Genomic DNA, 72,089 nt, shown 5'->3' on the forward strand with positions numbered 1-72,089 from the left:
AAAGATAAGAATACTCAAACCCCGCGATCTCTTAGGTAAATATGAGAAAATTATACTATTTAAACTATAATTCATTGACAATTTTATTATATTTGTTGCTCTTTTTAGTTTTAAACTTTTCATAGCATTAAAATAGTATAGTTACATTTTACAAATTCTGATATTATCATATAGGCAATTAATAAAATAGGTTTATCATGATCTTAATTTGTATATTTTTTTAATTTTTATTTCTTTAACTGCTACGGCCCAGCCCAGCAAGGCACGTCGGCCAACCTAACCCAAGGATTTGCCGGTCCAATTGGATGGGTCACCGTGCATGACCCGTCCGGCTGACGACCCGGTCACACACCCTCCTTGCCAGCTGCATGACAGCTGTGGAGAAAGAACCTTTTTGGAAGGAGGCCTTCCCCCTGTGGGGCCCCACCTTACTGACAGTGTATATAAGGGGAGGGTCTTACCCCTCCCCCAAGGTACGTCACCATACTCTGAGCTTTCATATCACCTAAAACACTCTACTGACTTGAGCGTCGGAGTGTCTTTGCAGGTGACACTCTCACTCGACCTGAAGTGCTCGGAAGTTCAGTTGATCCCTCGCTCGCACTACCCCTTGAAGATAGGCGGGAACCCACACCTCCATCCTTGAGATCTCCACGAACCGTCTGGTACCCGACCTACCGAACATTTGGCGCCGTCTGTGGAGACTCGCCTAAATGAATTTCTTACTGGGCCCTGTGGAGCCAGGCGACGGAGCTGAACCGGGGGGGTGGCCTCCGTGGCCTCCTCCCGCGAGCTCACGAGGTCTCCTCTGCGACAACCCGAGCCGTTGTCACGTTCACAAGAAAGACGCCCCTTTGGGGGAACAGGCAGTGACATCGCCAGGATAATGCAGGAACTGTGGCATAGGGTGCAAAACCTGGAGCGCCAGCTAGCAGATCAGGGGCGTCGTCAACAAACTCCGGAACCAAACTATTCACGATCTCCCGACAAATGAGGGAGAACTCTCCAGAGAAGTCGTTCTAGGCGTACACTGATGAGCGGATAATTTGTACCCTTTTTGGCATTGTTTTTAGTATGTTTTTAGTATATTCTAGTTAGTTTTTAGTATATTTTTATTAGTTATTAGTTAAAATTCACTTTTCTGGACTTTACTATGAGTTTGTGTGTTTTTCTGTGATTTCAGGTATTTTCTGGCTGAAATTGAGGGTCCTGAGCAAAAATCTGATTCAGAGACTGAAAAGGACTGCAGATGCTGTTGGATTCTGACCTCCCTGCACTCGAAGTGGATTTTCTGGAGCTACAGAAGCCCAATTGGCGCGCTCTTAACGGCGTTGGAAAGTAGACATCCTGGGCTTTCCAGCAATATATAATAGTCCATACTTTGCCCAAGATTTGATGGCCCAAATCGGCGTGGCAAATCAGCCTCAGAAATTCCAGCGTTTAACGCTGGAACTGGCATAAAACTTGGAGTTAAACGCCCAAACTGGCATGAAAGCTGGCGTTTAACTCCAGAAAAGGTCTCTACACTTGAAAGCTTCAATGCTCAGCCCAAGCACACACCAAGTGGGCCCGGAAGTGGATTTTTCTGTCATTTACTCATTTCTGTAAACCTTAGGTTACTAGTTTACTATTAATAGGATCTTTTGACATTGTATCTGTACCTCATGACACTTTACACGTTTCTTTGTGTACTTTCCACGGTATGAGTCTCTAAACCCCATGGTTGGGGGTGAGGAGCTCTGCTGTGTCTTGATGGATTAATGCAATTACTACTGTTTCTTATTCAATCATGCTTGCTTCCATTCTAAGATATCACTTGTTCTTAACCCGGATGAATGTGATGATCCGTGACACTCATCATATTCTCAACTATGAACGTGTGCCTGACAACCACCTCCGTTCTACCTTAGATTGAGTAGATATCTCTTGGATTCCTTAACCAGAATCTTCGTGGTATAAGCTAGAACTGATGGCGGCATTCAAGAGAATCCAGAAGGTCTAAACCTTGTCTGTGGTATTCTAAGTAGGATTCAATGATTGAATGACTGTGACGTGCTTCAAACTCCTAGCAGGCGGGGCGTTAGTGACAGACGCAAAAGAATCAATGGATTCTATTCCGGCCTGACCGAGAACCGACAGATGATTAGCCATGCTGTGACAGAGCATAGGAACGTTTTCACTGAGAGGATGGGAGGTAGCCACTGACAACGGTGAAACCCTACATACAGCTTGCCATGGAAGGAGCCTTGCGTGTTTGATGAAGAAGACAGTATGAAAGCAGAGATTCAGAAGATGGAGCATCTCCAAAACCCCAACCTATTCTCCATTACTGCATAACAAGTACTTATTTCATGTTCTGTTGCTTTTCACAATCAATCCTGATAATTTCTGATATCCTGACTAAGATTTACAAGATAACCATAGCTTGCTTCAAGCCGACAATCTCCGTGGGATCGACCCTTGCTCACGCAAGGTATTACTTGGACGACCTAGTGCACTTGCTGGTTAGTTGTGCGGAGTTGCAAAAGTGTGATTGCAATTTCGTGCACCATACACCAAGCCCGTGATCTGGGTCGGATAGCCTCCAAGAAGAGAACCGGGAAGCGCCAAGAAGACGGCGCGACCCGGTAATCTACCCCTGACCTGTAAGGAAACCAGCTACCGAACGGCGTCGGGAAGACGATGAAGAAAGGCCGACGAGAATGCGACGCCCTGTGATCATGGGTGCAACCTCCTTCCATCACTCAATCATCGAGGTCCGGCTACCAAAGCACTTTGATAAGCCAACGGACATGAGGTATGATGGGACCCAAGACCCACAAGAGCACCTGACGGCCTTCGAGGCCAGGATGGACTTGGAGGGGGTAAGCGACGAGGTGAGATGCAGGGCTTTCCCGGTCACTCTAGCAGAACCTGCAATTCGGTGGTTCAACAACCTTCCACAAGGTTCTGTAGTCAAGTTTTCAGACATCAGTCGTGCTTTCTTGGCCTAGTTCACTACCCGCATCGTAAAGGCGAAGCACTTGATCAACCTACTCGGGGTGACACAAAGACTCGGTGAACCAACCAGAAAATACTTGGATAGGTTCAACGATGAGTGCTTGGAAATTGACGACCTAACCGACTCGGTGGCCAGTTTATGTTTGACGAATGAACTTCTAAATGAGGATTTTAGGAAGCATCTTACCACCAAACCGGTGTGTACGACGCAGGAAATCCAGAACGTGGCTAGGAAATATATCAACGATGAAGAAGTCAGTCAAGTGGTGGCAGCCAACAAGTGAAAGCCTGCCTACAACCAACCCCGGCAACACGGTAGTGGAGAAAGGCTGAAGGAGCATGCCAAAGACGGAGTGCCGACCAAGACGTTCAAGCCGTTTTCCCGAGTGGGCAAGTTTACCAATTATACCCCCTCACAGTCTCCATTGTAGAAGTTTATCATTAGATAGCTGAGAATAGCATTCTGTCGAAGCCCCGACCTCTAAAGGACAGAACCGGAGGGACCAAGAACCTCTACTGTGATTATCACAAGGGCTATGGACACAAGACAGAGGATTGTTTTGACCCAAAGGATGCGCTGGAACAAGCGATCCGTGATGGAAAGCTATCCGAATTCTCCCACCTCATCAGGGAGCCGAGAAGACGAGATCGGGACCGAGATGGGGAGGACAAGAGTCGCGCGGTGAAGTGACGTCAAGAGCCCGAGGACCATGAGCACAGCCTTACCATAGTAAACGTGGTAATCGGAAGAGACGCGACTCCAAGGTCAAAGCCGGCGCACAAGAAGGACGCCAAAGTCCTAGCAGTCTCGTCATCCAGCCCTGCGCCAAACTCCAAGAGGACTCCGTCCATATCATTTGGTCCAGAGGACCAATGGTTTGATGAGATCATGGAAAACCTTCCGATGGTCATCACGGCCAGAGTGGGAACTGGCCTGATCAAGCGGATCCTCGTAGACACCAGCACCGACTGAAATATCATGTTCCGCAACGTGTTCGATGCTTTGGTTCTCCGAGATGCCAATTTAAGGACTCACGAGCACGGTGTAGTAGGGTTGGGTGACCACTTTATTAAGCTCGATGGGATAATCTCCCTACCGGTATCCATAGGACTAGGATAGGGGAGAAGGTCGGTAATGGCGGAGTTCGTGGTTCTGCAAGACTCCACGGCCTACAACGTCATCCTAGGAAAAAAGACTATCAACGATCTCGGGGCAGTGATCAGTACAAAGATGCTGATAATGAAGTTCATTGCTGATGACGGATCCGTGGGATTCATAAAGGGAGACTTGGAAACGGCAGTCGCCTGCGACAATGCAAGTCTCTCCTTAAGAAAGAAATCCAAAGAGGCATCGGGAGTATTTCTCGCCGACCTCGACGCTAGGGTCGATGACAAGTCTAGACTTGAGCCGGAGGGGAACTTAGAAAAGTTCAAAGTTTGTGACTCCGAGGAGAAGTTCACCTTCGTGAACAGGAACCTCCCACACAACTTGAAAGAACCTCTAATGGAAATGATCAGGGCTAACGGCGACATGTTTGCCTGTACATCAGCTAACATGCCGGGGATAGACCCCTAGCTCATGTCGCATCACCTGGCCGTCAAGGCAGGAGCCAAGCCAGTGGCTCAGAGAAGAAGGAAAATGTCACAAGAAAGGGCAGAGGAGGTGGCCAGGCAGACAACCAGCCTTCTTAAAGTAGGATTTATCCGGGAACTCGACTACTCGACTTGGCTGTCGAACGTAATTCTAGTTAGAAAGAACAATGGAAAATGGAGGATGTGCGTGGATTACTCCGACCTTAACAAAGCATGTCCCAAGGACTCTTACCCGCTCCCCAACATAGATGCGCTCGTCGACGCGGCAGCGAAATATCGGTATCTGAGCTTCATGGATGCTTATTCTGGCTACAATTATATACCGATGCACCGGCCAGACGAGGAGAAAACGACGTTCATAGCGCCAGGGGGAACATACTGCTACAAGGTAATGCCGTTCGGGCTGAAGAACGCAGGGGCCACCTACCAAAGGTTGATGAACAAGATATTCAGCGACCTTATAGGCAAAACGGTAGAAGTATATGTAGACGATATCCTGGTAATAACCACCCGACTTGAGGACTTCATAAGCGATCTGGAAAATGTATTTGCCTCCTTCCGACAATACGGCATGAGGCTAAACCTGCTTAAGTGTGCCTTTGCCATGGAAGCAGGAAAATTCTTGGGGTTTATGATAACCCAAAGAGGGGTGGAGGCCAACCCAGAAAAGTGTGAAGCAATACTCCAAATGAACAGCCTAGGGTGCATCAAAGATGTTCAGAGGTTGGCAGGAAGGCTCACCATACTGTCTCGATTCCTCGGGGCGTCGGCTGCTAAAGCATTACCATTCTTCAACTTGATGAAGAAGGGGATAGCGTTTGAATGGACCCCGGTGTGTGAATAGGCATTCAAGCATTTCAAGGAGACACTTGCGACACCACTTGTTCTCGGGAAGCCCAAGAACGGCGAACCGCTATACTTGTACTTGGCCATAACTGATGAAGCGATGGCGGCAGTCTTAGTGCGAGAGGAAAGAAAGATCCAACAACCAATCTATTTTGTGAGCAAAGCACTACAGGGAGCAGAATTAAGATACAGCAAGTTAGAGAAGCTAGCACTCGCGCTCCTGACCTCTTCCCGTAGATTGCGACAGTACTTCCAAAGTCATCAAGTGATCGTGAGGACGGACCAGGGAATCTGCCAGGTACTCCAGAAACCCGACCTAGCGGGAAGAATGATGACTTGGGCCATTGAGCTATCCCAGTACGACCTGCGGTATGAACCTAGGAATGTGATTAAAGCTCAAGCTATGGCTGACTTTCTGGTGGAAGTCACTGGAGACCACCTGAGACACCGAGTACACGGTGGAAGCTCCACGTGGACGGAGCTTCCAACCAGACATCCGGGGGAGCCGGGATAATCTTGGAAAGCCCGACGGGAGTCGTATATGAATAGTCGATCAAGTTTGAATTCCCGGTATCAAACAATCAAGCAGAATATGAGGCTCTTCTAGGCGGCTTAGTCCTGGCTAGGGAAGTCAGAGCCACAAGATTGAAAATATGTAGTGATTCACAGGTCGTGACTTCACAGATCAATGGAACATATCAGGCCAGAGACTCGTTACTGCAAAAATATCTAGAGAAGGTAAGAGAGTTAACCAGGCAATTCGAGGAGGTCTGGTGCAGCACGTCTCGAGAGAGAGGAACACGCGAGCAGACCTCTTATCAAAGCTGGCAAGCACAAAGCGAGGAGCGGGAAACCGATCTCTCATCCAACGCTTGATAAAAGAACCAGTAGTTACCCTCCATTTAAAAAAAGTAGATCCCTCTTGGATGGACCCAATCATCGACTTCTTGGAAAGCGGTAAGCTCCCCGAAGACGAGAAGTCGGCAAGAGCGTTGAGAAGGGAGGCGGCCAAGTATGCAATCATACAAGGCCAGTTGTTTATGAAGGGACTCAGCCATCCCTTGCTGAAGTGCCTACATCCCGACCAAACGGACTATGTGCTTAAGGAGGTCCATGAAGGATGTTGCGGCCACCGCATCTGGGGCAAAGACCTAGCAAAGAAGCTCATCAGAGCCGGCTACTATTGGCCGTCGATGATGAATGATTCTAAAGACTTCGTGAGAAAATGCATCAAGTGCCAGGAAAACGCCAATTTTCATAAGGCGCCAGCAACCGAACTGAGTCTATTGACGTCTTCCCGACCTTTTTTGCACTGGGGAGTTGACCTCCTAGGACCCTTCCTGGTTGGTTCAGGGCAAGTCAAGTACTTAATAGTTTCTATTGACTATTATACCAAGTGGATAGAGGCCGAGCCACTGGCCAGCATATCCTCGTCTAATTGTCGGAAGTTTATGTGGAGGCGAGTAGTAACTCGGTTTCGTATCCCTGAGGTCGTTATCTCTGATAACGGGGCGCAGTTCACCGATAAGAAGTTCGGAGAGTTCCTCACCGGTTTGGGTATAAAGCAAAAATTCTCATCCGTGGAACACCCTCATTCCAACGGCCAAGTCGAGGTTGCGAATAAGATCATCCTGCTAGGCCTCAAAAAGCGGCTTGATAAGAAGAAGGGGACATGGGCTGACGAGCTTGCTTCAGTCCTCTGGTCGTACCACACAACTCAGCAATCATCTATAGGGGAGACACCATTTCGTTTGACATACGGAGTGGACGCAATGATACTTGTAGAAGTCGGCGAACCGAAACCGCGGCTACTCTTGGGAGGAGTTGAAGAAGCTGTGGAAAAAGACCTGGTAGACACGGCTAGAGAAATGGCCAATTTGTCAGAAGCGGCGTTGAAGCAAAGAATGGTCTTGCGCTACAACGCCAAAGTGCTCAGGAGAGAATTTGAACAAAATGACCTGGTCCTGCGGCACAACGACATCGGGCTACTGACTCAGGGGGAAGGTAAGCTAGCGGCGAAATGGGAAGGCCCGTACAGGGTAAAGAAAGTAGTCGGCAGGGGTGCCTACAAGTTGGAAAAACTTGACGACAAAGAAGTCCTGAGAACGTGGAATGCGGGTAACTTAAGAAGATTTTATTCTTAGACCAAGTGCGCCGAGTAGGCGACCGGCCAGGCTCAGTAAGACCCAAGCTGCTTTATGATTAAATAATTTACTTTTGTCAAATACTTATTGTTGCCATAGACCTAACCAACTGCCGAGTAATGTTCACTTGTGATTAAATCCACTTTTTCCCCTTTTATATCCATGTTAACGAATTTCTTATGATGAGGGATAAGCGTGATAGCGACGCGGTACCCCGAGACTGATCACCCCGGGAACCACCCAAATTAACACTTAAACGGCTATAGCAACAATGTAGCCACGACTTGGCTTCGTCAAGTTACCAACACAACGGTAAATAAACACAAGCAACAAGCCAATACCAACAAAACGGTAATAAAATAGACCGAAAGTGCATTGCCGACTAAGACAGGAACAAACAATGATCATAAGCCGACCAAGCGGCTACTTTCTAAACAAAGTAATTCAAAATTACAACGTCCAACATATAAAACCGTTAAGATCGCAAAGCTACACGACAAAGTTCATGAAAACCATAAAATTTACAAAGTTTATACAATACGAGAATCACTTCTCGGCATATCGACAATTTGGCCATCCCGAATGGTCTTGAAGACCCCAATTGCCGACGTGTCGAAGTCAGGGGCCACGATCTTCACTTAGGCTTTGAGAGCCTCCTCAGTCATCAATATAGCACTCTTCCCCTGTTTCACGGTTTTTTTATACTTCTTAAATTCAGTAGCCTCAATTTGAGCAGCCTTAGCCGACGAGGCAGCCTCGTCGCGTTTCTTTTCCAATGCAGCCACCCGACCCTGAGCAGCATTGAGCTGACCCTTCAAAGTCAGCTCCCGCTCGGTTAGTCGAGAAATGGCTGCATCAGAAATCTTCACCTTCTCCTCAACCACTTTGACTTTCTCCTTGGCAGCTTTGACCTTTTTCTCTGCCTTGGCCAATTGCTCCCGAAGTGATTCAACTTCCACTTTAAATTTATTATTAGCTTGAACAGAAGACTCGAGTTTCCTCTGAACAGACTGCGTCCCCGCCAAAGCGAACTCCGCCTTCCACGCTATGGCTACCCCATGAAGAAGAGTTCGGTACATCCACCTTGCTTGAGAAGGAAGATCCCCACCATGGAAGAAGTCCTCCGTGCCGGGAAGCAGCTGGGCATCAATAAAGTTTGCGGCATCAAAGTTCCTCTCCATCACAGTAAGGGCTCCTTCATGGCTAGAAGACGACCTCTTCCTCTTCGGGTTGCTTACAACAACCACGTCATCCTCCTCGAATTGTGGTTGAGAGGTCAAGCCCTCGCCAGTACCGACCACTTCACCTTGGGTAGGAGAGGCATGCATTTCAGCAGTATTACGAGGCGACACCTCGGCAGCATGGGGGGAAGGCACCGCCTGGTTCTTGCTATTTTCCGGGGGGGGCTCCTGGTTCTCATTGGCTGGCTCTTCGTTGCTATCACCAGCCAGAAAGGTGTTGAATAAAGCATCAAGTCCTGTCACGTCAGCAGACATTCTCACTACAACAAAACAGAAAAACCTGTTAGTCGTGAAATCGGCATAGCAAATTAAAGCAAAAGTAACACAAGAAACTCAAGTTCAAGCCACTCACAAATATAATTTCTAGTGACGTCCCGGTTACCCATGAGAAGGTGGGGGTTAACATGATTTTTTGAAAAGACGGCCAACAACACATCGACAACTCTCTTATTTTGGGGAGACAACCCCTTGTAGGTCACTTTAATGAAGGCGTTGGCTCCCGCCCCGAAATTCCAATAGGTCGGGATGCGCCGTTCCCTTTCCAATGTCAGCCAAAAGGGATGCCGACCTTCAGCGGGACGAACCTTAAAGTATTTGTCCTTGAATCCATGGTATGAATTCTCGAACAAACCAAAGATCTACCGACCTTGAGCAGATCGGAATGACATAAACCCCTTCTTGGCCTTCCCTTCCTTGGAAGGATTTGTTAGGGTGAAAAGATAAAGAAAAACCTCCACAGAGACCGACAGGTCTAGATACTCACACACCATCTCGTAACAGCGGATGGAAGCCCAACTGTTCGGATGTAATTGGGACGGCGCTACGTTACATCTATTGAGCAACGCCATCTGGAAGGGGGAGAAGGGGATGCGAACCCCCAACTGGGTGAACATTGCCTTATAGAACCAAATCCAGTCGGCAATCCGGGGGGAGTGTAGGTTAAGCTCATATATCCGCTCGTGAGGAGCAGGGACGTAGACCACATAGTTGGCTTCCTCGTCGGTCCCACCACACAAATACTCGGCTTGTCAGAACTCTATGAGCTCCTCTTCGCCCATTTGGTTGGGGGAGTCCTTTACGTCCGAGGTTACCCAGGCGTACCAGTCGTGAGCCGCTCTCGCGACGGGAACCCGAGCAACATGGCGTTGGGCCATACCTACAGTGGGGGCACCACTCACAGTTAGTTTAAGTGACCGGGAGATCGGAGTTAGCCCAAAAACTACATCTTGCCTACTCTATGACTACAATCAAACAAGGAGCAAAATCTATTACCAAAGTAAATCCTAGAAGAGAAAATGATGGAACGGTAACCCCCATAACGCGCCTATCTAAATGCTAAATAACGCTCAATTTACAGAAGCAGCATGCACACAGAAGCAAAGCAAGGAAACGAATGGCATAAATAGCAAGGTAAAACCGCAGGGATTAAAAGACAAGAAATAAAGCTTACCAAAATGTCTGTATTGATATAGAAAAGCAGGAAGAACTAACGCAATCAACCCAAGGAATTGCAGCAGGAAAGGGGAGAGTGTAGAAGGCAAGTGCAAAAAGAGTAGGATGATGGTAAGAAGATGAGAAACAAAACTGAATGGGAAATTTGGAAACCAACTCGAGAAGCGCGAAGGGCAGGGGCGTAGTGGTCTTTGCGCACAGGGTTTTGAATAACCCATTATGAACATTAAATTCCCGACACAAAGAACGAGGGGACGAAAGACTATCCCCAGCGACGGACAAGCCAACACGCACGGAAGGCGCGTCCTCACCACAAACAACCGAGCATTAGGCAACGACCAGCGAAGTGAGAAGCAGAACGTGCCACCAGCGGCGCTCGCGGCCACAGCTGGCGCGTTGGGGGCACTGTTACGGCCCAACCCAGCTAGGCACGTCGGCCAACCCGGCCCAAGGACTTGCCGGTCCATTTGGATGGGTCACCGTGCATGACCTGTCCGGCCGACGACCCGGCCACACACCTTCCTTGCTAGCTGCATGACAGTTGTGGAGAAGGAACCTTCCTGGAAGGAGGCCTTCCCCCTGTGGGGCCTACCTTACTGACAGGGTATATAAGGGGAGGGTCCTACCCCTCTCCCAAGGTATGTCACCATACTCTAAGCTCTCACATCACCTAAAATACTCTACTGACTTGAGCGTCAAAGTGTCTTTGCAGGTGGCACTCCTGGCTCGACCTGAAGTGCTCGAAGGTTCGGTTGATCCCTCGCTCGCACTACCCCTTGAAAATAGACGAAAACCCACACCCCCATCTTTGAGACCTCCATGAACCGTTCGGTACCCGACTTACCGAACATAACTTAAATACTTTTTAACTTCTTGTTCAAAATCACTATAAACTTGTTAAATTTTTTATGCATTTATGATTGAAAAATAAAACTTTGTTTACTACGAAGACAATAAAAGTATTCGTTAATTTATTTATTAATAACCAAAAGATTAAAAAAATGTAATAAGCATTCCTTATACCAATAAAGTCACTAATATATAACTACATTTATCAAATAATACCACTCTTTTTTTTTTAAATACAATTTATTAAATTTCGATCTTCTTTATATCGGAAATAGATCATCTTAATTTTGTTTGAATTATTTAATAAAATGTGATATTTCACCTTACATTTTTTAAGTAAGACAAAAAAAAAATATATATATATATACAAAAAATATTAAATGATAAAAGTACACTCTATTAAATAATTAAGAAAAAAATTTGAGAATATCTATCATCTTTTAGTCTTTTATATCAATTTCAGATTATTTTTAAACTTATTTATCTTATACTATTTTTTATTAAATAAAATTTTAATAGAATAACAACTAAAATAAAATTCTAAGTATAGTATGAAGAATTTCATGGAATTAAGTCCTAAAATGGTTATTGAGATTAGCGTGTGCATTAAAATAATTTTGGAGATTTTAATTGCATCAATTATGTTAAAATTGGCAAAAATACATCATATTAATCTCTAATCATTTTTCCGTTAACGACTTGCTATAGCTTGATAACCTAGACCATTAGTAACATATATCACTTTATAGTTTGACAACGTGTAATTGTATGACAAATTGACAACAGATATACTTATATGGATTGTGTTATTTGGTCATGTACAATTTGTGTAATGTGTTACAATATTATTTGTTTATGTATTATTTATTATGCGTTTATTGTAAATGTACTAAATTAGTCATAACTTTACATTAAGTAACTCATTTTAATCACTAGTGGTACAGATATACACTAAATTAGTCTATTCACTAATTTTTTTTAAAATTTAAAATTTTTAATATCTTTAAATGTACTAATTTTAATTATAATTTTTTACATATTTTTAAAAATAAATATTTTTTATAAGAAAAATTTTAAAATTTATCTAAATCATATTAGTATACGGTTAACGAAAAATAGGCAAGAATTAATATAATATATTTTTATCAATTTTAAGAACATAATTAATGTAATTGAATATCAAACATATGTGTTACTAAGAAGTTTATATCATCAAAGTATCAAACCACATCAAAAAGAATAAATCAAAAGCTAATGTGATAAATTTCAAAAACGTAATTAATGTAATTAAAATCTGAAAGACGATTTTAATTCATGATGTTAGTCTCATGAATTACTTCGGTATTTAACTCCATTTTTTGTTTGATAAATAAAATGATAAGTTCTAAACAAAGGAGAGGAGTTCGGCGAGACAAAGTTCAAACAAAACACGGTAAACATTTGAACTCCAAAGCATATTCTTCCAAAACCCAAAATCTGAAGGGAGTCAACAATAAATCACCGAAATCCAAAAACCCTGTCAACCCAAATATATGAATATAATAATATTAAAAAATACAACCTCTTAACCTCCCCTTAGTCCCTTGAACACAAAGCAAAACCCTCACTCACAGCACCGCACCCCCTTGACCCTCAGAGCCTCCACTCTCTCCATCTCTCAATTCTCAGAACCAAAGAGAGATGGCGCAGTCGCTGGAGCTCTTGCTGATTCAATTCCTCATGCCCGACAACGACGCCCGCCGTCAAGCAGAGGACCAAATCAAGCGCCTCGCTAAGGACCCCCAGGTGGTCCCCGCCCTCATTCACCACCTCCGTACCGCCAAGACCCCCAACGTCCGCCAGCTCGCCGCCGTCCTCCTCCGCAAGAAGATCACCGGCCACTGGGCCAAGCTCTCTCCTCAGCTCAAGCAGCTCGTCAAGCAGTCCCTCATCGACAGCATCACCATGGAGCACAGGCATATTTGTTACTCTTCTGTTCAATTCTGTTATTGATAACCGTTATGCAGTTGTAACCGTTTTTTGTTAGTTAATTAGTTATTGAATATGATCATAGTAATGTGCAGCCCTCCCGTAAGGAAAGCGAGTGCTAATGTAGTGAGCATTGTTGCAAAGTATGCCGTTCCGTCCGGGGAATGGCCGGATTTGTTGCCATTTCTGTTCCAGTGTAGTCAGAGTGCACAGGAAGACCACCGCGAAGTAAGATTTTACGTTACTTTTGTAACATCATACGCATTCCTATTTGATGGACTCGACATCTAACCGAGTGCTATTGATCCTGGGATTCTAAGGTGGCGTTAATTCTCTTCAGCTCATTGACTGAAACAGTTGGGAACGCTTTCCGGCCACATTTTGCTGCTCTTCAAGCTCTTCTGCTCAAGTGCTTGCAGGATGAGACTAGCAACCGCGTTAGAGTTGCTGCCCTCAAGTAAGCTATTGTTCATTCCTTGTGTTGTATCTGTTCAAACACTGATTATAGTATCTGTTGTTGCTTATGGAGAGAGCTATGTCTGTTTTCTTAGGGCGGTGGGTTCTTTTCTGGAATTCACTCACGATGGAGATGAAGTGGTGAGTCGCTGCTGTTTATGTAATTTCATCTTTTTAAAACAAGGAAAATATATATTTTGATTATAGGGTTGAAGGGTTTGTGCGTTTTGTTAGAATGAAGAATAGGATTTCCAATTCCATATTGGTTTGTAAGTAACGAGTTCATAACTCGTAAATTTGAGTGGCATATAAGTGAAAACTTAATTTGATGCAATCAACTCCCTGAAATTGTGTATTCTTACTTCTAGTTTTTTTCTGATTTCTTTTCTATGTGTGCAGATCAAATTTCGGGAATTCATTCCAAGTATCTTGAATGTAGCACGACAATGCCTAACTTCAGGAGAAGAAGACGTTGCTATAATTGCTTTTGAAATTTTTGATGAGCTGATAGAATCTCCTGCACCACTTCTTGGAGATTCAGTCAAATCCATAGTGCAGTTCTCCCTTGAGGTTTGCTCGAGTCAAAATTTGGAGTCTAATACACGTCATCAGGTAGATCTGGATCATGAAGTATATTTCCAAAGCTTTTTATACTCCTGTTATTGTAGCTATGTTGCTCACATACTGTAACTTGCTATGTCCAACAGGCAATTCAGATTATTTCATGGCTGGCAAAGTACAAGTCAAACACTTTGAAAAAGCATAAATTGGTCATTCCTATCCTGCAAGTTTTATGCCCTTTGCTTGCTGAATCAACAGATGAAAGTGATGATGATGATCTTGCACCAGATAGAGCTGCTGCAGAAGTTATTGATACAATGGCTTTAAACATTCCAAAGCATGTTTATCCACCAGTTTTTGAATTTTCTTCTGTAAGCAGTCAGAACGCAAACCCAAAGTTTCGAGAAGCATCTGTAACTGCATTGGGTGTGATTTCAGAAGGTTGTTTGGAGCTCATGAAAAGTAAGCTCGAACCTGTTCTCCATATTGTTTTGGGAGCTCTGAGGGATCCGGAACAAATGGTCAGAGGGGCAGCTTCATTTGCTTTGGGTCAATTTGCTGAGCACTTACAGCCTGAAATTGTATCTCATTATGAGAGTGTTCTCCCATGTATTTTAAATTCTCTTGAGGATGCATCTGATGAAGTAAAGGTATGCACTGGGGAAAGGAATGGTTTATCAATAGATTATCTTCTACCACTTAAAAGATTCAAGTCAACTGCAATTTTTTTTAGCATTATCTGTAAATTTATGCAGGAAAAGTCATACTATGCTTTGGCTGCATTTTGCGAGAACATGGGTGAGGAAATCCTTCCTTTCCTAGATCCTTTAATGGGAAGATTATTGGCAGCTCTCCAAAACAGTTCCCGTAATTTGCAAGAAACGTGCATGGTAAGGAACGTTCAGCACTTCAGCATCCTGTAAAAGTTTTCAGGATCATAATGAATTGCTATAGCTTTCTTGGTTTTATTAAAACTCATTATTTTCACGTGGTGTTGTTGCAGTCTGCCATTGGTTCTATTGCTTCTGCTGCAGAGCAGGCTTTCTTTCCTTACGCTGAAAGGGTTTTAGAGCTGATGAAAAATTTCATGGTGTTAACTAATGACGAGGATCTCCGTTGCCGTGCAAGAGCAACAGAATTAGTCGGAATTGTTGCGATGTCCGTTGGCAGAATGAGAATGGAACCAATATTACCTCCCTACATAGAAGCTGCAATTTCAGTAAGTGCCTTTGCACTTAACTCTGTTGCTGACTGTGCTTTTCCCCTCCCCCCTGGATTTATTTTCTCGTTATTTTCAGGGATTTGGGCTTGAGTTTAGTGAACTACGGGAGTACACGCATGGATTCTTCAGCAATGTTGCTGAGATTTTGGAAGATAGTTTTGCACAGGTTTGTATGGATTAGCATTATATCATTACAATGTCATACTCACTCTTACATAAGTGAAACTTTTTATTGGTAAACAGTATCTTCCTCATGTTGTGCCTCTTGCATTTTCTTCCTGCAATCTTGATGATGGCTCTGCGGTGGATATTGATGAGTGCGATGATGAAATTGCTAATGGATTTGGAGAAGTTTCTTCGGATGATGAAGCTCATGATGAACCAAGAGTTCGAAATATTAGTATTAGAACTGGAGTGTTGGATGAAAAGGCAGCTGCAACCCAAGCCCTTGGCCTGTTTGCGCAGCACACAAAGATTTCTTATGCTCCGTATCCTTTGACTGAATTTCTGAATTATGTTTTGGTTACTCTTTACAAATAAAGAACGAAAAAAAGGGGGAAATCAGCATTGATGGTTAAATTTTTTGAATTCTTAAATCATTGTGAGATATTTGGAGGAGACGCTAAGAATCTTGGACAAACACTCTAGTTATTTCCATGAAGATGTTAGACTACAGGCAATCATTGCTTTAAAACGTAAGTGGAAACTAATCATAATGATCTGTTTTCAAATCGTTTGCTATACCTATTCTTCTGTTTGCTGATTGTCTTTTTTATTTAATGCATGGTAGGATTCTAGTACTTTCCTTAAGTTATTTTTCTAGTAGATGACACCCAAGATGCATTTTACCGTGTATAATATTATATTACTATTCTAAAAGGTACCAATTAATGTGCCCAAATCTCCCATGATGATTAAATTCTATCAAATTTAATCATATAGACATTCCAATACAATGAGAATGAAGTAGAAATGTAATGCACTAATAATATATTTCGCTTGCTAGTTTTAAGGTCATATTTTACATGAATTCTCAAGCTTTAATTGTGCTCGCAAGTACTGCATTGATATATCTCATCAATGAATTCTGATTAAGGTGTATGTGTACGTGCATGCGCTTCGTTTTTTTTTAAACTGCAGATATTTTAACTGCAGCTCATGCTATCTTCCAAAGCCAAAATGTAAGTCTGATCAGTGCTATTTTCCTTTATCCACTTTTATTCGTTTAGTCATTTTTTGCCAGTTGTATCTTTTGTACCTTCCCTGTAATTTGATATTGGATTCAGGTTTATAACTGTAAGTCGGTAACTGGCAATTAGTGTCTCCATTTTGATCACTCAACATTTCATTTACTTATCATGATTAATGGTGGAGATTGGATACTACCTGATGAACAGATGAAGAATTGTAGCTTCTCTCTTTTTTTAAATAGTTGTTCTCTAGATTGAAACCTTTCTTTTATTGCCACAAAAATTGATAGATGCTTACTTTTCAGGATGGTGCTGCAAAAGCAAAAAAACTTCTTGGTAAGAACATCCACTGGAATAGTAAATCTTTTTGATGTTGTATGGGTTCATGATGATAATCCCGTTCATTTAATCTGTATAGATTAATCAGTCTGATACATTCTACAGATACTGTGATGAATATTTACATCAAAACTATGGTTGAAGATGATGACAAGGAAGTGGTTGCTCAAGCATGCACTAGTGTGGCCGACATCATAAGAGATTTTGGTTTCGCAGCTCTTGAGCCTTGTAAGCATAAATTTACATGACCTATCATTTGAACTCATCTTTCTGAGATCATGCTAACGATAGATTTTCTCCAATACCAGACTTGCCCCAGCTTGTTGAAGCAACTTCATTGTTGCTTCGAGAGGAATCTGCTTGTCAGCAGATAGAGTCAGACAGTGAAATTGATGATGATGATGCTTCACATGATGAAGTGCTTATGGATGCTGTATCTGATCTTCTCCCTGCATTTGCAAAGTCTATGGGTGCTCAATTCGCTCCCATCTTTGCACAGCTATTTGAACCTTTAATGAAATTTGCAGTAAGTCGGTGCCCCATAAGTCTTACAATTAGGAACAAATCACAAAACTAACATCCTCACTTTGAAATGCAGAAAGCTTCCCGTCCCCCTCAAGATAGGACCATGGTTGTTGCCTGCCTTGCTGAAGTTGCTCAGAACATGGGTTCTCCAATTGCGGCCTATGTTGATGTATTTTTTATTGATTTGTTCTCTTTAATTTTTATTTTTTGCAGTTATGTGATTCCATTGACTATGTTATAATTGATAAGTAAAATGTGATGCATTTTTCTCAGAGAGTGATGCCATTGGTACTCAAAGAACTAGCATCATCCGACGCAACGAATAGAAGGAATGCTGCATTTTGTGTTGGAGAATTATGCAAAAATGGTGACGACTTGGCTTTAAGGTATCCTTTAGCATGCTACCTATGTGATAGCTGTACATGATAATATATGCCAGTCAATATATGCTGCTTTAGAGGTTAAATCATGTCCACATATACCTTGCATTTTATTTTTACCTTGATTCAGTGTTTTCCTTAATCGAATACCAGATACTATGACAATATATTACGTGGACTTCATCCCTTGTTTGGGGAGTCCGAGCCTGATGATGCAGTGAGGGATAATGCAGCTGGTGCTGTGGCAAGGATGATTATGGTACACCCTGAATCTGTTCCACTGAATCAGGTAAGTTCTTGCTCTATTATGTCATTATGCAACTTGGTTTTCTTTTCTGCAATCAAATATTTTAACGTGTATATTGGACCTCTACCCTTTATTTTTTCAGTGTAATATTTCTGTGAACGCTTTTTTACAGGTTCTTCCTGTTTTCTTGAGAGTTCTTCCTTTAAAGGAAGACCGTGAAGAGTCTATGGCTGTCTATAGTTGTGTCTCCACTCTTGTATTCTCATCCAATCCTCAGGTAATCCCATCCCATCCACCCCCCCCCCCCCCTCCCCCGGGGGTCTTTTGTTTTCTTCAATGGATAATATACACTGATACCAAACTCTGTTTATCCATTTTAATTGAAATGCAGATCCTCTCCCTAGTCCCTGAGCTAGTTAATCTCTCAGCTCAAGTGGTGGCATCCCCTGATGAGACATCTGAAGTTAAAACCCTAGTGGGCAGAACGTTCTCTCATCTACTTTCATTATATGGGCAACAAATGCAGCCCATTCTGAGCAATCTCTCACCTGCACATGCGAACGCATTATCTGCATTTGCCCCAAGAAGTTGATATAGTATAGACACAGAAAATTTAAACATTTTTGTTTGGTTTTTTCCCCGGTACGTACCAAGTATGTTTACAACAAAATCGAAATGGCTTGTTATGAGATGAAATTGGAGCTGTGTGGCTATGGTGCTGGCCAAAGATCATTGCCTTTGCCAGGTATGTTTTCCTTTTCAGAAATGTTACTATTACCGTATTACGGTAGTACCAAATGGTTCTCTCTTTAAACGGTTATATTCATTGCCCTGGTAAACACTAAACAAATCTTTCACCCCTGTGATCTATGCAAAAGCGTTCTTTTGATCAATGTTTGTAACCTTTTTAAATTATGCCTCTTGTTTTCTTTTATAGTGCCAACAATTTTATGCTTAACTTTGATGTTTTTTACTTCTTGCAGGCTGCTGTTGCTCGTTTTTCCAGTGCCTTCTTCAGTTTTTCTTTTGGAGACACTGTTTTCTTCTCTTTCTTTTTCAAAATTTTCTTGTGTTCTTATGTATTTAATTATTTATTCATTTACTTGCATCTGTATTATGAAATTTTGGTTGTGTTTATTTCAGTGGTTTGGAGGGGTGACTTTTGTGTCAGGTTTATGTACCGAACTTTCTTCAAAAGTATATGTGATAATATTATTCAGTTTTGTTCAATGCTAGTATTATGTCCTTATCTGCTGGCATCTTGAATCTATAATATCACTGTACTTGAAAATCCAATAAATAAATGGCTGAAAATCTATCTTTTCTAAATTACATCTGGTCAAAACCACAGGATTCTTAATAATTTACTCTTAAGTTGTGACTCTTACTTAAGAGTCTCCCTCGAAATATTATTTAGTACATTTTTATAACGAAAAAAAAATTCACTCCTCAAATTATATATTGTAAATTACTATTGTAAATTTTGGAGTCCAAGTTGAATCAATTATATTTTTGCGGATCAATTTAAGTTCCACATCAAATTTCATAAATTAAGTTGAATATTAACTATTTTGGGAACACTCTAAATAATATTTTTGAAAAAAACAAAAAAGTAGTATCTAGAAAAAACTGTTTGGTAAAAAGGTAAAAAAGTCTATAATCAAAATATTCATAAGGGCAAAGCACTATAATAAGCCAATGCTAGGCCGAAATTACGTAAATAAGCCAAAACCAAAATCGTTTCAGTAATGAGCCAAACCATATATTTATATAATTCGAACCACAATGGTTCGAACTTCATTCGTTAATAATTCGAACCAATGCGGTTCGAATTACAGAGAGAGATGCTGATTCAAGTAAATCAAACCAAGCTGGTTCGAATTACAGAGAGAGAAGGTGCATCATATAATTCGAACCAGGCTGGTTCGAATTATAGAGAAGTTGCATCTTAGTGGTTTTGCATACGGGTTAGATGGTGGTTTATGTTAGTGGTTTATGTTAGTGGTTTATGTTGGTGGTTTATGTTAGTAGTTTATGTTAGTGGTTTATGTTAGTTGTTTTATGTTAGCTCTTTTAAGTTAGTGGTTTATGTTGGTTTCTTATATTGGTGGTAGGGGTGGAAAAAGGCCAGGCGGCCTGCCAGGGGCCTGCAGCCTGGCCTGTGTTTGGCCTGACCTGTTATAAAATAGGTACAGGCCCAGGCTCTTTTAAAAGCCTTAATACATTAATAGGCCAGGCCCAGGCTTACTAATTAGCCTTATAGGCTTGTCAGGCCTGCTTGGGCCTATTAAAATATAATTAAATATATAAATAATTATTTATTATTAATAAAATTATGGGATATTTTAAATTTATTATATTTTATTATAAATATTTTTGTATATTTTAAATATGTTAAAAGTTTAAAATTTTTTATAAATATTAAATATATGACATATTACATATAACTATTTTTATTAAAAAAATTTTTTAAAATAATATTTTTATTTTTGTAAAAAAAATTATCAGACTTTTTAACAGGCTTCAGGCCAGGCCAGGCTGAATAACAGGCCAGGCCTAGTACTTTATAAAGAGCCTATAACAGGCTGCAGGCCAAGCTCAGGCCAATCAACTGTATGACATACAGGCCAGCCTGTTAAGAGCAAAGCCTAGCCTGGCCTGGCCTGTTTCCACCCATAGTTGGTGGTTTATGTTGGTTTCTTATGTTGGTGGTTTATGTTAGTTGTTTTATGTAAGTGGTTTCTGTTAGTTGTTTTATGTTAGTGATTTGTGTTAGTTGTTTTATGCTAGCTGTTTTATGTTAACGGTTTTAGTTAAGCTGTTTTATGTTAGTGGTTCTACTTAAGCTGTTTTATGTTAGCGGTTACTTGTGTGGTCTATGGGTTTGTTTTGCATGTAGTTCTTGTTCATGTATATTTATGCGGTTTAGTTGTGCATTTCATGCGCAGCCTCAGCGATGCATCAGGAGCATGCGACGGCAGCAGGGCATGCGACTGGATGACAGATACGTTCCGTACTTGCAGATGGCCGGTCTATACCATCTTGCAAGGCTGAACGATAGATGGTTCCAGTTAGACGAGGCCCTTGTCAGTGCATTCGTCGAGCGATGGCGTCCGGAAACGCACACGTTTCATATGCCGTTCGAAGAGTGCACGATCACACTCCAGGACGTGGCATACCATGTGCACCCTTGCTCTGTCTACCACTAAATCGAACCACACTGGTTCGAATTAGGGGTTGTGTAATTCGAACCAGCTTGGTTCGAATTACTTGATGCAGCTTCTCTCTCTGTAATTCGAACCAGCCTGGTTCGAATTATATGATGCACCTTCTCTCTCTGTAATTCGAACCAGCTTGGTTCGATTTACTTGAATCAGCATCTCTCTCTGTAATTCGAACCGCATTGGTTCGAATTATTAACGAATGAAGTTCGAACCATTGTGGTTCGAATTATATAAATATATGGTTTGGCTCATTACTGAAACGATTTTGGTTTTGGCTTATTTACGTAATTTCGGCCTAGCATTGGCTTATTATAGTGTTTTGCCCTATTCATAAGCAAAAATAATATTTTAAAACCTATAATTATAAACAAAAGTTTATTATTTTGAAATTATAATGATTTCGTCAATGCTTTCAACTATCAAATATTAAATAATATAAATAATTATTTTATATTCTTTTTAAGTTATATTATTTAAAATATTTTTTTTCTTAAGTTTTAAATATAATAGGCTATTTTAAAATTACATTTCAACTAAACTATTTAAATATAAATTAATTGTGACGTAACTGATTATTCAAAAAATATTATATAAATAAAAATTACTAAAATAAGTTTAACTTTTTAGCCGTCTAAACACATCCTTACTTATTTGGTATTTGGTGATTTTACTTATAATTGATAATTGACAAATGAACAAGAATAATTATAAAATACGAGAATTAAATTTAATCAAAATTTATAAAGTAATCGACCGGTTTAATTTTTTAATAATTCAGAGAATAAAACATAATTAACCAATTAGTGCCGGGACAGCAGAGTGGCAGTACATAACTGATAAGGGAAAAAGAGAAAGAAAAAATGTTACTTAATTAATTAATTAATTTGAAAAAGTATTTATTTTGCTTGTGTTTGTAAATTAATTAACTGTAATCGCACTCCTCGTTGAAAACGTGATGATCGTATAAATAAAGCGAACCAATCTTCAGAACTTCGGAAACTTGGATTTTCCATCACTTTTTCTCGGGAAAATCTTGTTGTTTTTCATTGCAAGAGATGGATCCAGAGCAGACCTTCATACGCGTGCAGGAGAGGTTTTCGCAGATGTTAACCCCAAAACTCAGAGTTGCTTTAGAGTATATGTATCTTGTTATTACCATCACTTTGTTCTGTATTCTCGTTGTTATGCACGTTCGTTGTTATGCACGCCAATTACGTTCAGCAAGAGATCATTTCAAGGAACTCAATTTTTGTTTTAGCAAGAGAGTTCTTTTTTTATGACAGTATGATTTCCTGATTTCTGACTATTTGAGTGAATTGGGCCAAGAGGTTTTTATGGGCTTTATCGTCTTTTGAGAATAGTAGGATGTAATCAATATAAATAAGTGTGGAATGTAGAATGGGATCAAAGATTTTGGTCATTGTCTTCTGAAAGTGAAATGGGGCTACTTTGAATCCAAATGGCATTACTGTCCACTGGTATTGAGCTTCAAGGATACAGAATGTTGTTTTGTATCTATTTTCAGGATGAAACCCTATTTGTCAAAAACCAGCTTTTAAGTCAAACTTGCTGAATATTATTATTCCACTCAGTCTTTGTGTAATAACTGAGATTCTTGGTAGAAGAAATTTATCATTTTGCAAAAAGACATTGAGTGGCTTATAGTCAATAACAAGCCTCTTTTTTTCTCTATTTTGCTCGGCCCTTTTTCAACATGAAAGACTTGACACACCCAATTAAAATTAGTTGGCTCAATGAGTCCTTAAATAAGGAGAGCTGCACATTTAGCTCCTGCCAATTTGAGATCTTCAGGATTCATTTCTGAGTGCGTGGCTTTTGTTGGGTTGACGTCCTCATTCTTTTTGAAGGAAAGGCATACATAAAAATCTGAATTTTTCACAAAGGTGCCGGATGGTTGAATTGATCATGACTGTCACAACAAGCATTAAGGAGTTATTGCTGAACTTCCTTATATTCTTCTGGAGCTTCTTGTATTTCAAGGATGCTTTGTATTCCTGTATAAGATAAGAATTGCCCTTTGTAGCTTAGGCCAATGAGTTTAATGTGTAGTCCATGGGTTCGGAAAAAAGGCATCAAATCTAAACAGAACATCTTTGTCTGGGAGGTAACTTCCTAGTATCCTGAGCCAAGTGGTCTGACTAGAAAATATTTCCAGTCCAATAGGTTTTTTGGAAATGAAATTGATGGTGAAGACTTCACTGTTAGCTGCCGCAAATCTCTTATGAAAAGGTTCTCACATTTCTTTTGGTAAGACATGTGGTTTTAGGACAGTGGCACAAGATCCAGTATCCATTAACGTAACAGCTCTTAGTGGTTTGTAATAAATGGACGTCTTTACCTTCAAATCAAAATGAGGTCGGGGAGTACCATCAATCTACTTTATTCTTAAGGATTCAAGATATCCAAGTTTTTCTTTTGGGATGTTTGATCCTTTAGGAATTCTTGTGGTGATGAAAGCGATGGGAGTTATGGTAAAAATTGACCTGTTTGGTGGGATGTCTTCCTCTAATCCTCTGAGCCAGAATCTTGGAAAACATATTGAGTCTCACCATCTTTCCATTCTTATTCTTCAAGTACTGATTCAAGATCCTCTTCACATCTATGGAGGTTGCATCCATTAAAGATTGAAGCATTTTTATTTCCTTCTTTGTCTTATTGGGACATGATTTAGCAAAATGACCCTGTTTTTCACAAATGAAGCATTTGTTTGATTTTTTGGTATGGGATTTTCTTCTTTGAAATAGCAGTAAGATTTTTGCTTTCTTCTATCCTTTCTGAATGTCTTCTGTTAGAATGTTCTAGACTGCTGTTGCCAATGTGTCTTTTTTTTTTGCTTACGTTCACATATGCCAGGTTCTTTGCATTTGATCTTCAAGTAGAACTTACTGCATGCCCCTCTAAATTTACTTGAATTTTGATTGAGTTGTTTGAACATCTGTTGTTGTTCACACATTTTATCTAGAGCAGCTAGAACCAGCTGATATATTTCTCCAATGGTGGTGGTAGTTACTTCTTTGCGAAGAGTCATCATCACCCGTTGTAATTCTGGCTGAAGTTCATCTGGCAGGGATACCATGAAGACTTGTTTGAGTGGTGGATTATTATTTCCTCAAAGAGGATAATATTTAGCAGCCGTCCTTTTGTAATGTTTTTTCAAATCCTTTCTGTTGAGTGAGCAGCACTTCATTTTAAAATACTCTTAGAAATTTTTTTTGGATGATTGTAATGTCTCCCAAAAATTCTTGGTGTAGTATCCCCAAAAGTTGGGAAGAAGTACTATTAATGAGCTTGAGTCTTCATATTCAGAAAGATTGTTAACCCATTCTCGGAGATTGCCAGTCATTTGATTTATGAAATCCGCAAGGACTTGTCTGCTTGAAAGATTTGGATTTGCCATGTAGTTTCAATTCAAGCATTAAATTTATTTAACCATTTTCTGTATCTTAATGGTGGGATATCATCAAAGGTAAACTATTTGTTAGAAGTTTTTACTTCAGAAGATCCTGTCTGTGGAGGGTTAACTAAAGTTGATGGTTCATCCCTTTCAGAAGTTATCTCTTCCTCTTCTTCTTCTACAGGGTTGACCATGGCTATCGTTGAAAGGTCTGCTTCATAGTCTTTTTCGGACTATTCAGTCGTTTCTTCACTAGATTCATCAGTGATTTCTTCACTGTGTGATTGATTATCCAGAGTAAGGGTGTTAATTGTTCGGCCTGGGGCAGGTGACCCTTCTTTGATACCCTTGTCTTTTGAAGGGGTATTAAAGGGTGTATCTTCTCTGAAAAAATTGTCTGGCTTCCAGGGAGGACGAGGTCTGAAATGGAGAGTTAGCTGTGACTGAGGTGGTTGTGGTTGAGAAGAGTAACGTCGCCCTTGAGGAGAGACATCTCTTTTGGTGTTTGCTTGTCTGGCTAAATGATAAGTGGATTTGAAGATGGATTCATAATCTAGGGTTTTAGGTGGTGAATATGTTGAGGAAAATAAGACAGGTGAATATGATAGATATGGTTTAGGATACATGGATAATGGGTCTATAGCCAATGCCTGAGGTATAGTTGTTTTGTCTTTGTCCATCTCAATCTAGCGAAGTTAGGCCTTAACTTGATCCAGTTTTCTATTTTTCCAGTGGAACTCTGGGCCAAAGTACCTATTGTCAATATAGGTTTTGAGTTCTTGGTCAAGTTAAAAAGCCTGTGTAGAGAGTTGGTTTCTGAGTTTAGCAACTTGTTCTGCCACAGAACCTAGTTGTGCTGAAAGACCTTCAGTTTTTTCTACAAGAGCATTAAGAGTGTGGTCTATTTGGAGCAATACTTTATTTTGTACTGACTGCATTATCTGTGTGCCAATTAAGGACTTCCTCTTGAGAAGTTGTTGCTTGATATCCATGTGGATTAATCCCCTGAGGAATTACATAAGGTCTTCTAGTGATTTTCTTTTCATCAGTCTGGGTCACTAAAGGTGAAAATTCTTCCTCATAAAGTTTGAGGGTTGCAATACATGGAATTATTTTGACTGACTGATAAAGATAATCTGTAGAACTTTTTTGGGACAACCTTTTCTTTCTGAGCATCGGTGCCACATCTATATCATCAGGGGGTTCAGGTCTCTTATATGAGTAATGGACTTACTATGATCTCTTCTTTTTCTTGTTCCTCTGCCATTTATCATAATCTTCATTATCAGTGTCACTCCATTGGTTAGCACAGTCACAATCGAAATCACACATGGAGGGATCAATATCCTAGATGAAGTGACCATTTATATGAGAAACATAAACAGATTTTTCATTTTCATAGAAATGTACAGGTGGATCATCTTGATCATGAGTTGTTTGCACCCGAATAGGAGAGATCATATTAATCCTCCTAAAGGATGGTCCTTGCAGAAAAGTTTGCTTGATTACTCCTAATTTCTGGAAAATAGTAATCACCGTTCCATCACTATTGTGGGTAATAGTTGGAGGTGATGTAGTATGAATATCAACCTGTTCCTTTGGGAAAGCCTTTTCATAATCAGTAATCCATTCCAATGGAATGATAGAAGAAATTTCTTCAGTAGTGATCATTCCTGGAATATTTACGATAGTTGGTCCTCTGGCATTATCTGTGAACATAAATAATGCTTCTCCTGTAGTGTTTGGGAGATTGAGATCAAGAGCATAATCTTGAACTCTATAGAGGACTTGGTGATGCAGGGTGGCCTGTTCAGCATTAGAGTCTTGAATTACCCCAACTAGCTGTATTTGGATTTTTAGTATTTGAGATATCGTTGGGTCCGATAGTTTCATCGTAAAATTAGGAGTTATAGTAAGGATGACACTTCCATTCGAGAGTGTAGTAACTAATGCTTCAATCAAGGCATGTTGGTATTCCTTGAAAGTGGAATCCAAAAGAGCAACTTTAGCTGTCATCGAAAGGAATCTTCTTCCATGAAGAGTTAGAATAAGTCTAACTGCTCCCAGATGTAAGTGAGTGTAGCCTTGGTCTTGATAATTTTGGATGAGTTCTTATGCGATTTCTAGGATTATGTATTGTTCAGCAGTAGTAGCTTTTAAACCACACTGTTGTAAATGGGAAGGCTGGATGCCTTCTTTTGGTGGAGGCAAAGAGTTTTTAGTAATAAGATAGTAGATGGAGGTGAGGGTTGATTTCTTTTGTCTTTGGTAGAAAGAATAGGGGTTAATGAGTGGGTATTCAGTGGCTAGGGATCGGGAGTCTTTTGAAACATGGGTAAATTCTACCAATTGATCAATTTTATTGGCAAGGATTTTCTTTAGACTAGAGGGTAAGCGCTCTACACTTAAAGAAGTAGAATGATGGATGAGTTCAAAAGAACTTAGAGACGATGAAGGGTTCATATTTAGTAATTCTTTCTTACTTGCTTTAACTAGTAATACCTTCTTCTTCCTCTTATAAACCTGATGCTCTGATACCACAGGGGTGGATCTCCAGTACTCTAGGAGATCGATACTATAATACCTTTGGATGCTTATCCCTGTCACTCTTTTAAACATTGCATCGAGTGAAATTAAAGGATTCAAGCAAAACTTGATATTATAATATTGAGTCTTTTTTCCACTATGAGAAATTTCCGTGGATCCTATCCGTGTCATATTCTGGTGAGTAGGATCCTCTGAAGACAGAGACAAACTCAGAGCATATTTAATGACACTGGATAAGGAAGAAGAAAATAACACTAGCTAAGTTTTCAGAGAGAGAAGAGAAATTTAGAACATTTTATGAGATAGTAAAAGTGGATATATTACAATGTTCCTTGAAATTTGATTATAATTAGGGTGAGCTCCTCCTTTTATAGAGATCTCGAGATGACAACAATATCTTATAGAATTTAAACAAATTTATCATACAATGCTAGTTGGAAGATAAGAATAAACATAAATAATATTTTAAAACTTATAATTATAAGCAAAAGTTTATTATTTTAAAATTATAATGATTTTGTCAATTTGCCTTCAACTATCAAATATTAAATAATATAAATAATTATATTATATTATATTTTAATTATATTACTTAAAATACCGGGACAGCAGAGTGGCAGTACATAACTGATAAGGGAAAAAAGAGAAAGAAAATGTTACTTAATTAATTAATTAATTTGAAAAAGTATTTATTTTGCTTGTGTTTGTAAATTAATTAACTGTAATCGCACTCCTCGTTGAAAACGTGATGATCGTATAAATAAAGCGAACCAATCTTCAGAACTTCGGAAACTTGGATTTTCCATCACTTTTTCTCGGGAAAATCTTGTTGTTTTTCATTGCAAGAGATGGATCCAGAGCAGACCTTCATACGCGTGCAGGAGAGGTTTTCGCAGATGTTAACCCCAAAACTCAGAGTTGCTTTAGAGTATATGTATCTTGTTATTGCCATCACCTTGTTCTGTATTCTCGTTGTTATGCACGCCAATTACGTTCAGCAGGTCTATATCTTTTCTTTTCCTTCTTCCCCTTTTAACTTTATCGTTAGGGCTTGTTAGAATTTGATGTTTTGTTCCGATTAGATTTTTTTGTTATGCCTGAAACTCAGTTGATTTCTGATGGATTTTCAATGTCTGTTTGAATATGCATCAAATTAAATGATAGAATCTCGGAAGTGAAACAAGAAAATCTGTGTTGGTGTAATGAACTATGCTTATCTGCTAGATGATCATGACTCTAAATGCTACAGTTCAGTGGGTAGAATTTTAAATCTCTCTTAAACATAAATGTATATCTGAATTTGTGTGCACTTTCTAGTCATAACTGAATTCCCAGCAAAGCCTGTGGTGCTCCGTTGCTTGTTGGTTTGTTACGTTATACCTATGCTTGAGAGAACCTTGGTGCATTGGCAATCTACTTTAAGTCAAAACTTGCCAAATCCGTCAAGCCACTATTGAGCTCAATTTTGTGAAACCACCTTTGAAGCTTGCATAATTTAAAACAAGCACAAAGTGGTGTTTGGTGTAATAATAAGTTCATTATAGAATCCCCCTTAAAACTCAATATTGGAACTACGATTAAATACTTATAATGGACAATAACACTGAGAAAATTTGGTATGATGTTTCTTACAACCGAGAGTTGGATTAGCGAAGTGCCAAGCAATCACTTGTGTTGAATACCATTTCAAATCTCTAGTATCAGCTGACTCTTATATTTCTTTGTCTTTCTCTTACTTCTCTAAACTTGCTTCTTGTCCATTTTCGTCATTGTTCATGAGATTTCTTCATCATTGAGCTATTCATTCTTGGGGTTGCATTTGTCTTCCTACATTTTACATGTCCAAATTACATTGCATTATTACTCTTGACATTTAACCATTGAGGTCATAAAGCCATATATGCCCGGGGTTTTAGTGTTTGGTTACCCAAGAATCAAGGTGGTTCCAGTTTTTTCTTTTTTTTTCCTCCATAGTTAATTGCTTGAGTTAGATCAAATTCATTTTTTTTAAATTATTTATTTATGGTTTCTTATAAGTATATACTTCTTCCTCTTTGTGAAGCCCGGTTGTTCAAGTGAGCTATCTGGAGTCGACACAACAGAAGCCCAACTAATTCTGATTAAGGTATATATATTTTTTCCAATTCTCATAATGCATATTCAAATATCTGCTTTTAGCAGTTTTTCTCTACGAACCAAACTTTGTGAAATTGATAATGTCTCATATCTTACTTTAATTATCTCCTAAAGATTTTTATTTATAAAAAGACTCTTCTTTTTCTTGTATTTAATTCCCACTTTCTTTGTATAGCTCCAATCGCCTACTTTAAGGTTTAGCTAATTTTTTATAGATATAGAACTATTTATCAACATAAGCTTTTGGGACAGGTGGTTTCATAACAATATTTGTGATATAATCTATGTTCTTTTTGCTATCTTGCTGCATGTATGACACACTTTTAAATAATCATTGTAGATAACCAGTGCTGGCTTTTGGTCGCATGTTGATTCTGAATCAAGCAAAATAGATTCTGCTGGAACGGATGTTGCAAAAGATAAAATAGAGGTTGCTAATGTCAATGGAGATGAATTGACATTTTTGGCTTCAAAGTTTTGGTGGAATTGGATTGGTTCAGGTGCTAGGAGGGGAAAATTGGTGTTTAGGTTTTGGAAGACAGATACTCATCAAGCTGAAACCTCTACAAGTAGCCAAAGTTCTAGGCCAGTGATTGAAGAAACTGTCATAAAAAATGATAAAGAGGAGCATAGAAATGGTTTTACTTTATCAGCCAAAGAGACCCTAAAAGCCGCTATTACACATTTTGGCAGAAAATGGTACAGGCGGATCTCCTTTATTTGGAGACACACAGTGCAGATAATTAGAAATTTCCAGAAGCTGTGGGTAAGCTGAAGTATTCCTAGCCATGATTTTTTATATAGAGAAAATGATAGACTTCATTCAAATCTCTGCTTAACTTCAAATTCTCAAGTGCAGGATATTGCTGGTATACGCCTAAATCTTGATATTCCCAAATGGATGCATATCCTTCATTTGGAGAAGTTTAACAGTAATGCAGGTAGTTACAATTTTTTACACTTTATTTGAAACTAAAATGCAGAGAAAAAGGCAGTTTCAAACAATCCACGTCCCGTATTGTTAGGGTTTACATTTTCGGTCTCCAAAAATCATGTGATTTGCGAGTTTTCTATGTGTCTAGACGTCTCCTCCTCACACTGCGGAAAAAAAGAGAGAGTGGGTTTTCAATGAATGTTTTTATTCTCAAAAAAGGTAGAGAAATGGTTAAATGTTATTTAAATAATTTAACAAAAACAAATCCAACAGGTTAACCTAGATGCAGATAGCTTTCATGCTTATAATTTTCCTCACTTGGTCAAATTTACATGTTATTAATGGTTGCTTTGTGCATATGATATAGATGGGTTCATTCCAAACTCTAGTTGCATTAGCAAGACTTACAAAAATAACACAAGATTTTTCCAAACTTTACTGTTATTGGATTAAACTTTGCATTAGGAGATGTCCTAAATTACTGAATTTATGATTTTCTCCCTTTCTGTTCTTTTCAGTCACATTCCGTCATGTTACTTTCTTTTTTCAGTATGTTGTGTTTTCAATTTCAGTGCAATGGCTTACAAAGGCGAGCAAATCTGAACCTACATATTTGTACACTACGGAAAAGGTATATTATAATTGTTCTTAACGTTGAGTTTTACTATGAACTTTCTGTTAGATAGCATATGGTTTTGATATCTATGGGTGGGTTCTGTAGTTTGTTGAAGCTACATATAGACTGCACATCATTATTGTTTGTCATGTGATGTTATTCTGTTCTTCAGGGTTATTTCTTGTTACCTGAAAGTGCAAAGTTCCGTCATAATGTACGAACTGTCAATGTTAGCATATCAGCTTGGCACTCATGCTTTGGAAATAGGTAAAGACATTAACATGGCTATCAGGGTTGGGTTGGGTCAAGAAAGGATACATTATTTTCATTCTTAACTCCTTACTTTCATGTGGTTGTACTACTGAGAGTTGTAAACCCAACTGCTAATAGGAAATTTTTTCCCAGCATCTTGATGAGATACAGTGTTATTTATATATGCTGCTCAGACTTGATCTTATTTTTATATTTTATATTGAATTTCTTTCGCATTACTAGGTGGCAGCAACTACTCATAAACAGATTTGTTGGATATGATACAATTTTAATCAACAGTTTATTAAGTTCTCCTGGCCAAGGTAAACTATCTGCTCTCTGGATAAACTAATTGACAAAATTTTCCATTAACCTCAAGTATCTGTCACCCACATTTTTCTTGAACCATAAGCATTTAATTATTTCTTGAATATTTTTGGAACTTAACCACAGGTTATCTGTATAACTACCAAACAAAGGAATTCTATAACCTTAGCTATGCACAAGAACCTCCAGAAGGCCCAGCTAGGTTTGGAGGTTTGTTGATTTATTCTGCTATTTACTTTGTTGAGAACCTCTTGTTTAGAAATGTTGTATTTTGCAGTCTCTACTTTAACTAATGGATATCTTCTATTTGCCTACTGATATCCTGTAGGTCGTAGAGGAACTTGGCCTGAAATTCATATTCAACTCTAGATTTCAGATTTCAATGGTCCAATATTTGTTATACTTTAAATGATTTGACAATAAGTGATTATCATTAATACCTTAGCTCTCTATTTGAGTATTGGGGCAAAAACAGTCTTAAAACTCTTCTAGAGTAGAATGTGCAGTCTCATCAAAATACCATCATCAATTGGCTGGAATCCCCCCCCCCCCCCCCCTCCCCAAAACAAAAAACACACACACACCACCCACCAAAAACAAAGACTACATCTAGAAATCCTCTACCTTTTTCAGTTTACAATTAATTAACTACTCTTTGCTGTTGGCTTGTAACTTATAAATCATTTTTGTCTATGCAGACTACCTAGTAACAAAATGCGGTGTGCTTATGATGTCCTTGTTTGTATTTTTTACTACCACAATGTCTGTATCATTTACATTGAGAGAAACACAGACTCGTATGCTGAAGTTTACAGGTAGGCATTATTTATTTTCATTGTGGAAAATTAGTTTTGTGACACCTGCATGTATCCATCTATCTTGTTATTCAGCCATTTCCTCCATTGATACTTGCTTTTCTAAATTCACCTAAAATGTGAGGCAATCAGGATTGTACAAGACTGCTATCACCTTGCAATTGGGATGTTTATTCAGAAGGTTTTTTGTCAACTATGTTTTCTGGATTAAGTGTGCTAACCATAAGAACAGCTTCATTTGAGCTTTGGCACTATCTAATATGTCATAGTAGTTCATGGTGTTGTGCACATTGGAAGAGACTCCCTTTTGACATCATCTAGTCTTTGGCTCTTTACAGTGCAGCTTCAACACCATGCTCGGCATCGCCTTCCGACATTTCAGTTGATCTTTGTACATGTAATTGAATCACTGGTTTTTGTTCCTGTAAGCACTCATTTTAACTGATAAACAATATTTGTCTGAATGCTCAGTTGTGCAATTTCATTTTAGTCTTAGCCATGCTGATAGTTTTCTTTTGGTTATTTCTTCAGATTATGATTGGTATTCTGTTCTTTCTCTTTGAGTTTTATGACGACCAGCTGCTTGCCTTCATGGTCTTGATTCTTGTCTGGTTGTGCGAACTCTTTACTCTCATTAGGTATCTCTCTCTCTCTCTCTCTCACTCAAACTCGTATGGTCCTGGGTTTAGACATTCACTGTTTTGATTTTTGCTTTTGACTATATTGGATAACTGTTTCCTTTTGAGGCCTAGTCTGAATGTTCTTGGCCAGATAGGGAATTGTAATAAGGAGCTACCGCTTAAGTAACACTACTTTTGTTTAATAAATATATTGTCCTTATGCAATTGTTGAAATGATGAATAGTGCTGCCTGTTGCACTTTTCTTAAACATACGTGTGATTAAGCAAGTGTTTGGCTGAATTCTGATATGGTTTTGATATCTTACATGCAGTGTCCGAACGCCAATTTCAATGAAGTTCTTCCCTCGCTTCTTTTTGCTGTATTTTCTGGTCTTTCACATATATTTCTTCTCTTATTCATATGGTAATGTTCGTAATGCTTTATTTTTCTCAATGCAATTTAATTAATATTATCTGGAAATAATTTAAAAAAAAAATTCCAGGTTTTTCATATTTGGCTCTATCTACTACAGCAGCTTTTATGCAACATCTGATCCTGTACTTTTGGAATCGTTTTGAGGTAAGAAATGATAAAGGTTGGCGTGTTACAACTTTACAAGTCCTGAGTAAAGGGCCCAGTGTCATTGAGGCATTGGAGATTGGACCCGCCTTAGGTTCTTAACTTATCATGGTAATGGTATCATTGACATGTTTAATCTTAAATGAGGTCCTAAAACCTGAAGAAGGGGATAGGAAATAAGGGCCAAGTGGATTTTGTAATTTACAAGTGATCAAAAGGATTCTTTTTATTATTAGGAGAAGAAATATAACTCTCAGATCTCAATAAAAGTTTTAAACATTTCTCTGTACATTTAATTGTTTGTCATATTTACGTAATTGAAGTGTAACTAATACTATGTTTATTAGGTACCGGCATTGCAAAGATTCATGCAAAATAGACGGTCACATCAACAAGACTTTCACATTACCTCATCTACTATTCTTGCGTCAACCTTGCACATCACAAGATTGAACACAAGAAACCAAGGAGTAACTAACACAGATTCAAATTCAGGGGCAGGGTTCAGGCCGGGGTTTGATCCATCGGCGCCTCAGAACAGTGCAGGAGTTGCTGAGCCTCCAGGACGACCAGAAAACAATCAAGACAGCGTAGCCAACCCCGTGCAGATTCCTGGGCAAGCTGACATTCGACAAGCAGAAGGCGGTCCGAACCCCGGTTCCATGAATTCATTCAGTTCTATGTTATTATGGATCTTAGGAGGTGCTTCATCTGAGGGTCTCAACTCGTTTTTTTCAATGTTCAGAGATGTTAGAGACCAAGGACAAGTTTTTGCTGAAACTCCTCACGATGAAAACCGTGAGAATCAGGATAATGACAGATAGTGGTATAACATTAGATTTTGATCATAAGTACTTGTTAATATAGGAATATTGTACGGCTTGTCATATAGGTGACTGAACTTTCTCTCTCTTTGGTCCAAATGAAAATAAAACTAACGAAAAAAATGTGTATATAATGTATATGTATATTCTTTATAGCCTTTTTTTTCTTTCATAAATATTGAAGGTTTGATGTCTATTCTGTCTCCATCAAAGCTAATAAGCTATAGGCTGATGGAATTGTTCCCCAAAAAAAGATAAAGAACATAAAATAGGAGGAAAAAGATTCTCTAAAATAAGGAAAATTTGTAAAATAATAAAATAAAAATTAATTATCATTTTCATTCAAGAGTAATTAGATTTTTTTTTTTCATTTTACCAACCCTTTTTTATTTTAGGAGTTAAATGCAGAATAAAATGAAATTTACAGCGAAGTCTAGTAAGATATTCATAAAACAGTGGTTAACTGGTTATAGGTATTATATACACAAATATATGTAATTATCAGCTATTATCAACTATTTCTTATGGAAAAATAATCCAATGCCAACATTGTGTATGAATTGTATATCTATCATTACCAGAAAATTTGTGTCTTTAACTGATAGCAAATGCATTCATATCTGCATACAAAATATACAAATGTACAACTATGGTCATCATTAGCAACAATTTTCTAAGATTCTAAAAGTTTCTTGCCGTTGTTCATCACTCAATTCTTTGGGGAAGTCAACTAGAAACTTGACATGGAGGTCACCTCTTTTCCCATCGTTTTTAATGGTTGGCATGCCTTGACCTTCAATAACCTTCACATATCCAGGGTATACAACAGTATTCTCAAATGACAAAGTCAACTTCTCCCCTCCTAATACAGGAATTGGTAAAGAGCACCCCGTGAGTGCATCTACTAGAGGAATCTCAATACATATTTCCAAGTCATTATTGCCTTCTCTTCTAAACAAATTGTGTTTCTTTTCTTCAATTATGAACACTATATCAGCAGGGAGGTATCCAGGTTTCTCATCACCCTTTCCCTCAAATTTTATCTTTGTTCCTTTTCTCCATCCTGGCTTCACTTCAATCTTTAAAATCTCAATCTCTTGGACCATTACCCTGTTGCAAAATTAGTTAGTAAGTAATATTCTTCTAATTTTTGAAGAGAAATATTTTGTATACTCATTCCGTCTCTCTGTGAATCGCACATCTCATTCAATTGAGTACATACAACACAACTTAAAATTAAATGCTAAGTGTAAGATCATGACATGATAGATTAAGAAAAGGTAAAAACTTAGGTGCAGTTAATTTCACGATGAGAGTTGTTAGATAATTTGACAGATTTAATTAAATTATTATTTAACGGCTCTCGGCTATCAATTTAACTGCATCTGAGTTTTCACTTTAAGAAAAAACATACCCGGGATGTTTGATAACATCTCTGGTAACTTTAATCTTTTTGGTGCATCCAAAGCACAAGTCCTCAAGTGTGCACTCTATGATCTTCTCAACTTCTGGTGGTTTCCTTCTAACTGTTGTCTGTGAAAATAAGATAGGTGTTGTCAATCTACGGCTCAGATTGCTTGACACCGACACTTCAGGAACATTTTCAGAATCCCCAGGAATCCACATTCCCATATCATTGATTATAGAAGATGCACCATGACGATGAGATCCTGCATGGTATATCAACTCTGGCCCTGATATTTCCAATTTGCTATTGCTCCTTAACAATGGACCTGATGTGGTTCCTCTTCTGCTCAAGATCCTCTTTAGAGGATTTGAACTAATTTCTGGTAACACATTATTATTATTATTACCACTACTACTACTATTATTATTGTTATTATTATTATTATCATCGTTATCATTGATGTTCTTGCTGGGGCTAGAACTTCTTGATAGGGAGGTCGGCGTTGGCGTGGTGCAACGCCGGCTTCCAATTCTAAAGAGGGACTTTGTTTGTGGTGTTGGTGTCTTGGATCTTCTGCTTGCTACCCTTGACAAAAATTTTGGACTCCAAATATCCTCATCCACTCTTTTTTTATCATCATTCTCCACAAATCTTTGGTGTGCTGTTATCCCCTGCAAATATATAATTAACAAAAATCAAGATTATTTATCTCAATAAATCATATAAATAGATGATTCCAAAACTTGATAAAGGCTTAGATTACATTATTTATTATACCTCATCTTCTTTCTTGTCATGGTGCTTTTTGGATACAAGGGATTTGTAGGCCTTGCTCATTTCTTTAATGGATTTAGATTTTGATTTTGGCATCTTATTAGAGAAAGAGAAAAGGTGAAAATCAGATGCTTGTGAGTTCGTAGTTCGGTGCCTTCCCATACGTATACGTATACGTATAATTATGTGTAGAGAGAAAGAGAGAAGAGGTATGTAGGAAACAACAGAAAGGTGAAAGAAGAAATGAAGCCATTGAACGAAACATTTGTGTTCTGTTCATGGTATGTTACATGGATTTTGCACTATATTTAGGTGCAGTAACAATATCTAAATCCAAACACTACATTTTTGCTAAACTTGTAACTATAATAATCATGAATTCGTTGGAAATATATAGTAGCCGTTGGATATAACTACGTTGCCAATAACTCCAAATTGATATTTTCATTTTATTTAGAGAAATTTTATTCTCAATGTAATAAGATTTTATTAAAAGAGAAATGTTAGGGAGTTAATACTTTTTATCAATATTAGCCAATACTTTGAGTCAATATTTTATTTTTATACTATTAAAATTTAAGATAAAATGTTTAGGAATTAAAATTTAGTATAAAAATATTTTTGTTAGTGTGTAAAAATGATAAATTTTACTGATTATATAGTATAATTCTTTATTAAATTAGGAGTGATGTTAATAATATCTTTTGCTTAATAATATGATAAAATTAATATAAATACAAGAAAAAAGTATGTATTTACTTATTTTTTTGTTTAATTAATAATGATATATTTTGACAATTCTTTAACTTCAAAATCTAATTTTAGAAGCAGAAATGACTCTTCTCTATAAGCTATCAACTAAAAATAAAAGTATATCAACAGAAAAATTTCAAAAAATTTTATCGCAATAAATTGTATTATCTTATAATTTTTTTGGGAATTAAAAATTAGCATTAAAAAAAATAAACGATAAATGGTATTATTTAATAAAAAGCCTTCTGAAACTTTTGAAAAATAAATATCATATAGGCTCATATGTCCAAACTTTTATAACGTATGACACATGCAATATGTTGATGAAAAATGATGTGTTAAACATCTGCAGAGTCTTGTGATTTTGAATGATCTGATCCTAATTCTGCCTCATCTGGAAGTGTAGCAATCTCACTGCCTCTGCTCGTAACCTGCTTCATGTAATCAATCCCACACGCATTACACAAAGTCTGCACATAATTAAATAATTAATATGAAATTTCATTAATTTCTAGAATATAAGGATATATACTATTTATATGGACATTTTATTGAGTTGCGGTGTCTATGTGCTAATCATATTTTAAATATAATATATTCTTAACATAATATTTACTAATATTCCTTTAAATACGTATATATATATTTAAATATCATCATATGTCAACTTATTTATTTTTATTTTTAATATTTATTTTTTAAAAAAATTAAAAATAGTATATATTATTATTTATTAAAATAAAAAATATTTTAAATATTTTATATAATTAAATTAAGATATTAAAAATAATTAAAAAATTAATTTATATTTTAATATTAATAAAATTTTAAAATATTATTAATAAAAAATTTTAAATATTTTTATTTAATGAAGATATAATAAATATATTAAAAATTTAAATTTTTATTTTATAATAAAATTTTTTAATTTATAAATTTAATATCTGTTTTTAAAACACAAAATAGATAAATCTTATCTAAAAATATTTTATATTATACATATGTCTGTTTTATAAAATTTTGAAATTTATGTGTTGGTGTGTTCAGTGTTGTAGTATATATCCTGTGTGTCTTGCAATATAGAATATATATAAAGTTATAAATATTATATTATTATATTATAGTGTGCACCGTGCAGATGAGTGACGACCTTATATCCGAGAGGTCCCTTGCGCCACATTGGAGATCTTGTTGTCTTGCAATAATAATTTGTGCAGTATCTATTCCGATCATCACTATGCAGAACCACTCTTCTTTCATGCCGCCGGTTGCGACGGCGCCGGCCACCGAGCATGCCGCTTGCACTGCCATCTGAACCAAGGCTGCAGATAGAGGCCACGAAGCATCTCTTGCCGCCTCTTGGATCGGGAAGAGTGTTAATGAGAGCTGTTGATGAACAACGTTCATCATTCTTCATCTCTTCCTTCTTGCTTGCTGATTTCTTCAACTCTAATTCTCCAATTTTTGGATTATCCATACTTAGATCTTAAAAATGCAATCAATCAGATTGGACTACATTTTTAATAATCAAATTAAAGGGATATAATTTGAGAATATATCATGAAAAATGTTTATTTCTAAGTTAAAAATACAATCAAATTAAAAAAGCTAACTTAATTTAATATTAAAATAAATAAATATAAAATCAATACGAAATATAGTTATAATAAAATATAAATTCAATTATATTGGTCAAATAACACATTTGTGTATATTATTATACTATGAGTATAAAAATCAAATCGTGTAGGATCAAGCTATAGCAACACATGTGATTTTGCTAGTCATCTTCATTAATTTTGTTGTAGATGTTGAGAATGAAAAGAAACCTACTGTATTAGATTATGAAATCAAACTTCTCTATTTCTTTTGTCTTTATTTGCTGGGTAGACTCAGATTGGAAGATAGAGTGGACTGAAAGGTTAAGGAACCGCATGTGATATATATAAGAATTTTGAATTTAAATAAAAAAAGACATATTATTATTATTAATATTTTAAAATTAGGAATGAGATTTGAATTCGTAACTTTTAGATAAGAGAGCCACTTAGATAAAGATGTAAAAAATATCTATTTTTAAGATATTTTTTAAAAATTAAAATTTAATACATATAATCAATTAAATTATATTAATTTTATTAAAATTAGATCGGACAAATTAATTTAACAAAAATATTAATAAATTAAATTTTAAATCGGTATAAATTAATATTTTTTATAAAAAATTACTACAATATTCCTATTATAAAATACAACTAAAATATTCCATATATATATATATATATATATATATATATTAATTTTGAAAATTTTAAATTCTAACCCTACAACGACAGAGAAAAAAATGACTAAAATTTATGATTCTCAAAATTAATATATATAATAAGAATATTTTAGTCATTTTATATAATAGGGGTATTATAGTCATTTAAAAAATAATATTAATTTAGATCGATTCAAAATTTGATTCACTATTATTCGGTCAAATTAATTTATCTGACCTAATTTTGACAAAAATAACACAATTTAAGTAATTATATATGTTAAATTTTAGTTATTAAAAAATATCTTTAAAAAAAAGACATTTTATGCGTCTTTATGAAAACATCTTCTAATAAATATAAAAAACTATATTATTTAAGTTATAATTCATTGACATTATTATTATTATTATTATTATTATTATTATTATTATTATTATTATTATTATTATTATTATTATTATTTTGACTCTGTTGTATCTTTATAGTAATACAAATGGGGAGCTCATTTGCTGACGTGGCGCTCATATGTTGAGTCTGGGAGTTTATTTGCTTACGTGTCGTCACTAGAAATTTTTAGATTTATATTTATAAATTATAAATTATTATTTGCTCAGGTTGTTATTTTCAAATTTTAAGTTTGGGTTGTTTTACTTAGGTTGTTATTTTTTAAATTTTAAATTGTTTTATTTGTTTGGGTTATTTTACTCAGATTGTTATTTTTTAAATTTCAAATTATTTTATTTAAGTTATTATTTTTTAAATTTTATTTAGATTGTTCTTTTTTATATTTTAACATTATTTTTAAAAAATCTATTAATTCTTTTTAGCATAATTTTTTAAAATTTTGTTGATTTTTTTTAAATTGCAGCTACATAAATTCTTTTAAAGAAATTTAGAGTTTTAAAAAAAATTACGTTAATTATTCTTCGGTTGTTACATACTAATATTACAATAAATAAATATTTACGTTAGTTTAAAATTTTTAAATTATTATTTATTTAAGTTGTTATTTTTAAATTTTAAATTTAGGTTGTTTTACTTAGTTTTTTATTTTTTAAATTTTAAATTAAAGTCAACCAAATTTTAAAAAATTTAATTATGATGCAACTATAAAAGGATAAGTTATGAGAGATGTAAAGCACCACAATTTAAAGTACATCAATCTCTTTCTTTACATATATCCAAAATCTCCCTACTTATTCCAATGGCTGATATTCAAAAAATTGCTGACATCAATCCTACAATCGACAATTTGTGTGTACGTATACGAGTGATATGGTTATGGACACTATCAAGTTACGAAAATTCTCCATTGCCATACTCAATTGAGATAGTTTGACTCGATGAAGACGCGAGTTTTCTACTAATATCCTTTTATCCATGACTCCAAGGTTATTTATTTATTTATTTAAATTAAAGTCTATGTACATTGGACTAGATATTAAATAAGTCTATATTTAACTTTTTCTTATGTTATTTTCTTTTTTAAGCAGGTATCGAATAAAATTTGGGGTCATTGATGATTCTGACTGTGCATGTTATGTAGTCTTTGACAAGGAGGCAAAACAAGTTTTGGAAGAGAGCTGTGTAAAGATACTTGATCCACTCCTATTGGTAAGATCTAACCAATATTTATTTCTAAAAGCATTAGTGAAGATATTTTTATTGGTACTTTTTATATTATTTATTATTAATATATTATGTAATATCTTGCAGAAAGGAGATCTATCAGATATACCTACACTTTTACTCAACCTAATTGATAAGATCTTTCTCTTCATCGTTGAAGTTCAAATATATGATATTTCATATTTTTCACCTTCTTATAAAGTTAAGAAGATGACTAATAATGTGGATCTCATAAATAAATTCAAAGAGGCTCACCCCTATTCAAATTGTGAGTATATATAAGTGTACTTCTATTAAAAATTAATTTATTTTTTGCTTTCTTGGTCATTAGTAGTATATAATTTATAAATAATAATTAATTATAATTTTAGGATGTTGACTACACTGGTGGTTTTGTTTCCAATTTCAAAGACATCATCAATCATTGAAGGGGAGAAAGTAGAAGGTACTAAGGTATTTGTTCAAAAAATATTTATTTTGTTTGTTCTCTCAAAATTAGATCTTAATTTTATTCAAAAAATATTAGTGAGATAAAATCAAAGGTTAGAAAGAAGTCTTTAATTTAACGTGGTTTTTTGTACAGAATTTGTTGTTTGAATTCTCCATTGAAGTTGCGGCCAATGATGAATCTGAATTGTTGGAAAGTGCTATTACACCAACTAAGTGACTATCTTCGGAGTCGGAAGATTCGAAGGTGGAAGGAGATACCTCAACTTGCAAGAAGATCAAGATTGAGAGAGAAACTTGAGAATTTGGATGCACATGTTTTGGAATCTCTTTTAGAGTCTATCTAATAGAATAATGCCAAGCATATGTTTGTTTTGGTGGAAACATTGTCTTTTCTTGAGTTGTTATTTTTCTTTTGGTTCTTTTCGATTTTTATGCTTGGAATTTAGAATTTTTTTTTTAAATATAAATTGAAGTTATTTGGTTATTACTTGTGGTTTTATTTTTAATTTGATTCTCACCGTTGATATTCTGATAATTTTTAATTTAATATTTAATGTCATAAAGTTATAAATTTCTTCTTTGAATTATTGTTGATACAATTAAGTTAGTTATTAATTTTTAATGTGTACTTATTTAAAAAAAATCTAATTATAATTTTTAATTAAAGTATTATGTTTATAATTTTAAATTTAAATTCAAATATACTTTTTTTAATTTTTACGTAAGCAATTGGGTTTGAGAATATTTTTTAAAAATTTATATAATTTATAAGTTACTATGCTAATTACAAAGGATTATAATAAAATAAATAGAATTATCAGTCTTATTAAGATGTAAAATTATTTATATTATTTAAAAAAAATATAATACTGTTTAAATCTTAGAAAAAATATAATAAAGTTAATATTGTTTATGATGAAACAAAAAAAATTATTTTTAAATTAATAAATTTCTATATTCCTAATGGACAACGGACGTTTGATTAGAAAATTTTATTTAAAAATTAAAATTTATACTAGCTAATTAGAAAATTCTATTTTAAAAATTTTAAATTTAAATTTCTAATACTAATTTATAATTAAGTAAGTTTTTAACCATTTTAATTTTTAAATTTAGATTTTTTTACTTGCCACATTTATAAATTTTTATTATTATCTTTTTAGATTGTCTCTCCACAATAGAAATACTTTCATCTTTTTTTCTCTTTTTAAGTATTTTTTCTAAATTTACGTAATTTATAAGGTTATTAATTTTTAGATTGTATTTAATTTTATTTATTTTTATCGATAAATAATAGGATTGATACTATTTATGATGAAACTAATAAAAATTATTTTTAAATTAACAAATTCATATATTCTTAATGAATAACAAACGTTTAATTAAAAAAGTTTATTTAAAAATTTTAAATTTGCACTAGCTAATTAGAAACTTCTATTTAAAAATTTGAAATTTAAAACTCTAATACTAATTCCTAATTAAGTGGCTTCTTAACCGTTTTGATTTTTAAATTTAAATTTTTTTATTTGTCACATTTATAATTTTTTTTCTATTTACTTCGTTTACATTGTTATTTTTTAGATTATAACAATAGAGGTACTTTTATCTTTTTCTCTCTTTTTACTTATAAGTTGTTCATTTTCAATCTCTTTACCTATAAGTTAAATTTATTGATCGTGAGATTAAACTTATATTTATTTGAAAAAAGATACTTTTATAAAAAAATATATATTATTTTCTGTAAAATATGTTTACGTAACTAAATAAATGAGAATAAAAAAGAAATTAAAGTAGCCATTGAAAATAAAATCTATGCGATTTTACATAGACATAAGAAGACACTAATTTCATATTCTATTTGGTAAGTTAGACATGAGAAAAAATTGTAAAAAAAATAGTGTCTCAAGTTAAAAATTAGTGTTTCAGCATTTTAGAGAGACACAAAATACATATTTTTAATGGGTGTTTGTGTATGACTATCTCTTTCATCATTTTTGTCTCAGTAAATAAACACCATACATGTACTCCTATGTCTATGTTTTGATGGACATGTATACCAAAAACAGACGCTGTCATGTGTACTACCTTTTTTTTAATAATATAAAAAATTTGATAATAAAAATGTATTATGTATAATGTATATATATTTTTAATTGGTTAAAAAATTTATTTATTTGATATTTTTAGGTATATATTGGAAGATGCAAGAAATTCAAAGAGAAGTAAGATTATATTGAAGAGAAAATTGATATTAAAAAACAAAGAAAATACAAAGCAAAGCACAATTCAAGGTAAATTTCATATAAAAAAATAAATTAATTATTTTATCATTTTTGTTTTTAGGTTAGAATAATATTTTTTTATTTGGTATTTTTAAGTATGTCAGTTCTATATATTTAATTTTTATTGGGTATACAAAATAACTAACATGTCATGAGTATTTTGGCCGAATGAAAACCCATAAAATACAATATTTTCTATATATTATTTAGCTATTGACAAGTAATAAATTATTAATTTACATTGTCTTCGTAATATGTTACTAAATTTATTTATGAAAAAATTACAGGAAATTCGAGTGATAGTTCCAATGGTGTGCATTTTCAATCGGTGTTGTCGAGCATTACAAATAGCATTAATACGAATTTATTTTGGGATTATTTTTTTTGGAACTTGCTTATGGGAATGTACATGCACTTTATGTATTTTGATTTTCCTACTATTTATTCAATTATAAACTTTAACAGAAAATATGTTCAAAACTAATATCTCGAGTTATCTTATTAGGTAATAACCCAATACCACATTGATCAAGGTCTCCAACTACTAATCTACACTCTGTAGATGAAAAAAAACAATGTTCCAATATTAGTAATAGTAGTAATTCGGGTATCACACATGAAGCACATGATAGTCCATGTCATCAGACAAGTCAACAACATCTTCAACAAACATCAAATAATATCTATCAATCACTATATTAACATGTTTTTATTACTTAAAGACCAAACATTTAACTTTTTAATTGGTCAATTAAAAACAATCACTGGTATATGCTAAATAATTATTATAGATTTATTGGAGTACACAAATCGAATTAGATTGCAAAGGGATGTAAGACTGAATAGGAAGACTATGCTACTTCAAAAGAAACATGGTAAGATAAGCATGATAGATTGTAATTATCACAAAGCTAAAATTTTACTTCTTTTATCTTTAATATTACCTTCATAATATATATTCATAATTCAGCTGATTCAAACATTTAACATATATTTATTTTTTCTTTTTTTATAATATAAAGTACTTGATGTATTATCTCTAATGATTACAGGAGCAAGTACATTTAATTCAAATTTAGATACTAAAGAATTAGAAGAAGTGTGCATAGCTGAAAAAAAAGACACCTAATACAAAGAGAAACATTTTTGAAGGAATTGACTACAAATCTTTCAAAAAAATTTTCAAGAAGTTGAGGATATTACTGAAAATACGACTATTTTAGATGATTCTGTACAAATTTAATACCCAGCCATATTCGATGTTGCTGAGAATACAGGTAATTTAAGAAGTAGCAATATCAGCCATTTATTATTTACTATTGTTATGCTTTTTATAAACAAAAAATTATCGTTTAGTGTTCAAGTTTTAAAATTCAAACTAAGATATGGTTATACATTATAATTTTTGTATTTGAACATTGATTCATTGTAAAACTTAAATCTTGAGGTTGGCACAATGAAATTGTATTATATGATCTCATCTTTTTAATCTATAAATTGCATTCTTCGGTAATCTTTTATAAATATTATTTTTATACTTAACATGGTGAAAGAAAGGTATATTTTTATATAAAGTATTTGTTGCAGATATAACTAAAATAATTTATTATCTTGGTGATTATTAGATGTGATAGATATTGGTGACCCAGAATTTTTTGTCGGCATTGCGACGCCATGATGTGATATGAGGAGAGATCAGAGAAGTCCAAAACAGAATTCAATTTTAAGTTCTCAATATGTTGTATGCGAGGGAAGGTACAACTGCCGTTTTGAAGCACTTGATCGGACGCTCAGGAATCTTATGTCAGTTACCGATCAACATAAGACACATCAACCATTTGGTGGTAAGATTGTTGTTCTAGGAGGTGATTTCAGACAGATACTTCCGGTGATTCCAAAAGGAAGTAGACACGATATATTAGCATCCGCTATTAACTCATCCCATCTGTGGTCATTTTGTAAGGTTCTGAAATTGCATACGAATATGAGGCTTCTAATGTCTTCTTCGGATCAAGATGAAGGTGAAATAAAGATATTTGCTAATTGGATACTTGATGTTGGAAATGGAAATATTGGCTCTGTTGTTGGTGATGAATCAGAAGTTGAAATTCCAGATGATCTATTGATTACAACTACTGATGATCCTCTATCTCATTTGGTAGACTTTGCATATCCAAATTTGTTGCAAAACATGTCAGATTACAGATATTTTCAGAGTAGAGCAATTCTTGCACCCACACTTAAGAGTGTCGAGAAGGTAAACAATTTTGTCTTGACAATCTTTCCAGGGATGGAAAAGGAGTATTTGAGCTCTAACACATGTCAAGCTGATGAGAATGAAGATGTAAAATAAGAGTGGTTCACACCAGAGTTTCTAAATGACATCAAATGTTTGAGACTACTCAATCACAAGTTGACTTTGAAGCCAAGAGTCGCTGTAATGCTACTGCGAAACATAGACCAGACTTCAGGTTTATGCAACGGGACAAGATTAATGGTTAACAAACTTGGCAGCAACGTAATTGGAGCGACGGTAGTGACCGGTAGAAATATTGGAGATAAATTGTACATTCCAAGAATGAACTTGATCCCTTCAGATTCAGGATTGCCATTTAAGTTCTAACGGAGACAATTTTCATTAACAGTATGCTTTGCAATGACCATTAACATAAATCAGGGTCAATCATTATCACATGTACGGCTTTATTTGCCAAAATCAGTGTTCACCCATGGAAAATTTTATGTTGCTTTGTCAAGAGTTAAGAGTCGCAGTGGCCTCAGGGTTTTAATTTTAAACGAAGACGGCAATCCAAAGTCATCAACAACAAATATCGTATTCAAAGAGGTTTTTAATAATATTTAGGAAAGAATAATATTATTTTCATTTTAATAGCATGTTATGATTTACACTTTTGTACAAATCTTTACTATAGATATAACTAATTTATCTATAACTCTTTTTTCAAATTTGAAATGAAATGTGTAACAAGGAGCACAACATCCAATGATTTTCTAATGAAGTTAGTAAGATACTAGGTTGCCGATAAATTTTTATTAGCTTTTTGATATAAAATTTAGGGTAAAATTAACATGCTATTATTACAGTTATATATGTTCTTATTTTTTTTATCTCCCTCCTTATGGTTCAAGAATATTATAAACTTCGAACTCTTCTATTCATATTTTACTTTGAATAAAGATAAAACAACATATTTAACACGTTTATTATATAAAGATGATGATAGTGTTATACTAAATTTAAAAAATATATGATTATAAAATATTATTTTTAATTTAACTTATCAAATTTAAATATAAGCCCGTGCATCGCACGTGTTTAACACTAGTTCAAGTAACTTCTCTTAATAAAATATTACCAATTGGCATAAAATAGAATCTATGATATTTATGGTTACAATGATTACAACCGTTAAACAATTTAGCAAGACTTAAAAAATATTATAAAAATTAAAGTCACATTTTGTATATTTTAATAATACTTTAATTTTTTATTTTAAATTAAAAATATTGTTGAATAATAAAATATATTATTATTTTTAGCAATAATTTTTAAATGTTACTAAAGTTGTATATAATACCAGCAATCACTATAATTATAAACACCATAACCTACACTATTATATAATGATATTCATTTGGTTTTTATTTTATTATGATGATATTAATTTATATATAATGACATTGAAAATTAGTTTTACACCCTTGATTAGTAATATATAGAAAATGAAATATTATAGTGAGAAAATGTTAAAATAATATATTGATTGATAATATAAAATCTAATTATAAAGAATTTAATTTTAATATATTGATAATATAAATAATTTTAAAGTTATAAGTTTAAAAATTATTTTTTTTACTAATATGATAATATATATTTAAAAAATTAAGGATTATAAATTTTAACTTATATTAGCTATTATTTTTAGTTAACAGCTTAACACTTTTATTTCAGTAACTAATACTATATTTTTACTAATATTTTTAAATATTACTAACAATTTTTAAATATTTTTTAACCCTAAACTCAATTACTTCTTTATTTGAGAATTGTCAGGTGCTCAACTTAAAGTAAGTACTTGTCAATCACACACAGCTCCATGTGTCACTTACTGACCACTCTATTACTCTTTTATTATACTAGTGTTAAACCCGTTCGATGCACGGGCTTATATTTAAATTTGATAAGTTAAATTAAAAATAATATTTTATAATCATATATTTTTTAAATTTAGTATAACACTATCATCATCCTTATATAATAAACGTGTTAAATATGTTGTTTTATCTTTATTCAAAGTAAAATATGAATAGAAGAGTTCGAAGTTTATAATATTCTTGAACCATAAGGAGGGAGATAAAAAAATAAGAACATATATAACTGTAATAATAGCATGTTAATTTTACCCTAAATTTTATATCAAAAAGCTAATAAAAATTTATCGACAACCTAGTATCTTACTACTTCATTAGAAAATCATTGGATGTTGTGCTCCTTGTTACACATTTCATTTCAAATTTGAAAAAAGAGTTATAGATAAATTAGTTATATCTATAGTAAAGATTTGTACAAAAGTGTAAATCATAACATGCTATTAAAATGAAAATAATATTATTCTTTCCTAAATATTATTAAAAACCTCTTTGAATACGATATTGTTGTTGATGACTTTGGATTGCCGTCTTCGTTTAAAATTAAAACCCTGAGGCCACTGCGACTCTTAACTCTTGACAAAGCAACATAAAATTTTCCATGGGTGAACACTGATTTTGGCAAATAAAGCCGTACATGTGATAATGATTGACCCTGATTTATGTTAATGGTCATTGCAAAGCATACTGTTAATGAAAATTGTCTCCGTTAGAACTTAAATGACAATCCTGAATCTGAAGGGATCAAGTTCATTCTTGGAATGTACAATTTATCTCCAATATTTCTACCGGTCACTACCGTCGCTCCAATTACGTTGCTGCCAAGTTTGTTAACCATTAATCTTGTCCCGTTGCATAAACCTGAAGTCTGGTCTATGTTTCGCAGTAGCATTACAGCGACTCTTGGCTTCAAAGTCAACTTGTGATTGAGTAGTCTCAAACATTTGATGTCATTTAGAAACTCTGGTGTGAGCCACTCTTATTTTACATCTTCATTCTCATCAGCTTGACATGTTGTGTTAGAGCTCAAATACTCCTTTTCCATCCCTGGAAAGATTGTCAAGACAAAATTGTTTACCTTCTCGACACTCTTAAGTGTGGGTGCAAGAATTGCTCTACTCTGAAAATATCTGTAATCTGACATGTTTTGCAACAAATTTGGATATGCAAAGTCTACCAAATGAGATAGAGGATCATCAGTAGTTGTAATCAATAGATCATCTGGAATTTCAACTTTTGATTCATCACCAACAATAGAGCCAATATTTTCATTTCCAACATCAAGTATCCAATTAGCAAATATCTTTATTTCACCTTCATCTTGATCCGAAGAAGACATTAGAAGCCTCATATTCGTATGCAATTTCAGAACCTTACAAAATGACCACAGATGGGATGAGTTAATAGCGGATGCTAATATATCGTGTCTACTTCCTTTTGGAATCACCGGAAGTATCTGTCTGAAATCACCTCCTAGAACAACAATCTTACCACCAAATGGTTGATGTGTCTTATGTTGATCGGTAACTGACATAAGATTCGTGAGCGTCCGATCAAGTGCTTCAAAACGGCAGTTGTACCTTCCCTCGCATACAACATATTGAGAACTTAAAATTGAATTCTGTTTTGGACTTCTCTGATCTCTCCTCATACCACATCATGGCGTCGCAATGCCGACAAAAAATTCTGGGTCACTAATATCTATCACATCTAATAATCACCAAGATAATAAATTATTTTAGTTATATCTGCAACAAATACTTTATATAAAAATATACCTTTCTTTCACCATGTTAAGTATAAAAATAATATTTATAAAAGATTACCGAAGAATGCAATTTATAGATTAAAAAGATGAGATCATATAATACAATTTCATTGTGCCAACCTCAAGATTTAAGTTTTACAATCAATCAATGTTCAAATACAAAAATTATAATGTATAACCATATCTTAGTTTGAATTTTAAAACTTGAACACTAAACAATAATTTTGTTTATAAAAAGCATAACAATAGTAAATAATAAATGGCTGATATTGCTACTTCTTAAATTACCTGTATTCTCAGCAACATCGAATATGGCTGGGTATTAAATTTGCACAGAATCATCTAAAATAGTCGTATTTTCAGTAATATCCTCAACTTCTTGAAAATTTTTTTGAAAGATTTGTAGTCAATTCCTTCAAAAATGTTTCTCTTTGTATTAGGTGTCTTTTTTTTTCAGCTATGCACACTTCTTCTAATTCTTTAGTATCTAAATTTGAATTAAATGTACTTGCTCCTGTAATCATTAGAGATAATACATCAAGTACTTTATATTATAAAAAAAGAAAAATAAATATATGTTAAATGTTTGAATCAGCTGAATTATGAATATATATTATGAAGGTAATATTAAAGATAAAAGAAGTAAAATTTTAGCTTTGTGATAATTACAATCTATCATGCTTATCTTACCATGTTTCTTTTGAAGTAGCATAGTCTTCCTATTCAGTCTTACATCCCTTTGCAATCTAATTCGATTTGTGTACTCCAATAAATCTATAATAATTATTTAGCATATACCAGTGATTATTTTTAATTGACCAATTAAAAAGTTAAATGTTTGGTCTTTAAGTAATAAAAACATGTTAATATAGTGATTGATAGATATTATTTGATGTTTGTTGAAGATGTTGTTGACTTGTCTGATGACATGGACTATCATGTGCTTCATGTGTGATACCCGAATTACTACTATTACTAATATTGGAACATTGTTTTTTTTTCATCTACAGAGTGTAGATTAGTAGTTGGAGACCTTGATCAATGTGGTATTGGGTTATTACCTAATAAGATAACTCGAGATATTAGTTTTGAACATATTTTCTGTTAAAGTTTATAATTGAATAAATAGTAGGAAAATCAAAATACATAAAGTGCATGTACATTCCCATAAGCAAGTTCCAAAAAAAATCATCCCAAAATAAATTCGTATTAATGCTATTTGTAATGCTCGACAACACCGATTGAAAATGCACACCATTGGAACTATCACTCGAATTTCCTGTAATTTTTTCATAAATAAATTTAGTAACATATTACGAAGACAATGTAAATTAATAATTTATTACTTGTCAATAGCTAAATAATATATAGAAAATATTGTATTTTATGGGTTTTCATTCGGCCAAAATACTCATGACATGTTAGTTATTTTGTATACCCAATAAAAATTAAATATATAGAACTGACATACTTAAAAATACCAAATAAAAAAATATTATTCTAACCTAAAAACAAAAATGATAAAATAATTAATTTATTTTTTTATATGAAATCTACCTTGAATTGTGCTTTGCTTTATATTTTCTTTGTTTTTTAATATCAATTTTCTCTTCAATATAATCTTACTTCTCTTTGAATTTCTTGCATCTTCCAATATATACCTAAAAATATCAAATAAATAAATTTTTTAACCAATTAAAAATATATACATTATACATAATACATTTTTATTATCAAATTTTTTATATTATTAAAAAAAAGGTAGTACACATGACAGCGTCTGTTTTTGGTATACATGTCCATCAAAACATAGACACAGGAGTACATGTATGGTGTTTATTTACTGAGACAAAAATGATGAAAGAGATAGTCATACACAAACACCCATTAAAAATATGTATTTTGTGTCTCTCTAAAATGCTGAAACACTAATTTTTAACTTGAGACACTATTTTTTTTACAATTTTTTCTCATGTCTAACTTACCAAATAGAATATGAAATTAGTGTCTTCTTATGTCTATGTAAAATCGCATAGATTTTATTTTCAATGGCTGCTTTAATTTCTTTTTTATTCTCATTTATTTAGTTACGCAAACATATTTTACAGAAAATAATATATATTTTTTTTATAAAAGTATCTTTTTTCAAATAAATATAAGTTTAATCTCACGATCAATAAATTTAACTTATAGGTAAAGAGATTGAAAATGAACAACTTATAAGTAAAAAGAGAGAAAAAGATAAAAGTACCTCTATTGTTATAATCTAAAAAATAACAATGTAAACGAAGTAAATAGAAAAAAAAAATTATAAATGTGACAAATAAAAAAATTTAAATTTAAAAATCAAAACGGTTAAGAAGCCACTTAATTAGGAATTAGTATTAGAGTTTTAAATTTCAAATTTTTAAATAGAAGTTTCTAATTAGCTAGTGCAAATTTAAAATTTTTAAATAAACTTTTTTAATTAAACGTTTGTTATTCATTAAGAATATATGAATTTGTTAATTTAAAAATAATTTTTATTAGTTTCATCATAAATAGTATCAATCCTATTATTTATCGATAAAAATAAATAAAATTAAATACAATCTAAAAATTAATAACCTTATAAATTACGTAAATTTAGAAAAAATATTTAAAAAGAGAAAAAAAGATGAAAGTATTTCTATTGTGGAGAGACAATCTAAAAAGATAATAATAAAAATTTATAAATGTGGCAAGTAAAAAAATCTAAATTTAAAAATTAAAATGGTTAAAAACTTACTTAATTATAAATTAGTATTAGAAATTTAAATTTAAAATTTTTAAAATAGAATTTTCTAATTAGCTAGTATAAATTTTAATTTTTAAATAAAATTTTCTAATCAAACGTCCGTTGTCCATTAGGAATATAGAAATTTATTAATTTAAAAATAATTTTTTTTGTTTCATCATAAACAATATTAACTTTATTATATTTTTTCTAAGATTTAAACAGTATTTATTTTTAAATAATATAAATAATTTTACATCTTAATAAGACTGATAATTCTATTTATTTTATTATAATCCTTTGTAATTAGCATAGTAACTTATAAATTATATAAATTTTTAAAAAATATTCTCAAACCCAATTGCTTACGTAAAAATTAAAAAAAAGTATATTTGAATTTAAATTTAAAATTATAAACATAATACTTTAATTAAAAATTATAATTAGATTTTTTTTAAATAAGTACACATTAAAAATTAATAACTAACTTAATTGTATCAACAATAATTCAAAGAAGAAATTTATAACTTTATGACATTAAATATTAAATTAAAAATTATCAGAATATCAACGGTGAGAATCAAATTAAAAATAAAACCACAAGTAATAACCAAATAACTTCAATTTATATTTAAAAAAAATTCTAAATTCCAAGCATAAAAATCGAAAAGAACCAAAAGAAAAATAACAACTCAAGAAAAGACAATGTTTCCACCAAAACAAACATATGCTTGGCATTATTCTATTAGATAGACTCTAAAAGAGATTCCAAAACATGTGCATCCAAATTCTCAAGTTTCTCTCTCAATCTTGATCTTCTTGCAAGTTGAGGTATCTCCTTCCACCTTCGAATCTTCCGACTCCGAAGATAGTCACTTAGTTGGTGTAATAGCACTTTCCAACAATTCAGATTCATCATTGGCCGCAACTTCAATGGAGAATTCAAACAACAAATTCTGTACAAAAAACCACGTTAAATTAAAGACTTCTTTCTAACCTTTGATTTTATCTCACTAATATTTTTTGAATAAAATTAAGATCTAATTTTGAGAGAACAAACAAAATAAATATTTTTTGAACAAATACCTTAGTACCTTCTACTTTCTCCCCTTCAATGATTGATGATGTCTTTGAAATTGGAAACAAAACCACCAGTGTAGTCAACATCCTAAAATTATAATTAATTATTATTTATAAATTATATACTACTAATGACCAAGAAAGCAAAAAATAAATTAATTTTTAATAGAAGTACACTTATATATACTCACAATTTGAATAGGGTGAGCCTCTTTGAATTTATTTATGAGATCCACATTATTAGTCATCTTCTTAACTTTATAAGAAGGTGAAAAATATGAAATATCATATATTTGAACTTCAACGATGAAGAGAAAGATCTTATCAATTAGGTTGAGTAAAAGTGTAGGTGTATCTGATAGATCTCCTTTCTGCAAGATATTACATAATATATTAATAATAATAATATAAAAAGTACCAATAAAAATATCTTCACTAATGATTTTAGAAATAAATATTGGTTAGATCTTACCAATAGGAGTAGATCAAGTATCTTTACACAGCTCTCTTCCAAAACTTGTTTTGCCTCCTTGTCAAAGACTACATAACATGCACAGTCAGAATCATCAATGACCCCAAATTTTATTCGATACCTGCTTAAAAAAGAAAATAACATAAGAAAAAGTTAAATATAGACTTATTTAATATCTAATCCAATGTACATAGACTTTAATTTAAATAAATAAATAAATAACCTTGGAGTCATGGATAAAATGATATTAGTAGAAAACTCGCGTCTTCATCGAGTCAAACTATCTCAATTGAGTATGGCAATGGAGAATTTTCGTAACTTGATAGTGTCCATAACCATATCACTCGTATACGTACACACAAATTGTCGATTGTAGGATTGATGTCAGCAATTTTGTGAATATCAGCCATTGGAATAAGTAGGGAGATTTTGGATATATGTAAAGAAAGAGATTGATGTACTTTAAATTGTAGTGCTTTACATCTCTCATAACTTATCCTTTTATAGTTGCATCATAATTAAATTTTTTAAAATTTGGTTGACTTTAATTTAAAATTTAAAAAATAACAAACTAAGTAAAACAACCTAAATTTAAAATTTAAAAATAACAACTTAAATAAATAATAATTTAAAAATTCTAAACTAACGTAAATATTTATTTATTGTAATATTAGTATGTAACAACCGAAGAATAATTAACGTAATTTTTTTGAAACTCTAAATTTCTTTAAAAGAATTTATGTAGCTGCAATTTAAAAAAAATCAACAAAATTTTAAAAAATTATGCTAAAAAGAATTAATAGATTTTTTAAAAATAATGTTAAAATATAAAAAAGAACAATCTAAATAAAATCTAAATAAAATTTAAAAAATAATAACTTAAATAAAATAATTTGAAATTTAAAAAATAACAATCTGAGTAAAATAACCCAAACAAATAAAACAATTTAAAATTTAAAAAATAACAACCTAAGTAAAACAACCCAAACTTAAAATTTGAAAATAACAACCTGAGCAAATAATAATTTATAATTTATAAATATAAATCTAAAAATTTCTAGTGACGACACGTAAGCAAATAAACTCCCAGACTCAACGTATGAGCGCCACGTCAGCAAATGAGCTCCCCATTTGTATTACTATAAAGATAAAGATATTAAAACAGATAGACATATCTATCTTATTAAATACTTACTAATTAAAAGTGGATGTGAATTAATAAAAAATTGAAGAATGTTAAAAGAAATTTTAAAATTTAAATCGATTAGTTTATCCATAAATGTTACAGTGATCAAGAGAAGTTCTGATAGCATAATAAAAAATTTTAAAAAATACATAACAAAATATTCTTTAATTTTTTTAGTGACTAAACATTCTTTATTTATGTGTACTCTTTATGTACTCTTTCAATTTTTTATTAATTAATCTTAACAAAACCATCGGACATCAGTTTTAATTATTGAAATACCATTTACCGTAAAAACTAATTATTATATTTATTGCTATAACTTACTAAATTCTGATTTTTTCTGAAAGCGATTCCACCCAATTTTTGTATGGCTGCCTGATAACATATAAAAAAAGAAGTAGAACAGAGAAAATGCAACAAATGGAATTGAAGTTTTTACTTTAAAAAAATTGGTCTATGTGCGATAAAATAGTTCAACATTAATTTTATATTTTTATTCATGAATAAATTTATTAAAACTAAATTTTTATGAATAAAAATGATTTCATATAAGCCTAATGCATAATAAAATGACCCAATTGGACAATTTCGTAGCCTATAGGGTCCAATTTCCGAAAAAACAATCAATCATTCTAAGATTTCTAATACTGTTGTTCTCGAAATTCATAACAATGTAATTAAAAAAATGTGATAACAACACATTTTAATCACAAAGAAAGAGTAATAATTATACAAACAAAATCAACTGTAAAATCTTATATATATAATCAACAGCTACAAATCTACAACCACAGATGTATATACATACATACATTAATTAATTAAGACAGAAAAAGATAATAATATACAAACAGCACTATTCTATACCAAAAAGAACAAAAAAACACAAGAACAGAGCATCTTAGAATCATGATTGTCATTGTGGTTGTCGTTAATTTCTGGTATTACTTGTCGGAAGGCTAGCCACTCGGAACCGGCGAGGTTGTGGATGTAGAGCTAAAGTAGTAGCTGCCTTCTCCGCCGTCTTTCTGCTTCTTATGGCAGCCAGAGTAGGACAGCATCGCCACTATGCTCTTGAATATTCTAATTTTGACTCGGTCCCTTTCCGGTGGCAACCTCTGTGTGTCTCTGACGGTGGCAGTGGTGGTTATTCGTTTGGCATCTGCATCAGCCATTGAAGCGAAAGACAGAGAAATTGAACAGGACTAGTTAACAAATGATGGTTGGAGAAGGTGGAATCTCAGAAAGATAAAAAGAATAAGAATGAAGAGCAAAAAGATAAACAAGCCTTTTGTTTTGATTATGAATTGTGAATTGTAACGAGAGTGAAGCGTGAATTCCAATGATAGCTGTGTTATAAAGAGATCTGAGAAACTATAACAATCTTGTTGTTGAAGTGGGAGTGTATACAATAAAATGAAGGGAATCAAGAATTGTGAAAGTGCAAGTCAGCCTTGATGTCGCTCAGAAACTGAAAAAATCCATGATAATTGCAGAGGTAAATGATCGGATTATGGAGGTAAATCTGAAGTATAAGCGAATAGGATATTTCTGTTTTTATTGTGGTCATCTGGAGGTACGAGGTGAGAAGCTGCAATACACTGATAAAGAGAAAAAGTAGAAAAATGCTAGAGAGAATGGATAAAAATAGAGCAAACAGGTCAAAGGGTTACAGTGATGAATTTGATATATAGAGCTTCTTAGTTCACTTACTTCATCATTCAAGTGATGGTATGACTGATGTACACAGGTGAAATGCTTCGGCAGGAAGAAATCGTAAAATTGTTCGTTTAAAGCACTCTTAAGAAAATAATAATATATATTTATTATATGCGATGAATGTAATCTATATTCTAGAAGATAGTCAACATACACTACATACATAATTTCTACTTCAAATCATTTCCACGTGATGCACAAGACTGTTGAAAATATGAAATGGTTGTACATAATAACTAGTTGTTTATTATATATTAATAGATTAACACAATATAAATTTAGATCTTTTTAATTTTAATTTTTTATTTAAAAGAGTTAAGTGTAATTTTTTATTTTTAAATATTTTTTTACAATTTTTTTGTCTCATTTATAAAACAAATAATAAAAAATTACACTTTACCATTTTCAATTAGAATTTGAAACAAAATCTTGCCCAATTACTTCTTTATTTGAGAACTGTCAGGTGTCTAACTTTGAGAGTAAGTACGTGCCACTGTCAACCACACAAAGCTCTACGTGTCGGCAATAAAACGCTCCACTTGTCGCTCACAGACCACTCTACTACTCTCTTATTATATATTAAAATAGATAGACATATCTATCTTATTAGATACTTACTCATTAAAAGTGGATGTGAATGTCATTATCCTGAAAAGTTTTATGCTATTGATTTATACGACCCATTTTTTCTAGCCTTTTTTATAAGGTAAATTAATCATTTGGTGTTTTATAAGGTAAATTAATCATTTGCTGTTGAACGTGGGAGTGTATACAATAAAATGAAGGGAAACAAGAATTGTGAAAATGCAAGTTAGCCTCAATGTCACTCAGAAACTGAAAAAATTCATGAGAATTGCAGAGGTAAATCTGAAGTATAAGTGAATAGGGTATTTCTGTTTTTATTGTGGTCATCTGGAGGTAAGAGGTAAGAAGCTGTAACACACTGATAAATAGAGAAATTAGAAAAATGATGGAGAGAGTGAATGAAAACAGAGCAAACAGTTAAAAGGGTTACAATGATGAATTTGATATATAGAGTTTTTTAGTTCACTGACTTCATCATTCGAATGATGGTATCACTGATGTACACAGGTGAAATGTTTCGGGAGGAAGGAACCGTGAAATTGTTCGTTTAAAGCACTCTTAAGAAAATAATAATATATATTTATTTTCTGCGATGAATGTAATATAGATTCTAGAAGATAGTTAACATACGCTACATACATAATTTTTACTTCAAATCCTTCCCACGTGAGGCATAGGACTATTGAAAACTTGAAATAGTTGTACATAATAACTAGTTGTTTATTATATATTAATAGATTAACACAATATAAATTTAGATATTTTTAATTTTAATTTTTTATTTAAAAGAGTTAACTATAATTTTTTATTTTTAAATATTTTTTTTACAATTTTTTTGTCTTATTTATAAAACAAATAATAAAAAATTACACTTTACCATTTTCAATTTGAATTTGAATCAAAATCACGCCCAATTACTTCTTTATTTGAGAACTGCCAGGTGTCGAACTTTGAGAGTAAGTACGTGTCAAACTGTCAACCACACACAGCTTTATGTGTCGGCAATAAAACGCTCCACTTGTCGCTCACAGACCACTCTACTACTCTCTTATTATATATTAAAATAGACAGACATATCTATCTTATTAGATAATTACTATTAAAAGTGGATGTGAATGTCATTATCCTGAAAAATTTTATGCTATAGATTTATACGACACATTTTTTCTGGTCTTTTTTATAAGGTAAATTAATTATTTCGTGTTTTATATTCTACAATATTATTAATAAAAAATTGAAAAATATTGAAGAAATTTTAAAATTTGAATCGATTAGTTTATCTATAAATATCAGTAGAGTTCAAAAGGAGCTCTGATACAATAATAAAAGATTTTAAAAAAATACATAACAAAACATTTTTTACTTTTGTGTCCTCTTTATGTACTCTTTCAATTTATTTTAATTAACCTTAACAAAATCATCGAACATCAGTTTTGATTATTAAAATATCATTTACCGTAAAAACTAATTATTATATTTATTGCTATAAATTACTAAACTCTGCTTTTTTCTAAAAGCGGTTCCACCCAACTTTTATATGGCTGCCTGATAACAAATAAGAAAGTAGAACAGGAAAATTCAACAAATAGAATTGAAGTTTTCACTTCCAAAAAATTGGTCTATGTGTGATAAAATAGTTCAACATTAATTTTATATTTTTATTCGTGAATAAATTTATTAAGACTAAATTTTTATGAAAAAAAATGATTCCATATAAGTCTAATGCATAATAACATGCCCCAATTCGGCAATTCCGTAACCCATAGGGTCCAAGTTCCGAAAGAACAATCAATCATTTTAAGATTTCAGGTGTAACTAAAAAAGGTGATAACAACACATTTTAATCACAAAGAAGGAGTAATAATTATACAAACAAAATCAGCTGTAAAATCTTATATACATAGTCAACAACTACAAGTCTATAACCACAGATGTATATACCTACATACATTAATTAATTAAAACAGAAAAATGTAATAATATACAAACATCACTATTCTATAACAAAAAGAAAAAAAACAAGAACAGGGCATCTTGAAATCATCATTGTAATCGTGGTTGTCGTTAATTTCAGATGTTATTTGTCGGAAGGGTAACACTCGGAACCGGCGGGATTGTGGATGTAGAGCTAAGCTGCCTTCTCCGCTGTCTTTCTGCTTCTTGTGGCGGCCAGAGCAGGACAGTGCCGTCACTATGCTCTTGAATATTCTAATCTTGACTCGGCCCGTTTTCGGCGGCAACCTCTGTGTGTCACTGACGGTTGCAGTGGTGGTTATTTTTTTGGCATCTGCATCGGCCATTGAAGCGAAAGACAGAAGATTTGAACGGGAGAAATGAACAATTGATGGTTGGAGAAGGTGGAATATCAGACAGACAAAAAAATAAGAATGAAGAGCGAAAAGAAAAACAAGCCTTTTGTTTTGATTGTGAACTGTGAATTGTAACGAGAGTGAAGCGTGAATTCCAGTGATAGCTGTGTTATAAAGAAATCAGAGAGTAACTATAGCAACGTTGCTATTGAACGTGGGAGCGTATACAAAATGAAGGGAATCAAGAATTGTGAAAGTGCAAGTCAGCCTTGATGTCGCTCAGAAACTGAAAAAATCCATGATAATTGCAGAGGTAAATGATCAGATTATAGAGGTAAATCTGAAGTATAAGCGAATATGATATTTTTGTTTTTATTGTGGTCATCTGGAGGTACGAGGTGAGAAGCTGCAACACACTGATAAAGAGAGAAAGTAGAAAAATACTGGAGAGAGTGGATGAAAATAAAGCAAACAGGTCAAAGGGTTACAGTGATGAATTTGATATATAGAGCTTCTTAGTTCACTGACTTCATCATTCAAGTGATGGTATGACTGATGTACACAGGTGAAATGCTTCGGGAGGAAGAAACCGTAAAATTGTTGTTTAAAGCACTCTTAAGAAAATAATAATATATATTTATTATATGCGATGAATGTAATCTATATTCTAGAAGATAGTCAACATACACTACATACATAATTTCTACTTCAAATCATTTCCACGTGATGCACAAGACTGTTGAAAATATGAAATGGTTGTACATAATAACTAGTTGTTTATTATATATTAATAGATTAACACAATATAAATTTAGATTTTTTTAATTTTAATTTTTTATTTAAAAGAGTTAAGTGTAATTTTTTATTTTTAAATATTTTTTTACAATTTTTTTTGTCTCATTTATAAAACAAATAATAAAAAATTACACTTTACCATTTTCAATTAGAATTTGAAACAAAATCTTGCCCAATTACTTCTTTATTTGAGAACTGCCATGTGTCTAACTTTGAGAGTAAGTACGTGTCAAACTGTCAACCACACAAAGCTCTACGTGTCGGCAATAAAACGCTCCACTTGTCGCTCATAGACCACTCTACTACTCTCTTATTATATATTAAAATAGATAGACATATCTATCTTATTAGATACTTACTCATTAAAAGTGGATGTGAATGTCATTATCCTGAAAAGTTTTATGCTATTGATTTATACGACCCATTTTTTCTACCCTTTTTTATAAGGTAAATTAATCATTTGGTGTTGTATTTTCTACAATATTATTAACAAAAAATTGAAGAATGTTAAAGGAATTTTAAAATTTGAATCGATTAGTTTATCCATAAATATCAGCAGAGTTCAAGAGGAGCTCTGATAGCATAACAAAAAATTTTAAAAAAATACATAACAAAACATTCTTTATTTTTGTGTACTCTTTATGTACTCTTTCAATTTTTTTTAATTAACCTTAACAAAACCCTCGGACATCAGTTTTGATTATTGAAATATCATTTACCGTAAAAATTCATTATTATATTTATTACTATAACTTACTAAACTCTGATTTTTTCTGAAAGCGGTTCCATCCAACTTTTGTATGGCTGCCTGATAACAAATAAGAAAGTAGAACAGGAAAATTCAACAAATGGAATTAAAGTTTTCACTTCCAAAAAATTGGTCTATATGCGATAAAATAGTTCAACATTAATTTTCTATTTTTATTCGTGAATAAATTTTTTAAGACTAAATTTTTATGAATAAAAATGATTCTATATAAGTCTAATGCATAATGACATGACCCAATTCGGCAATTCCGTAGCCCATAGAGTCCAAGTCACGAAAAAATAATCAATCATTTTAAGATTTCTGACACTGTTGTTCTCGAAATTCAGAATAATGTAACTAAAAAATGTGATAACAACACATTTTAATCACAAAGAAGAAGTAGTAATAATTATACAAACAAAATCAGCTGTAATATCTTATATACAAAGTCAACAGCTACAAGTCTACAACCACAAATGTATATACCTACATACATTAATTAATTAAGACAGAAAAATGTAACAATATACAAACAGCACTATTCTATGCCAAAAATAAAAAAACACAAGAACAGAGCATCTTGAAATCATCATTGTCATCGTGGTTGTCGTTAATTTCAGGTGTTACTTGTTAGAAGGGTAGCCACTCGGAACCGGCAGGGTTGTGGATATAGAGCTAAGGTAATAGCTGCCTTCTCCGCGGTCTTTCTGCTTCTTGTGGAGGTTGTCATCGTGGTTGTCGTTAATTTCAGGTGTTACTTGTCGGAAGGGTAGCCACTCAGAATCGGCGGATTGTGGATGTAGAGCTAAGCTGTTTTTCCGCCGTCTTTCTGCTTCTTGTGGCGGCCGGAGCAGGACAGCGCCGCCGCTATACTCTTGAATATTCTAATCTTGACTCGGCCCCTTCTCGGCGGCAACCTCTGTGTCTCGGCAATGGTGGTTATTTGTTTGGCATCTGCATCGGTCATTGAAGCTAAAGACAGATGAATTGAACAGGAGAAGTGAACAAATGAAGGTTGGAGAAGGTGGAATCTCAGAAAAACAAAAAGAATAAGACTAAAGAGCGAAAAGATAAACAAGCCTTTTGTTTTGATTGTGAATTGTGAATTGTAACGAGAGTGAAGCGTGAATTCCAGTGATAATTGTATTATAAAGAGATCAGATAGTAACTATAGCAATCTTGATGTTGAACGTGGGAGTGTATACAATAAAACGAAGGGAAACAAGAATTGTGAAAATGCAAGTCAGCCTCGATGTCACTCAGAAACTGAAAAAATTCATGAGAATTGCAGAGGTAAATCTGAAGTATAAGTGAATAGGGTATTTCTGTTTTTATTGTGGTCATCTGGAGGTAAGAGGTAAGAAGCTGTAACACACTGATAAATAGAAAAAGTAGAAAAATGATGGAGAGAGTGAATGAAAACAGAGCAAACAGTTAAAAGGGTTACAATGATGAATTTGATATATAGAGTTTTTTAGTTCACTGACTTCATCATTCGAATGATGGTATCACTGATGTACACAGGTGAAATATTTCGGGAGGAAAGAACCGTGAAATTGTTCGTTTAAAGCACTCTTAAGAAAATAATAATATATATTTATTATCTGCGATGAATGTAATATAGATTCTAGAAGATAGTTAACGTACACTACATACATAATTTTTACTTCAAATCCTTCCCACGTGAGGTATAGGACAGTTGAAAACTTGAAATAGTTGTACATAATAACTAGTTGTTTATTATATATTAATAGATTAACACAATATAAATTTAGATATTTTTAATTTTAATTTTTTATTTAAGAGAGTTAACTATAATTTTTTATTTTTAAATATTTTTTTTACAATTTTTTTGTCTTATTTACAAAACAAATAATAAAAAATTACACTTTACCATTTTCAATTTGAATTTGAATCAAAATCACGCACAATTACTTCTTTATTTGAGAACTGACAGGTGTCTAACTTTGAGAGTAAGTACGTGTCAAACTGTCAACCACACACAGCTTTATGTGTCGGCAATAAAACGCTCCACTCACAGACCACTCTACTACTCTCTTATTATATATTAAAATAGATAGACATATCTATCTTATTAGATAATTACTATTAAAAGTGGATGTGAATGTCATTATTCTGAAAAATTTTATGCTATAGATTTATACGACCCATTTTTTCTGGCTTTTTTTATAAGGTAAATTAATTATTTCGTGTTTTATATTCTACAATATTGTTAATAAAAAATTGAAAAATATTGAAGGAATTTTAAAATTTGAATCGATTAGCTTATCTATAAATATCAATAGAGTTCAAGAGGAGCTTTTATACCATAATAAAAGATTTTAAAAAAATACATAACAAAACATTTTTTGTGTACTCTTTATGTACTCTTTCAATTTATTTTAATTAACCTTAACAAAATCATCGAACATCAGTTTTGATTATTAAAATATCATTTACCGTAAAAACTAATTATTATATTTATTGCTATAAATTACTAAACTCTGCTTTTTTCTAAAAGCGGTTCCACCCAACTTTTACATGGCTGCCTGATAACAAATAAGAAAGTAGAACAGGAAAATTCAACAAATAGAATTGAAGTTTTCACTTCCAAAAAATTGGTCTATGTGCGATAAAATAGTTCAACATTAATTTTATATTTTTATTCGTGAATAAATTTATTAAGACTAAATTTTTATGAAAAAAATGATTCCATATAAGTCTAATGCATAATAACATGCCCCAATTCGGCAATTCTGTAGCCCATAGGGTCCAAGTTCCGAAAGAACAATCAATCATTTAAAGATTTCAGGTGTAACTAAAAAAGGTGATAACAATACATTTTAATCACAAAGAAGGAGTAATAATTATACAAACAAAATCAGCTGTAAAATCTTATGTACATAGTCAACAACTACAAGTCTACAACCACAGATGTATATACCTACATACATTAATTAATTAAAACAGAAAAATGTAATAATATACAAACATCACTATTCTATAACAAAAAGAAAAAAAACAAGAACAGGGCATCTTGAAATCATCATTGTCATCGTGGTTGTCGTTAATTTCAGATGTTATTTGTCGGAAGGGTAACACTCGGAACCGGCGGGATTGTGGATGTAGAGCTAAGCTGCCTTCTCCGCTGTCTTTCTGCTTCTTGTGGCGGCCAGAGCAGGACAGCGCCGTCACTATGCTCTTGAATATTCTAATATTGACTCGGCCCGTTTTCGGTGGCAACCTCTGTGTGTCTCTGACGGTGGCAGTGGTGGTTATTTGTTTGGCATCTGCATCGGCCATTGAAGCGAAAGACAGAGGATTTGAACGGGAGAAATGAACAATTGATGGTTGGAGAAGGTGGAATATCAGACAGACAAAAAAATAAGAATGAAGAGCGAAAAGAAAAACAAGCCTTTTGTTTTGATTGTGAACTGTGAATTGTAACAAGATTGAAGCGTGAATTCTAGTGATAGCTGTGTTATAAAGAAATCAGAGAGTAACTATAGCAACGTTGCTGTTGAACGTGAGAGCATATACAAAATGAAGGGAATCAAGAATTGTGAAAGTGCAAGTCAGCCTTGATGTCGCTCAGAAACTGAAAAAATCCATGATAATTGCAGAGGTAAATGATCAGATTATGGAGGTAAATCTGAAGTATAAGCGAATAGGATATTTCTGTTTTTATTGTGGTCATCTGGAGGTACGAGGTGAGAAGCTGCAACACACTGATAAAGAGAGAAAGTAGAAAAATACTGGAGAGAGTGGTTGAAAACAGAGCAAACAGGTAAAATAGTTATAGTGATGAATTTGATATATAGAGCTTCTTAGTTCACTAACTTCATCATTCGAGTGATGGCATCACCGACGTACAAAGGTAAAATGCATCAAGAGGAAGGAACCTAAAATTGGTCGTTAAAAGTACTCTTAAAAAATAATAATAATATATATTTATTATCTGCGATGAATGTAATCTAAATTCTAAAACATAGTCAACATACACTACATACATAATCTCTCTGCTTCAGATCCTTATTACGTGAGGCACAGGAATGTTGAAAACTTAAAATGGTTGTACATAATTACTAGTTTTTTATTATATATTAATACATTAACACAATATAAATTTAGATTTTTTTAATTTTAATTGTTAATTTAAAAGAGTTTAGTGTAATTTTTTATTTTTAAATATTTTTTTACATTTTTTTGTCTCATTTATAAAACAAATAATAAAAAATTACACTTTACCATTTTCAATTTGAATTTGAATCAAAATCTCGCCTAATTACTTCTTTATTTAAGAACGTCCAGGTGTCTAACTTTGAGAGTAAGTACGTGTCAAACTGTCAATCACACACAGCTTTACGTGTCGACAATAAAACGCTCCACTTGTCGCTCACAGACCACTCTACTCCTCTCTTATTATATATTAAAATAGATAGACATATCTATCTTATTAGATACTTATTAATTAAAAGTGGATGTGAATGTCATTATCCTGAAAAATTTTATGCTATTGATTTATACGACCCATTTTTTCTGGCCTTTTTATAAGGTAAATTAATCATTTGGTGTTTTATTTTTTATAATATTATTAATAAAAAATTGAAGAATGTTAAAGGAATTTTAAAATTTGAATCGATTAGTCTATCCATAAAAATCAGCAGAGTTCAAGAGAAGCTCTGATACCATAATAAAAAATTTTAAAAAAATACATAATAAAACATTCTTTATTTTTGTGTACTCTTTGTGTACTCTTTCAATTTTTTAATTAACCTTAACAAAACCATCGTACAACAGTTTTGATTATTAAAATATCCTTTACCGTAAAAACTAATTATTATATTTATTGCTATAACTTACTAAACTCTGATTTTTTCTGAAAGCAATTCCACCCAACTTTTGTATCGCCTAATAACAAATAAGAAAGTAGAATAGGAAAATTCAACAAATGAAATTAAAGTTTTCACTTCCAAAAAATTAGTCTATGTGCGATAAAATAGTTCAACATTAATTTTATATTTTTATTCGTGAATAAATTTATTAAGACTAAATTTTTATGAAAAAAAATGATTTCATATAAGTCTAATGCATAATGACATGCCCCAATTCGGCAATTTCGTAGCCCATAGTGTCCAAGTCCCGAAAGAACAATCAATCATTTTAAGATTTCTGACACTGTTGTTCTCGAAATTCAGAACAATATAACTAAAAAATGTGATAACAACACATTTTAATCACAAAGAAGGAGTAATAATTATACAAACAAAATCAGCTATAAAATCTTATATACATAGTCAATAGCTACAAGTCTACAACCACTGATGTATATACCTACATACATTAATTAATTAAGACAGAAAAAGGTAATAATATACAAACAGCACTATTCTATAACAAAAAGAAAAAAAAAACAAGAATAGGGCATCTTGAAATCATCATTGTCATTGTGGTTATCGTTAATTTCAGGTGTTATTTGTCGAAAGGGTAACCATTCAAAACCGACGGGATTGTGGATGTAGAGCTAAGCTGCCTTCTCCGCCGTCTTTCGGCTTCTTGTGGCGGCCGGAGCAGAACAGCGCCGCCACTATGCTCTTGAGTATTCGAATCTTGACTCAGCCCCTTCTCGGCGGCAACCTCTGTTTGTCTCTAACGGTGGCAGTGGTGGTTATTTGTTTGGCATCTGTATCGACCATTGAAGCGAAAGACAGAGGATTTGAACAGGAGAAGTGAATAAATGATGGTTGGAGAAGGTAGAATCTCAGACAGACAAAAAGAATAAGAATGAAGAGCGAAAAGATAAACAAGCCTTTTGTTTTGATTGTGAATTGTGAATTGTAACGAGAGTGAAGTGTGAATTCCAGTGATAGCTGTGTTATAAAGAGATTAGAGAGTAACTATAGCAACGTTGCCGTTGACCGTGGGAGCGTATACAAAATGAACGGAATCAAGAATTGTGAAAGTGCAAGTCAGCCTTGATGTCGCTCAGAAACTAAAAAAATCCATGATAATTGCAAAGGTAAATGATCAGATTATGGAGGTAAATCTGAAGTATAAGCGAATATGATATTTTTGTTTTTATTGTGGTCATCTGTAGGTACGAGGTGAGAAGCTGCACACACTAATAAAGAGAGAAAGTAGAAAAATGCTGGAGAGAGTGGATGAAAACAAAGCAAACAGGTAAAAGGGTTACAGTGATAAATTTTATATATAGAGCTTCTCAGTTCGCTAACTTCATCATTCGAGTGATGGCATCACCAAGGTACAAAGGTGAAATGCTTCGGGAGGAAGGAACCTAAAATTGGTCGTTGAAAGTACTCTTAAGAAAATAATAATATATATTTATTATCTGTGATAAATGTAATCTAAATTCTAGAACATAGTCAACATACACTACATACATAATCTCTCTGCTTCAGATCCTTGCTACGTGAGGTACAAGACTGTTGAAAACTTAAAATGGTTGTACATAATTACTAGTTGTTTATTATATATTAATAGATTAACACAATATAAATTTAGATCTTTTTAATTTTAATTTTTTATTTAAAACAGCTAAGAGTAATTTTTTATTTTTAAATATTCTTTTACAATTTTTTTGTCTCATTTATAAAACAAATAATAAAAAATTACACTTTACCATTTTCAATTTGAATTTGAATCAAAATCCCGCCCAATTACTTCTTTATTTAAGAACGTCCAGGTGTCTTGAGAGTAAGTACGTGTTAAACTGTCAACCACGCACAACCCTACGTGTCGGCAATAAAATGCTCCACTTGTCGCTCACAGACCACTCTACTCCTCTCTTATTATATATTAAAATAGATAGACATATCTATTTTATTAGATACTTATTAATTAAAAGTGGATGTGAATGTCATTATCCTGAAAAGTTTTATGCTATTGATCTATACGACCCATTTTTTCTGGCCTTTTTTATAAGGTAAATTAATTATATGGTGTTTTATTTTTTACAATATTATTAATAAAAAATTGAAGAATGTTGAAGGAACTTTAAAATTTGAATCGATTAGTTTATCCATAAATATCAGCAGAGTTTAAGAGGAGGTCTGATACCATAATAAAAATTTTAAAAAAAATACATAACAAAACATTCTTTATTTTTGTCTACTCTTTATGTACTCTTTCAATTTTTTTAATTAACCTTAACAAAACCATCGGACATCGTTTTGATTATTAAAATATCTTTTACCGTAAAAACTAATTATTATATTTATTGCTATAACTTACTAAAATCTGATTTTTTCGAAAAGCGGTTCCACCCAACTTTTGTATGGCTGCCTGATAACGAATAAAAAAGTAGAACAGGAAAATTCAACAAATGGAATTGAAATTTTCACTTCCAAAAAATTGGTCTATGTGCGATAAAATAGTTCAACATTAATTTTATATTTTTATTCGTGAATAAATTTATTAAGACTAAATTTTTATGAAAAAAAATGATTTCATATAAGTCTAATGCATAATGACATGCCCCAATTCGGCAATTTCGTAGCCCATAGTGTCCAAGTCCCGAAAGAACAATCAATCATTTTAAGATTTCTAATACTGTTGTTCTCGAAATTCAGAACAATATAACTAAAAAAGGTGATAACAATACATTTTAATCACAAAGAAGGAGTAATAATTATACAAATAAAATCAGCTGTAAAATCTTATATACATAGTCAACAGCTACAAGTCTAGACCACTGATGTATATACCTACATACATTAATTAATTAAGTCAGAAAAAGGTAATAATATACAAATAGCACTATTCTATACCAAAAAGAAAAAAAACACAAGAACAGAGCATCTTGAAATCATCATTGTCATCGTGGTTGTCGTTAATTTCAGGTATTACTTGTCAGAAGGGTAGCCACTCGGAACCGGCGGGGTTGTGGACATAGAGCTAAGGTAGTAGCTGCCTTCTCCGCCGTCTTTTTGCTTCTTGTGGCGGTGGTCATCATGGTTGTCGTTAATATCAGGTGTTACTTGTAGGAAGGGTAGCCACTCGAAACCGGTGGGATTGTGGATGTAGAGCTAAGCTGCCTTTTCTGCCCGTCTTTCTGCTTCTTATGGCGGCCGGAGCAGGACAGCGCCGCTACCATGCTCTTGAATATTCTAATTTTGACTCGGCCCCTTCTCAGCGGCAACCTCTGTGTGTCTCTTACGGTGGCAGTGGTGGTTATTCGTTTGGCATCTGCATCGGCCATTGAAGCGAAAGACGGAGGAATTGAACAGGAGAAGTGAACAAATGATGGTTGGAGAAGGTGGAATCTCAGACAGACAAAAAGAATAAGAATGAAGAGCGAAAAGATAAATAAGCCTTTTGTTTTGATTGTAAATTGTGAATTGTAACGAGAGTGAAGCATGAATTCCAGCGATAGCTGTGTTATAAAGAGATCAGAGAGTAACTATAGCTGTTAAACGTGGGAGCGTATACAATAAAATCAAGGGAATCAAGAATTGTAAAAGTGCAAGTCAGCCTTGATGTCACTCAGAAACTGAAAAAATCCATGATAATTGCAGAGGTAAATGATCAGATTATGGAGGTAAATCTGAAGTATAAGCGAATAGGATATTTCTGTTTTTATTGTGGTCATCTGGAGGTATGAGTTGAGAAACTGCAACACTGATAAATAGAGAAAGTAGAAAAATGCTGGAGAGAGTGGATGAAAACAGAGCAAATAGGTAAAAGGGTTACAGTGATGAATTTGATATATAGAGCTTCTTAGTTCACTAACTTCATCATTCGATAGCATCACCAACGTACAAAGATGAAATGCTTCAGGAGGAAGGAACCTAAAATTGGTCGTTGAAAGTACTCTTAAAAAAATAATAATATATATTTATTATTTGCGATGAATGTAATCTAAATTCTAGAACATAGTCAACATACACTACATACATAATCTCTCTACTTCAATCCTTACTACATGAGGCACAGGACTGTTGAAAACTTAAAATGGTTGTACATAATTACTAGTTGTTTATTATATATTAATATATTAACACAATATAAATTTAGATATTTTTAATTTTAATTTTTTATTTAAAAGAGTTAAGTGTAATTTTTTATTATTAAATATTTTTTTACAATTTTTTTGTCTCATTTATAAAACAAATAATAAAAAATTACACTTTATCATTTTCAATTTGAATTTGAATCAAAATCCCGCCCAATTACTTCTTTATTTGAGAATTGCTAGGTACCCAACTTTAAGAGCAAGTACTTGTCAATCACATACAGCTCCACGTGTCGGCAATAAAACGCTCCATTTGTGGCTCACAAACCACTCTACTACTCTCCTGTTATATATTAAAATAGATAGACATATCTATCTTATTAGATACTTACTAATTAAAAGTGGATGTAAATGTCATTACTCTGGAACAGCACTATTCTATACCAAAAAGAAAAAAAAACATAGGAACAGAACATCTTAAAAATCATCATTGTCATCATGGCTGTCGTGAATTTCCAGTGTTACTTGTCGGAAGGGTAGCCACTCAGAATCGGTGGGGTTGTAGATGTATAGCTAAGAGGACGATTAGAAGCAGAAAAATTGTAGTAACTACCTTTTTCGCTGTCTTTCTGCTTCTTGTGGCGGTCGGAGTAGGACAACACCGCCACTATGTTCTTGAATATTCTAATCTTGACTCTGACCTTTTTCGGCGGCAACATTTGTGTGTCTCTAACGGTGGTTGTTATTCATTTGGCATCTGCATCGGTTATTGAAGCGAAAAATAGAGGAATTGAACAGGAAAGTGAACAAATGGTAGTTGGAGAAGGTAGAATCTCAAAAAGACAAAAAGAATAAGAATGAAGAGCGAAAACAGAAACAAACTTTTTGTTTTGGTTGTGAATTGTGAATTATGAATTGTAATGAGAGTGAAGCGTGAATTCAAGTGATAACTGTGTTATAAAGGAATCAGAGAGTAACTATAACAGTCTTGCTGTTGAAGTTTCTCCATTTTTACATGTTTCATTGCAGAGTTTTAGTTTATTTATTTATTTTAATAGATTCTAAAAATATATAAAAAATTACAACTTAAAAGATTTTGGAAATCGAACAAGCATTTAAAAACTTATAATGCTAGACTTATATCAATCATCTTATACATGCACAAAAATAAATCATTGAATTGCATATTGAAATATGTATTTGATCTTTTATAAAAAAAATTATTATAAATAAATTTTATTATTCAGTTATTATAGATTTAATTATTTTGTTATGGCAGATTTAATTATTCTAAAATTTGATTATTTAATTAAAAATATACAAAATAATATAATTATTTATATAAATTACATACTAATTAATTTTATAATTTTTTTATGTATAAATAACATAAAAATTAAAATATATTTTATTTATTATTTTTATTAGCAGATCATGTTTTAATGAGTACTGTACTCTACTTTTTGAATTTAAATTCTCTAAATGTTGAACTTTTATTTTAAAGAGTAAAGTGTGATTTCTCACCCTTGAATAGTTTTTTTATCATATTTTCTCTAGATCCCACCTATAAAATAAATTGTAAAAAATCACACTTTATCTTATAAAATGAAATTCAAAATTTAGAGGATCCAAATTTTCACTTTTACGTAAACATTTGTCTAA

The 72,089-nt window shown here is 33.3% G+C and overlaps 5 protein-coding genes across 5 annotated transcripts; 2 read left to right on the forward strand and 3 right to left on the reverse strand.

The window, feature by feature from the left end:
- Positions 1-12,718: 12,718 nt before the first annotated feature.
- On the forward strand, positions 12,719-19,335 carry LOC130956251 (uncharacterized). Its single transcript, XM_057883299.1, has 21 exons — positions 12,719-13,080; positions 13,189-13,321; positions 13,414-13,550; positions 13,645-13,690; positions 13,949-14,161; positions 14,257-14,760; positions 14,866-15,000; positions 15,114-15,329; positions 15,409-15,498; positions 15,576-15,820; positions 15,939-16,027; positions 16,473-16,513; positions 16,828-16,858; positions 16,967-17,089; positions 17,170-17,387; positions 17,460-17,555; positions 17,660-17,772; positions 17,920-18,055; positions 18,186-18,290; positions 18,405-18,758; positions 18,997-19,335. The coding sequence occupies exons 1-20, from the start codon at positions 12,806-12,808 to the stop codon at positions 18,603-18,605; spliced, it is 3,147 nt and encodes a 1,048-aa protein (XP_057739282.1). The 5' UTR covers positions 12,719-12,805; the 3' UTR covers positions 18,606-18,758; positions 18,997-19,335.
- An 8,598-nt stretch (positions 19,336-27,933) lies between these two features.
- On the forward strand, positions 27,934-34,458 carry LOC130956162 (membralin-like protein At1g60995). Its single transcript, XM_057883205.1, has 14 exons — positions 27,934-28,200; positions 29,262-29,324; positions 29,676-30,101; positions 30,195-30,276; positions 30,842-30,900; positions 31,058-31,152; positions 31,381-31,460; positions 31,591-31,674; positions 32,163-32,279; positions 32,618-32,703; positions 32,811-32,917; positions 33,232-33,323; positions 33,403-33,479; positions 33,827-34,458. Exons 1-14 carry the CDS (start codon positions 28,048-28,050, stop codon positions 34,301-34,303), a joined length of 1,998 nt encoding a protein of 665 aa, XP_057739188.1. The 5' UTR covers positions 27,934-28,047; the 3' UTR covers positions 34,304-34,458.
- Positions 34,459-34,921: 463 nt separating this feature from the next.
- LOC130958102 (uncharacterized) lies at positions 34,922-36,747 on the reverse strand. The gene is made up of 3 exons (XM_057885002.1): positions 36,489-36,747; positions 35,718-36,382; positions 34,922-35,413 (listed from the first exon to the last, which is right to left on the reverse strand). The coding sequence occupies exons 1-3, from the start codon at positions 36,645-36,647 to the stop codon at positions 34,963-34,965; spliced, it is 1,275 nt and encodes a 424-aa protein (XP_057740985.1). The 5' UTR covers positions 36,648-36,747; the 3' UTR covers positions 34,922-34,962.
- An 829-nt stretch (positions 36,748-37,576) lies between these two features.
- On the reverse strand, positions 37,577-38,726 carry LOC130956666 (GATA transcription factor 7-like). The gene is made up of 2 exons (XM_057883685.1): positions 38,389-38,726; positions 37,577-37,708 (listed from the first exon to the last, which is right to left on the reverse strand). Exons 1-2 carry the CDS (start codon positions 38,713-38,715, stop codon positions 37,577-37,579), a joined length of 459 nt encoding a protein of 152 aa, XP_057739668.1. The 5' UTR covers positions 38,716-38,726.
- A 10,289-nt stretch (positions 38,727-49,015) lies between these two features.
- On the reverse strand, positions 49,016-49,687 carry LOC130956667 (uncharacterized). The gene has a single exon (XM_057883686.1). It carries the CDS (start codon positions 49,685-49,687, stop codon positions 49,016-49,018), a length of 672 nt encoding a protein of 223 aa, XP_057739669.1.
- Between the last annotated feature and the right edge of the window lie 22,402 nt (positions 49,688-72,089).

This window comes from Arachis stenosperma, chromosome 10 (assembly GCF_014773155.1).
Source record: "Arachis stenosperma cultivar V10309 chromosome 10, arast.V10309.gnm1.PFL2, whole genome shotgun sequence".
Taxonomy (NCBI): domain Eukaryota; kingdom Viridiplantae; phylum Streptophyta; class Magnoliopsida; order Fabales; family Fabaceae; genus Arachis; species Arachis stenosperma.

What these genes read in the sequence shown, in the direction of transcription:
- LOC130956667 (XM_057883686.1), bottom strand. Translation starts at nt 49,687, where the DNA reads ATGAGGAGAGATCAGAGAAGTCCAAAACAGAATTCAATTTTAAGTTCT.
- LOC130956162 (XM_057883205.1), top strand. Translation starts at nt 28,048, where the DNA reads ATGGATCCAGAGCAGACCTTCATACGCGTGCAGGAGAGGTTTTCGCAG. An exon ending in GAAATTTCCAGAAGCTGTGG is followed by an intron (nt 30,102 to 30,194) that starts GTAAGCTGAAGT and finishes TCTCAAGTGCAG; the next exon opens with GATATTGCTGGTATACGCCT. An exon ending in GAACTCTTTACTCTCATTAG is followed by an intron (nt 32,918 to 33,231) that starts GTATCTCTCTCT and finishes TCTTACATGCAG; the next exon opens with TGTCCGAACGCCAATTTCAA.
- LOC130958102 (XM_057885002.1), bottom strand. Translation starts at nt 36,647, where the DNA reads ATGGGAAGGCACCGAACTACGAACTCACAAGCATCTGATTTTCACCTT. An exon ending in ATGACAAGAAAGAAGATGAG is followed by an intron (nt 36,383 to 36,488) that starts GTATAATAAATA and finishes ATATATTTGCAG; the next exon opens with GGGATAACAGCACACCAAAG. An exon ending in GATGTTATCAAACATCCCGG is followed by an intron (nt 35,414 to 35,717) that starts GTATGTTTTTTC and finishes ATTTTGCAACAG; the next exon opens with GGTAATGGTCCAAGAGATTG.
- LOC130956251 (XM_057883299.1), top strand. Translation starts at nt 12,806, where the DNA reads ATGGCGCAGTCGCTGGAGCTCTTGCTGATTCAATTCCTCATGCCCGAC. An exon ending in AGCATCACCATGGAGCACAG is followed by an intron (nt 13,081 to 13,188) that starts GCATATTTGTTA and finishes AGTAATGTGCAG; the next exon opens with CCCTCCCGTAAGGAAAGCGA. An exon ending in ATGCATCTGATGAAGTAAAG is followed by an intron (nt 14,761 to 14,865) that starts GTATGCACTGGG and finishes AAATTTATGCAG; the next exon opens with GAAAAGTCATACTATGCTTT.
- LOC130956666 (XM_057883685.1), bottom strand. Translation starts at nt 38,715, where the DNA reads ATGGATAATCCAAAAATTGGAGAATTAGAGTTGAAGAAATCAGCAAGC. An exon ending in AGGGACCTCTCGGATATAAG is followed by an intron (nt 37,709 to 38,388) that starts GTCGTCACTCAT and finishes AATTATGTGCAG; the next exon opens with ACTTTGTGTAATGCGTGTGG.